We start from the raw sequence: 56,370 nt of genomic DNA, 5'->3' as shown, positions 1-56,370 counted from the left end.
TTTGCTCCAGCCTGCATATAATTCATAAACCATTCATGGCCAATTACTGTTTCTCCACAAACGAATATTTACCAAGAACCTTGAGATGTGCTGTTTCATTTTGAAATGCAAAATGTGCCCACACACAGATTTCAAGTTGAAATGAAATAAATTGAAATGGATATAACTCCAGCGTGAAACAAGCAAAAGAATTGACAACAATATAAAATTAATTTAACAACAACATGAAAGAGAAATGTAATAATCCGATGTAAGAACTGAAATATGCTGAATTCTTTCGTTGATTTGCCTTCCTTCTATAAGAACTATTAGAGCTGGTATGCAAAACAGCTATCGTTAACCTTCTAACTTGATAGTACTGAAGATTAAAATGAATTCAAAAATCAACTTTCAATACTTATAATCAAGAAAATGGAAAGAAATTAACCAGTAAACGTGTATAATCCACAGATTGAATATAAAAAAAAAACAATAAAACGTAATTCTTACATTTTCAAATTCTTCTTCATATATTGTCATGTCTGTATGTATTTCCTCTAATGGTATCTCTCCCATTGTTGTTTTGATTTCAGTTGAAGTGAATATTTTATGATTATTAGGGTTTTATGATTTTAGTTGAATTGGATATATTATGTTTATCAGGAGTTTAGTTAAACATGAATTCTAAAAGAATATAAAAATGTTCAAAATAATTTAATGAAAATAGATATGAGTGGATGAATTAAGAATGATATATTTTTATTAATTTTATATATATCTATTTAGGTAAATTTACATACGATAAAAAATATAATATAATTATCTTTTTGAAAATTGATGTATATATAAAACTGTGAATATGAATATCGCTACCATATATTTATTTCCTCTGTGTACCATTATAGTCCTCAAACTTTTACAATTCTGCATAACTAGTCCTTTCCGTTCGTGCAACACGTTCAAATTTTTATTCTTATTTTAATTAGAGTGGAATGTAAAATTTTCTTTTCGTACCATCTTAACAATGAAATTGGATGAGCGGTGAAGAAGGACGATCGCTACTAGCGATCGAAGGTTGGGGACTAAGTTCATTGGCATCGACTTGTTTTGAATTGAATGAGAGATTCTACATATTGTCTATTGTTCATTATTCGATCGTTTCAACAAATCATCCACGCCAAGATTTTTTGATACCTTGAAATAGTTTTTAATTATACTAGTGAGGCCATGTGCAATTTAAGTGCTGGTATTTAAATAGCGTGAGTGTATGAAAATGATTAATAAAAAAGTAATGCATTTATTTATTTAAGATTTGGAGAAAAAATGTACCAAAATTGTCTTTACGAAACAGTATGCAAATTAAGAGTTTATATGTTAAAACCCCAAATTTGAAGATGATTGATGCAGAAGGAAAGAAATTAGTTCATGTTTGGTTCAACTAAAAAAATGAATTAAAATCTAAGTTAAAGTCATTAATTAATTTTAACCTCATATTTCATGAGACCAACAACTTTTAAATCACAAATTCTATCAATTTTTTTCTCAAAATCCACTAAAAATTTGATTTTTATCTAAATCAAATAGGGACTTAGATATAAAAGAACCAAAAGATGTGAAATGAGGAGCCAGCTGCCCAAGTTTAAAACATGCAAGAAAAATTAGAACATAAATTTTTGTACAAATATCTCAATAGGATAAATTGATATACCATTGAAAAAATAATTGAATTTAGAGTTCAACGCAAGAAAGGGATCATAATTCGAAATCGTGGATCAAAAGTTACGCACGTTTGAAGGTTTGAAGTTGGGACCAAAAGTGTCATTCATACAACTGGGGACTAAACTGCCGCGGCAAGCTTTGCTGCAACCGTAGTTGGTACTTGATTTTATCTATATAATGCTCGTACTGTTACAGCTGCTGAATATTGAAAAGTTACAAAATTATGTAATAATAGACCACATTCATGCTTTTGCAGCTATATTTCGATCAAGTTATCTAGCACGAGACATTTACTACACGATTGAAGTGAAGTTGTCAATACGGTCAAATGGAATGCCAACAAACACGTTCGTATAAGCTACAATTAATTTTGTGCCTAAAACATGTTCGAGGAGAAACAAAAATTGAAGGAAATACAATAAGAACTCCCAAATTAACAAGCAAGAGCAGAAAAAGTGGTAAGAGGATGGAGATGCAAATCTATTGAATTGCCACCTACTTCATAAACACCAACACTCCTTAATCTACTGAGAAGAAAGTACCATCTTTTGTCCTAAAAAATCAAACAGAAAAAGTACTCATTTGTACATCAAAAATAAGAATGAAGCAAGCACCAGCATATGAAGAATGTTCTCAGCAACAGAAGTTGGCAACACAAAAACTTTCTACTCTACTACATTATTCTTATTGTGGGAAAATTGTCTGAAAATGCAATGATCAACATGTTTTCCGTAATTACCATTTAATAAATCTTCAATAATCTCGTTTTTTTTCTTGTCATGGCTGAAATTTGTTAGTTTCACAATCTGAATATGATATAATGAAAAATTCTTTAGATTTTGTTTATATATGCCTTAATATGATGTGATGAATTCGTAGATGAAATAAAATCCATCCCGTTCAAATAAATAAGCAAAGAAAACATAACTCAAATATATCATAATCATTTCAAAATGAGTTTATAAATCATCTTTGAACTTAATTTTACAGAGGAAATTACAAGGCGAAATTACATTAGAAGTTCTTTGATGTTTTCATTTTAGTATTACACACAATACCTGGATCTAGCTGAAAATGGGAATGAGTAAAAGAGCAGAGCTCTCTAATTACCTTCTGAAATATCTCATAAGGCTGCTAAAGTTAATATCTAAGAAATTATTTTAAAATCAAATTAAATAAGCGGAAAGGGAGTTCTTAGAGCAACGTAGTATACCTGCAAAAACTGATGCTCTGTTTACCATTCAGTGATTACGACTTTAAGCTCTTCATTTCCATTTTCTTTTTGTTCTTCTTGAATTTGCTTGGCAGATTCTCTGATAGCTTTTGCGCACCAATGCACCTCAATCTTCTGTAACGTTAGAATATCACCTAAACTGGGAGGAATCATCTTCAGATTGTAGCAATTTTGCAACACTAGTTTTTGAAGTCTTGGAAAATTATCACTTGAGGCATTCCATTCTGCAATTTGTACCCAACGAAGTTTCAAGAATTTAAGTTGTGGGAATTCAACTTCACTTGTGTCCCATTGTCTTCCCTCAAAGGAAACCTGAACTAGTTTGAGAATCTCAAGGCACTGCAATTTCCCAATTACCTCCAATTGTTTTGGAGACATGTGTACATCAACTAGAGTCAATTGTCTGAGATTTAAGGGCAGACTGATCAATGTGAAACATGGATCTCGTACATTATTCGGATCAGGTAATAACTTCAGTGATTCGAGCTGATTAAGGAATTCGAAAGAATGATTGAGTGAATATGTAACCCTGGCTTTCAGTCTGCGAAGATTGGATAAACATCTCAAAATTTTCTCGTCTGTTGCATCGTAAATTAACAGCACAGAAATACTTTGCAAGTTATTATTTATAAGGAAGTTTTCATCCTCAGTTGCTTGCTGACGACAAGATGCATTGAAGCATGCACCGCCACTGAAATGCATGTGTCTCAAACTCACCATATTAAGAAGGATCTCAGGTATTTCAACTCGATGTGTATTCTCCAAAATAAGAAATTCTAGTTTGTGAAATATTTCCATTGGTGGCAGATGTTCATTTCCTATTGGGACACGACGTTTCGAATCAGCGCAAACATCCAAGAACTTCAAAAACCTAAGAACTTTGAAGCTGCGAGAGTTTAAAGGAGGGCGCACAAGTCGGCCAGAAAGTAGTAAGCGATTTGCAAATGGTCTGCAGTCTATACTCAGACAACGGTGTTGCTGATACATCAATACTTGACTAAAGAACTGTGGATCATCATGATTACTGTTAACAACATAGTCACATCATTGGTACAATCATCAGATATAATCACCGTTATTAGTAGGCTAAAACAAAAATGAAGGAAAAGGAAAAAAGAAGAGAAATAGTGAACTTACAATTTGAACATCTTCAAATGTTTTTTTTCTTCAGCTATTCTGCAGCACATTTCATGTAATATATCATGAATCTTACAAGTTTTTACTTCTCCATCAAATCTTCTTTTAACAACAATTACCAAGCTCCTATCAATTAGTTCCATAAGATATTTTAGTGCCACATCTTCTGAGCACTTTTGCTCTTCCTTCCTTATATATCCTTCAGCAACCCATAACCATATCAATTTTTTTACTGAGATTTCCTTGTCTTCCTCGAATGCTCCAAAGTAAAGAAAACATGGTTTCAAATGCATTGGTAAATGCTTGTAGCTAAGTTCCAATGTCTGGAAGCAGTTTTCGGGGGTTTCGGATATATATGAACTAAGATTTCTTGCAACTTCCTGCCAAAAGTGTTCTTTCTTCTCCATATTTGCTAGAACTCCAGCTATCACGACCACCGCGAGTGGTAGGCCGCTACAATTTGTTGCAATTTGCTTCCCAATGTGTATCAATTCTTGGGGACAATTTTTATCTTGGAAGACTTTTCGTTGTAGTAATTCCCAACATTCAACTTCTGACAGAAAAGGAAGTGTATTTATGACACTACGAGAAGAAGCTTTCGAAGCAGCTTCTTTATTTCGAGTGGTGAATAAGATTCTGCTTCCAATTCCATCATCTGGGAAATACCTTCTCAAATCATTCCACACATTGACATCCCATATATCATCTATCACAATAAGGTATCGCCTTCCTTTTAAATTTTTGTAAATATTTTCGGCCAATTTTTCTTCTTCCATGTTCATAAATGCTTCTCTCTTACTGTTACTCATTGAGCTCAAAATTTCAATCAACACATTTTTCTTATTATATGTTTGAGAAATAACACACCAGGAACTCTTGTCAAAACGATAGACAACAGAGGGATCATTGTACAGTTTATTTGCTAAAGTGGTCTTACCAAGTCCAGGCATCCCATAGATGGAAATAATTTGCAGGTGGTCTGTTCCTCTAACAAGTTGTTCTGCAATTTCAGTTGCCACTTTCTTGAACCCCACAATAGTGTCTTCCAAAGCAGGAGATTTTTTCGATTGCAGCGATATTTGTTCATCTGGATACGCTGCAACTTCTGGCATTCCAGCTGCATCAACGTTATTCTTTATTTCTTTGATAGCCATCATAAAAAGCTGAATCTTCTCAATGAGTTGAGGAAGCCGGAGGGCGAGATACCAAACATGAAGAAATGAGTTGATAACATATTCAACCTCATATGTTATGTCTCCGGCTTGAATCACAAGTTCTTCATATTCTGCTGCCTGGTGCACCGCTATGTCCTTGACAGAAGATCCCAATAACATTAGCTCCTCATGAAGCATTACAATCTGATCGTTCACCCCAACAATCTTGTCAGACTTGTTATTTAATAGGTCCTTGAGATCATCAAGAACGGAATCAACAATGAAGGGTGAAACCACCGAAGTCTTTGGAGCCATATCACTCGGCATATTTGAGACTGTGATGCAATGTTTCTTGATCTTTGTTTTCAAGAGATCAAACTTCCTTAACAAATATGAAAATGCAAGATTCAATGTTCTTGTCTCGGTGAACATGAAGAAATCTAAGCATCTCCGTAACAGAGATTTGATATTTTCAGTGGTTCCCCATCGTATATCCCATCCTCTACACAGCCCTTCACCCTTGAAAGGGTCATAGAGCGGGATTCTCCTTCGTTCTCTGCCCCAGGGGGGGCAATTTTCTACTAGCCGATTAAGAATTCTCACAGGATGTAGAAGATCAAACCATGAGTGATTCGTGAAACCCCAGTAACATTTTACCTCATTGACCATATTTTCGATATCAGTTGTTGCATTACTGATTTTCGTGAATGCAATAATGGTGAAAAAGAAGGAGTAAAAGAAATTTCCTACCTCATTAACCAGAGCTTCGATATTAATCACTATATTCTTGGTGATGGTGGGCTGCAAATGCATTGCTTTATCACCAAGAAAAGTAATAAGAAATCCAAGCTCTGTGTGCAGAATTTCGAATGAACCTTTTACAGAACCAATTAAATCTTCCTCAAAACATAGGATCGCTTCTACCATTAGGAGGAAAAAGTTGATTGCGACTGCAACAGCTTCATTAGGATTGAGAGTTGGATTAATACTTGACAGGATTAGCTTGTTTGGGACTTGGAAGAAAACCTTAAGCTCTTGCCCATGTGACACAAATTTTCGGAAAAGGACTCCGTCTCTTAACTTATCAATACCAATGAAATCTCTATCTGCTTGTATATATTCTTCATCAATATCCATAAAGTCAGGACTGTATAAAATATCATATACCAATGTTCTATGTTGGGGTGACAATCTTGATATATACTCGACCACAAAATTGACGAGTCCTATAGGCCCACTGTGACTGAGCCGTTCATCTTTGGTAGGTGAATCATGGACATATGACGGAAAATTTCTCATTTCACCTGCGTAATTTGACTCAAGATAACAACCGTGTACGCCTTTCGTCTTCGTCAGAATGAAAATGGAAAGGGATTTATAGCTTTAGGTCATGGAAATGGAGGTTGTAGCACTGAAAATCAAATCAAATCAAAAACCAGGAAAGTAAACGGAGAGAGGGATGAGAGTTTGATGGCTCACAGCTCATATCAGTAATTATTTATGAATAATGTAAAGAATAGGGAAATGCATGAAAATAACCCAAATATGTTAGCCATTTTTCAAAATAGTGTTTGACTTTTATAAACATTTTGAACTACCAAAAACACCTTTTAACAAATATTAAAAAACAACCCTTTATCTAATATAAATCTTCTATTTAAGTCCTTAAATAATTAACAAATAATTTTTTCTAAAAATTTGTGAGAATTATTAATGAATAATCATAAAATAGAAAAACTCAAATATAAGAGAGGACCATATAATATAAAAAAGGTTGTTAAAAATAAAAAAGAAATTAAGTTTGAAAAAGAAATTGATAAGATAGGATATCAAGAACAATTATATGCATCACAAGAAATATTAAAATGTTTCAAAGAAAATTTATTAGAAAAGTTTGCTAAAGGAATTGTAAGAACAATAATTATAAAAGATATACAAGATATAATAGATAAATTAGAAAAAAGAAAGAAAAATATCTCAAAATATGATATACCTTTTAAAACAGACATAGATATGATAACAGATATTGATATTATAAATTCCCAAACATTACTAGATTTTGAAGAATTACTTAAAAATTTATGAAAAAGATAATAAAAAATAGATCACCACAAACATACAAAAAATTAGTTTTTATCTTAAAACTTTATATACACCTAGTAGCAAAAATAAAAGAGTTTATGAAATATTAAAATTTTTAGATTTTTAGTTTCATGATTATTAGATTTTTAGATTATTAGATTTTTGTTCGCTCATAGTAACACCCGTCCTTTGGTATCAGAGCCATAGAGGTCATGGAAATCTTAAAAATAAATAATTATTATCAATGTATTGAAGAAAAAGGATGTTATATATTTTACAACCTCATCCCTAATAAATTAAAAATAATAACATTATATATAACTAGGAATTTACCTAGAGAAATAAAGGAACAAATATTACATAAATTAACTATAGGATTTATCAAAGATAGACGTACATATGAAATAATTTGCGAAATATTTGAAAATGAATTGTATCATAGAGAAATATATGAATCATCATAAAAATATAATGGAAAAAACTAAGAATATTTTAGATAGGAAGTTAGAAAGAATAAGATTAATAAATAATAAAATTTTAGATGAATTATTAATACCTGGGGATATAACTAAAACTCAAGAAAAACAGATATTAAAATTAAAACAAGAAAGGTATAAAGAAAAAGTAAGGTATTATGAAAAATTAAAAAAGCTAACAAATCCTAAAGCTATAAAACAAAAATATGATAACATGATAAAAGAGTGTAAAAATGCTGAGTGTATAATATTTTATTATTGTCAATCAAAAAATAGATAAAATGTCAATCAGTGAACATATGGAAGAATTAAAACATTTCATAAGAACATTAATTAATGATGTACAAGAAATTAAGAATGAAATAAAAGAAACTAGAAATGATATAAATATATTAAAACTTGAAGTCAGAAAATTAAAAGAAAATGAAGAAAAGAATAATAGAGTAGATAAAAAATTTATAGAAAAAGAAATAATCAGAATAGGGAAAAAACATATTGAAAGAAAAAATATAATAATAGAAACAGGAAGCATAGATGATAAGTTTAGAAAAAACATATTACCTAAAATAATAGAAGAAAAAGAATCTAGAGAAAAAATATTAGGTAAACAAAAAATTGAAGAAAATCAAGACAAAGAAGATGAATGAAGAATTAGATCTACTTATAGATAATTTTGATCATTTAAGTTTAGAAAGTATAGATGATGAATACCAGATCTTAATGAATACTGGAGGAGGACCTAATCCCGTTGGAACCTCTAAACAAGAATCAATAGATCCAGATGAAAGCTATGCTTCGATGTATAATAAATCATATAGGCAATTTTATGATAAAATAAGGGATAAACAACCGTCCAAAGGAAATAAATATAGTAATAGATTTGAATTAAATAATAATTATGATAAACCTGTTAACCATGGAGGAACAAAATTAGACTTAGATTGCAAAATAGATACTAAGAAAGCCTTAATAACTTGGGCAGATTCAATGATATTATTCTTTTTATATAATAAAGATGATAAATGGGAAAATACTGAAAGAAGAATATATTTTTTAATAGCATCTTTTGAAGGAAATGTTAGAAATTGGTGGGAAGGAATTAGTAGTGATACAAAATCATTAATAAAAAGAAATGTACAAACAGAAATAATAAAATCAGATAAACTAGGAATAGAAAGATTAGTAGAATATATTGCAGATGAATTTTTATGAGAAAATTGGTTAAGAAATTATGAAAAAGAAGCAATACAAGAAAAAGATAATGCAAGAGTTAAGTTAATTAATTTAACAATTTGTGATATGTGTAAAATTAAAGAATATACTTGTGAATTCAAGGAATACTATTATACTCAATTTTATAGTAATGAGAATCAAGAAGTATATCAAGACATGTATTATAATAAATTACCAGGTTCGTGGGGAATATATTTTAAAATAGAATTTGAAAAATATATTAAAGAAAATATAGGAATACCTAAAACATTAGGATCAAGAATAAAATTTTTATTCGAAAGACTTGCATATATATGTCAACAAAGACAATTACTGAAAAAATCAGGAAAATTAACAAGAATATGTTGTGAAGATATGGAAAAACCTACAAGATGGAGATGTAATTCTGAAAAAAGAAATAAAAGAAAATATAAAAATAGAAAGTTTAAAAAATATAGGAACTTTAAGAAAAAATACAGCCATAAGATTGAAAAAACTATAGATGTTAGAGCTACTCAAGGAACACATAAAATAAACCTTTTAACAAAAAATACAGTATCAGAATTATTATAAAAAATAAGTAAAAAGCATAGTGAAAAGATCCAATATGTTTATTTAGCAGGAATACAAATAATGTTTAAATCCTTATTTAGGGAAGGAATAGATTCACCATTGACTGTAAGTTTACATGATGGAAGAATTATAAATTTGGAAGATGATCATTTAGGAACTATAGAAGGAAATTTAGCATATCAAAAGTTAATATTTACTTGTTACCTAAAATATTGTGTCTCATTGAAAGATAAAAACTTTAATGAAGTCTTAGGATTACATTTCAAATTACATAGAAATGATATAATGGAACCAGGAGACCAAATTATGACTATGGAATATAGGGCATTATATACATTTACTAATTCTAATTATGGAAATATTTATTCTAATAAACCATACATAGAAATTCATAAGGAATGTAAGGATATTAGTAAAATAGTGGAACCAAACAAACAAATAAATCTTATCCCAGAAGAATATGAATTTAATATAACTAAAAATAAGCCTGAAATAACAGAGTTAAGAGAAGAAGAAAATTATAAAATAACATTTCATAATGGAAGGTTGATAAAAAAATCAAAAAGTCTTAGACTACCTAATAAAAATGAATATTTGGGAGAAACTAGTGGTATAAAAGAAATAAAACCTTATGGAAATATTGGAACTATGAAAATAGAAGGAAAATATTTCAATGGTAGAAAGTATATAAAAGGACCAAATATATTGATAGATACAGGAGCTGGTGAGTGTCATATGGCTGCAAATAAAAATGAAGGATTAATGACTTACAAGATAGAACCATATGAATATAGGAATTTTGATGGACAACTATATATCACAGAATTAAAAGTTAAAGTACCAATAAAAATATGTGGGATTGATCTTTTAGTACCATGTTATTTAGATGAAAGTATGGATATTGAACCTCATTTATTATTAGGAATGAGTTTCTTAAATGGATTAGAAGATTATAGTATAAGAAGACAAGGATTATATATAACTCATAAAGGACAAACTACATTATGTAGAATAGGAAGTGGATGAATAATCAAATTAGTTTTCCATTGGCAGTATATATACAAGTTACTATAGTAGAAACGAATATAACAACTTGTGCTTTAATTGATACAGGAAGTGATATAACAATTTTTAAAAATTTCTTAATAAAATCATGAAATAAAAATAGTAAAATAAAGATAACAGGAGTGACTGGAGAAAGTACTCAAATAATTGATAGTGCTGAAAAAGTTAATATAATACTTGGTAGTAAACAAGTTATAATAAATAAAGTATATAATTATAATAAGTTAGAATGTGATATATTATTAGGAAATGATTTTATCCAACAATTTCAATATTACAAACAAAATAATTACATGATAATGTTACAAACACCTTGTGCACATCTATTAAAAATACCAAGAGAATTTAGACCCTATAGAGTTCAGCCAGCCCAGCGTGGTGATAAGTGGGAAAAACGACCAATAGTACAAGATGAAATTAAAAATAAAAAACTATCATATAAAAAGATCCTAAAAACAGAAATAGAGATAAGTATGGAAAAAATCATAGAACAATTAGGGAAAATTTATGGTGAAAACCCATTATTATTTTGGAAACCATATCATCCTAAAACTAAAATAGAATTAACAGAAAATGTTATAATAAGAGTGAGACCAATGATGTATACCTTACAGGACATGCAAGAATTTAAAATTCAGATAAAAGAACTATTAGAACAAAAGCTAATTAGACCCAGTAATGGACCTCATAGTAGTCCAGCTTTTATGGTTATGAAACATTCTTAGCAGGTTAGAGGAAAAGCTAGAATGGTAATAAATTATAAATAATTAAATAAATATACTAAATTTGATGGTTACTTTTTACCAAATAAAGAAGTTCTAATAAACCTTACAAAAGGAAAACAATATTATTTCAAATTTGATTGTAAATCAGGATTTTGGCAAATAAAAATGGAAGAAGATAGTATACAATATACAGCTTTTAGTACACCTCAAGAAAAATATGAATGGTTAGTTATGCCATTTGGTTTAAAAAATGCACCACAAATATTTCAAAGGAAAATGGATAATATATTCAAAAAGTTTAGTGACTTTCTCATTGTTTATATTGATGATATACTAATATGCTCTACTAATAAAAAAGAACATAGGAATCATTTATTACAATTCATAAATGAATGCAAAAAGGAAGGGATTGTACTTTCTAAAAAGAAATCTATAATAGAGAAACAAGAAATAGATTTTTTAGGATTATCAATAGATAGAAAAGGAATAAAATTACAGACTCATATATCTAAAAAGATAGAAAGCTTTCCAGATGAATTAAAATCCAAAGAACAAATACAAAATTTTTTAGGATGTTTAAACTATACTGAAGGATTTATTGAAAATCTCTCAAAAAAGAGACATAAGATACAAATTCAATTTAGAAAAACAAATACTAAAGGTTGGAATAAAGAACATACTGAAATTGTTAAATTATTAAAAGAAGAATGTAAAAATTTACCAAAATTAAGATTACCAGATGAAAAAGATAATCTAATTGTCAATACTGATGCCTCAGATAAATATTGGGCAGCTATATTAAAAATAGATTTAAATGAAATATGCAGATATTCAAGTGGAACTTTTAACCAAGCAGAAATAAATTATACCACTCATGAAAAAGAATTATTAGCAATTATTAGAGAAATAAAAAAGTTTTCATTATTCCTTTTATCTAAAAAATTCACTGTTGAAACTGATAATTCTCAAGTTGCAGGTCTTATTAGAAATAAGTTACCTATGGAACCTCAATATAGAAGGTTACACAGATGGCAATCATACTTATCAGTTTACAATTTTGATATTATTCATATTAAAGGAATAAATAACTTTCTTGCAGATTTTTTTGAGCAGAAACATCGAATTTGGAGATGGATAATATCAAAAATTCATTAATAGACGTCAACAGACGAATGAAATTTCTCATGGAAGAATCTGAAGATATGAAAATTGGAATTAAGCAATTAGAAGAAATGGCAGAATCTATCCAACAAAATGTCAAATTGTTGGTGGAAATCTCTAATTCTCATTCCAAATATACCAAAGAATTGAATGACAGAATTGTTGATATTACTTCACAATTCGAGTCATTAGATACCAAACAGAAAATACCAATTGATACAATCTTAAAAATACAAACAGATACACAGCCAGGAAGTAGCAGTGGACCCAGCAATATCAAACGAGATATAACAAGTCCCCGGAAGGTGACTATAAAAAATGGTGATGAACATACAAGAGTTATAAGAATCAAAACTGATGAAGATGATGATACTCCTTTATCATCAAAAGAAGAAGAATATAGATCATTTGCGAAGATTGTTTATGAATTAGAAGAAAATGAATCTTATTTTATTTCATCAGGAGATCATGTTTATCCCAGATTAATAATTACCAAAGATGCAGACCCTTTCATGGTCAAAATGGCAGCAGATTATGGATTTCTGGATTTGATCCATCCAGGAAAAGATTTAAAAGAAATTGAAAAATTTGATGATATATTCAGGGCAGAGGTTTCAAAATTTGCCCAAGGGAGATCGATTTATATCAAATTTTATTCAATAAGTCCCGAAGTTGATGGAAGGATATACTATCCTGCTGAACATATTATTACAATTGGATATGTTGGCCGAGATTTCCAGATTGAAGTTGGCCGAAATAATAAACCATTGCCTAAAATCAATAAATCATGGATTAAATCTCGGAGAGTTTTGCGGATGAAAGTTCTTTACAACATTGCAAAGAATTTATATGATAAAAAATTCAGATGCTTGTGCCAATATGAAGGATGGACACTCCTTACAAATAATGGAAAAGAAAAATCTACCATTCTGAAAGAATATATCCAGAAATTTGATACCCATCAAATTAGTAGAAGTCCAACAACAATCCAAGAATCATGCAGATTGAGGGAGTGCCCCACATGTAGACAAAATTGAAAGATTGATGGATGGAAAAGAACCTACCACTACCAAAGCATCTGACCAGCTGCATATGAAGACAAAGATGAAAAAGCAATAATAGAAGAGCATCTAGCCAGCTGCATATGAAGCCAAAGACAGAAAGACAATAATAGAAGAAAAGATGCCACCTTGATGAAAAAATAAAAAATGCATGTGAAAATGTAGACCCTAGGAGGAAAAGAATAGAGAGGCATGTGAGCCTTTTTTCAAAATTCTGATGTATGCAATGATGTAATAGATCAATAATAGTGAGTTTGAGTCATATATAAATAGAGGTCTTTGGGGGAAAGAATGGATTATCTCGAGTTAGAAACCATTCTATTTCCTTAAGTCTTTCAAAATCAGTTTTTCTGGAAACCCCTTGTATACAATAGAAATCTTGTATAAATCATTATAAAAATAAAATTTCAATCTTTTGATATCAGAAAGATACGAGTTTCTAAACTTATTATCCCATAGATTCTTGATAGATTGAAGAAGATAATTTCTTTCTTACTTTAACAAAGAAAGAATTTTCTTTACTTGAGATCTTTATGCTTAATTCTAAGAAAAGATACAGTGAGGGCAGAAGCTGAAAGAGCAGAATTCCCATTGAGGCAAAAAGCCATTTGATGGAGCAGTTTGCAGATTCAGAGCCTGAAGGTCACTCGATTCTAAGAATACAGATTTAAGATCAAAAGTAAGGTAAAATTATTGTCTTTGTTAAATTTAGAAAGAATTCTTCTAATATCTTGAAAGAATCGTAGGGATTATTATTTTTCATGTTTGCAAAAAACTTATCGAACATGTTATTATTATTCATAAAGCTTGCAAGGAATTATCTGAATAATGCCAGGTTATACAATTAAAGGATTAGATAATCTGTTAGAAAAACTATTAGAAAAAATAAGAAATATTTTTGCCCAACTAGAGACTATAGATATTTCATCTAAGGAATATGATAATTTTAGTAAATTACATGACAATTATATTACAGACTATGCTAATTTATTAGATCAAAGGATGGAACTATATGTTAAAACTCGAAATGAAAGAAATAGAGAATTTTAGAACTATCCTAATAAATTAAGGATATCTTGTGCAAAATATGATAAGTTTTTTCATTAAGGGTATTATAGACATTTTATCAAAAATGAATAGTGGCAGGCCATTTATAAAAATCTCCCTGTAAAGTTGCCATCTCTGTGTTCCGTTGGAGTTCCAAGTTTTTTATTAAACTATTCACCACATGATTGCATATTTATTTCCTTTTTACCAATTTAGTCCTCAAACATTTTCAGTTCTGCACAACCGGTCCTTTCTGTTAAATTGTGCTACATGTTTTTATTATATATTTTTATTTTTATTTAGTTAGAGTGCTATCTTAACCGTTAAATTGGAAGAAGGACGAACTCTACTAAAGACCAAAGGTTGGGGGACAAAATTCATTGATTTTGGCTAGAGTTTCTTAATATATTGTCTACTGTTTATTATCGGATCACATCAACAAATTATTCAATCTTTAAGAAAAGATCATTAATGCGTCACAAAAGAAAGAAAATTTGGACATAAAAGAACCAAAAGACAAGAAATGAGAAAGCTAAGTATAAAGCACGGGAGGAAATTAGAGCACGAAATTTTGTGCAAAGATCTACAAAGAAAAATGATAGTGTTGGAAAAATTGGCCGACTTTGGCACGAATTTTGAGTGGGACCCGATTGTTCGATTTGGAAGATGAAAATTGATTTGTGTTCTCCTCCATGAATACATCGAAATCATTTACTTACTTGCCAAAGTTGATGCTCAGATGAATGAGAAATTAAGGTTCAAAGTGTGCCACTCAAAAGGGAGTTTATGTGGGAAAAATGAATTTGTCCCATATAGGAAAAAGATGAGGAACTCCAAAGGTCATTGCAATTAATGGTAGCCTAGCCTATAAATAGTGGCTCATTTTCCTCATTTCAACACAAAAAAAAGCAAAAGTTTTCAAGTTTAGAATACACTAGAAATTCATTTGCATAGAGTTCTCTCTTGGTGGTGGTGTAGTTCAGGCACTAGTTCAGTTTGCCGGAGTGGTTTCTGCGGTATTCGGAAGCTACTGGTTTTACCGTTGTATCCTGAAAAACGGACGCTCGTTTTAAACCTCAAGCACGGACGGTGAGGAGGCGAATCTGTTTTAAGGAAACTGTGTGTAACAAAGGCCTCGGGTTAAAATTTTATGTTTCAGTTGTTTAATTCATGCAATTTTTCGTATTAAATTTACAGTCCATGCTTCATGAATTTATGATATATTGCTCATATGCTTCATGAATTTTAAATTCTATTGGAACAAAAGTTATTTGTTGGAAATAAAACTTTCAATGATCTGGTGAAAATTTGATATACGGTTGTTTGAATTTTGTTGATTTGCATAGTTGCAAAATTGAAAGGTTTTGTCAAAAAGACCTAAACTGTCTAAGAAGAGTTTGGGATTTAAGCAGTCCGGTTGTGACCCCCTCCTCATCTGGGAGTCTTTTAATTGCGCATTATTCAGATTGACGAGACGAAAGACAACATTTCCTGGTTTTATCCACATGCACTAAATTTCCTACAAGCTTAAAACAGATTTTCAGAAAGGAAAATTTGGTTTCCTATATTGATTATCTCTAAACTGATTAGTTTCTTATATTTGTTATATTGTGAAAACTAATTTGTTGTTTGGTTCTTTCGGAAGACAAAATGGCAATCGGTTCCACCAACATAGATTCCAACATGGATGTGTCCAAAGTTGAAGGTACCCAATCTCAGGTTGTGGGTTCTACTATGGGTGCAGGGCCTAGTTCGGCTATGGTTGCAGCTATGGGTGCAGGGCCTAGCTCTGTTATGACACAGACTGTGGCTCCAATGTCAAGTCGTGTTGTGAGCCAACATGTGGCTAATGTTCCGGTTAATGTACCAGTTAACCATGGGAAAAAGCTGGAGAAATTCAACGGCTTGAATTTCAAGAGGTGGCAGTAGAAAATGCTGTTCTATCTGACCACCTTGAATCTTGCGAGATTCTTGACTGAAAGTGCTCCAAAACTCCAAGAGGGTGAGGTGGATGTTCAAGCTATCAGTGCTGTTAATGCTTGGAAACACTCGGACTTCTTATGCCGGAATTACATGATGAACAGTTTGGCAGATTCGCTATGCAACGTGTATAGCACCATGAAAACTGCTAAGGAGTTGTGGGAGTCTTTGGACCGAAAATATAAGACCGAGGATGCCGGGGCTAAGAAATTTATCGTCGGCCGATTCTTGGACTATAAGATGGTGGACTCCAAAACTATAATGAGTCAAGTGCAAGAACTCCAAGTGATTCTTCACGAAATTCATGTAGAAAGGGATGATTCTGAGTGAAACTTTCCAAGTGGCTGCAATCATTGAAAAATTGCCTCCCGCGTGGAAAGATTTCAAGAATTATCTGAAACACAAGTGAAAGGAAATGAACGTCGAAGAACTGATTGTTAGACTTCGAATTGAAGAAGACAACAAGAGTTTCGAAAAGAAGTGGTTCAATCCTGGTGTGGCTAAGGCCTATATTGTTGAACATGGTCAAGGTAGTAAGAACTACAAAACCAAAGCTGGGCCATCCGGTGGAAAAGGGATCAAACTGGGATCAAAAGGGGGCATTCCTAAGAAAAAATTTCAAGGGAAGTGCTTCAACTATGACAAAGTAGGCCACAAATCTTCGGAGTGCAGATTGCCAAAAAAGAAGAAAGAAGCAAATGTGGTTGACTACATGGTACATGATGTGTCGGAGATGAGTCTCGCAACAGTCATTTCTGAAGTGAACGTGGTGGGTTCTAACCTAAAAGAATGGTGGATTGACACCGGAGCTACGAGACATGTGTGCTTTGATAAAGAGTTATATACTGCTTTTGAATCAGTTGAGAATGGAGGGAAGTTATTCAAGGGAAATTCAGCAACTTCTGAAATCAAGGGCCAAGGAAAAGTTGTTCTAAAGATGACTTCGGGAAAAGAGCTGACTCTCAACAACGTGCTGTATGTGCTGAAAATCTACAAGAATCTTGTGTCCAGGTCACTTTTGAATAAGCATGGTTTTCGCATTGTATTTGAGTCAGACAAGGTCATCTTGTCGAAACGTGGAATGTTTGTCAGAAAAGGTTATGTTTCCGATGGAATGTTTAAACTCAATGTAATGGTTGTTAAACCAAAAATGAATAATAAAGTGAATGCTTTTGTTTACTTGCTTGAGTCTTCCAATGTGTGGCATGGTAGACTAGGACACGTTAACTATGATACTTTACGTAGGCTAGTTAACTTGAAATGCATACCAGCATTCCATGTTGATTCCAAACATAAGTGTGAGACTTGTGTTGAGGCAAAATTGACTAGGTCGTCATTTAAGTCAATTGAACGAAATACGGAATCACTTGATTTAATTCACAGTGATATATGTGATTTAAAATTTGTACGAACAAGAGGTGGCAACAAGTATTTCATTACTTTTGTCAACGATAGCACGAAATACTGCTATGTGTATTTGCTAAAAAGTAAGGATGAAGCGATAGAGAAATTTGTTCTCTATAAGAATGAAGTTGAAAATCAACTTAACAAGAAAATTAAGGTGCTAAGAAGCGATCGAGGTGGTGAGTATGAAACACTGTTTGCTGAATTCTGTGCACAACACGGAATCATACATGAAACCACCGCACCGTATTCATCGCAACAAAATAGTGTTGCTGAAAGGAAAAATCGCACTTTAAAGGAGATGATGGATGCAATGCTAGTAAGTTCTGGATTACCTCAGAACATGTGGAGGGATGCTGTATTATCAGCAAATTACCTTTTGAATAAGGTGCCCCGAAAGAAAATGAAGAAGACCCCTTATGAGTTATGGAAAGGAAGAACGCCTTCCTATAAATACTTACGAGCGTGAGGGTGTCTTGCTAAAGTGGTTGTCCCAACACCAAAGAAGGTGAAGATAGGCTCGAAAACTATAGATTGCATAATCATTGGATATGCACATAACAGTAGTGCTTATCGGTTTCTCGTGTATGAATCTAAAATCCAAGATATACACAGAAACACGATAATGGAGTCGATAAACGCTTCATTCTTTGAACATGTGTTTCCATGCAGGTCCGAAGAAGAGGCAAGTTCTTCTAAACGGACGTATGAGACTATGACTGAACATAGTCAGGACCAAGAACTAGAAGAGAAGGTTGAGGTTGAACCTAGACGTAGCAAAAGGGAAATGACAGAAAAATCTTATGGTCCGAATTTTTTGACGTATATGCTAGAAAGTGAACCTCAAAGCTATCAAGAGGCTGTGAACTCCTCGGAAGGATCTCAATGGAAAGAGGCCATTAAAAGTGAAATAGATTCTATCCTGCAAAATCATACATGGGAGTTAGTGGATCTTCCACCAGGAAGTAAACCACTAGGCTACAAGTGGATTTTCAAATGAAAAATGAAAGCAGATGGAACTATTGAAAAGTATAAGGCCAGGTTGGTAATAAAAGGTTACCGACAACGGGAAGGCCTTGATTACTTTGATACATATTCTCTAGTAACGAGAATAACATCTATTAGAATGATACTTGCGATTGCTGCTTTGTGAAATCTTGAAGTACATCAAATGGATGTTAAGACTGCCTTCTTGAACGGAGACTTAGATGAAGAAATCTATATGGAACAACCCGAAGGGTTTTCGTCTCCAGGGCAGGAAAAGAAAATGTGTAAATTGGTGAAGTCATTGTATGGGTTGAAGCAAGCACCAAAACAATGGCATGAGAAATTTAACAGTGTCATGATGGAGAGTGAATTTAAGATCAACGAGTGTGACAAATGTGTTTACGTCAAAGACACTAAAGACGGATATGTCATCTTATGTCTTTACATTGACGACATGCTTATTGTTGGCAGTGATAATAAGATGATTGAATCCACTAAAAATATGTTAAACTCGAGGTTTGACATGAAAGATATGGGTTTAGCTGATATTATACTTGGAGTGAAAATCTCAAAAATATCAAATGGGCTTGTTCTAAGTCAGTCACATTATGTGGACAAAATTTTAGGAAAATTCCATAAGGATGATACTGGCTTGGCTAGAACACCAATAGATACTAGTCAATATCTGTCTAAAAACAGAGGAGAAAGTTTTTTCAAGCAGAATACTCGAGAGTTATCGGAAGTCTAATGTACTTAATGAGCTGTACTAGACCAGACATAGTCTACACAGTCAGTAAACTGAGTAGATACACGAGTAATCCAGGAACTGATCACTGAAAAGGAATAGTAAGAGTACTAAGGTACTTAAGATATACTCATAATTTTGGACTGCACTATAGCAGATATCCAGCGGTCATTGAAGGATATAGTGATGCTAATTGGATATCCGACATAAAAGACTCAAAGTCCACAAGTGAATTTGTGTTCACTTTGGCAGGTGCAGCTATATTATGGAAATCTTCTAAACAAACAGTGATAGCCAGATCCACTATGGAATCTGAATTTATAACTCTAGATAAAAGTGGTGAAGAGGCTGAGTGGCTACGCAACTTCTTAGAGGATATTCCAAGATGGTCAAAGCCTGTGCCAACAATTTGCATATATTGTGATAGTCAATCAGCAATTGGAAGGGCACAGAACAACATGTAAAATGGTAAGCCTAGACATATACGTCGTAGACATAATACCATTAGACAACTACTCTCAACTGGAGTTATCATTATTGATTATGTAAAGTCAAAGGATAACATTGCGGATTCGCTAACCAAAGGGTTAAATAGAGAGTTAGTTGAGAAATCATTGAGAGGAATGTGACTTAAGCTCTTGAATGGATAAGTTAATACAAAGGAAAACCCAACCTCGTGGACTGGAGATCCCAAGATCTAGGTTCAAAGGGACAACCTAATTGTAAAGACTTGATAGAATCACTGTGGGGGATATTACATCCTGTCCATTCCTGTGATGCGACAGTGATGCCCGTAAAGATGGAGGATAAGTAATAGGCTTTTAATGATTCTTATGCGTCGAAAATCGAGCCAAGTAATGCGGGTTACTTATATTAAGAAATCACCTATATGAGAGAGAAGTGGGGCCGCTTCTAAGGGAATTGTGTGGGGCGCAATTCTTGTGAACTCTCACAGAATCAGGCATATGTTCATGGCCAAAACGAACATAATAATGAGAACTGAGACGTGTTAGGAAGAATCCTGCGTGAAGTGTATCATCGTTTACATAAACGGTAGAACAATTCAAGGATATCGCGTCTACTGGTCAGCCAGTGAAGTAAATATGCTTTCACAAGCGAAGGTTCAAAGGGTAACACCTACCTATCGCATGCAGGTTTCAACTGTTGAACTATATCACCAAGTCGTCATGTGTCACATTCACAAGTCGTCATGTGTCACATGCATGAGTCGCTCTCAATTTTCATTCATGTGGGGGATTGTTGGAAAAATTGGCCGACTTTGGCACGAGTTTTGAGTGGGACCCGTTGTTCAATTTGGAAGATGAAAGTTGATTTGTGTTCTCCTCCGTGAGTACATCGAAATCATATATTTACTTGTCAAAGTTGATGCTCGGGTGAATGAGAAATTGAGGCTCAAAGTGTGCCACTCAAAAGGGAGTTTATGTGGGAAAAATGAATTTGTCCCATATAGGAAAAAGATGAGAAACTCCAAAGGTCATTGCCATTAATGGTAACCTAGCCTATAAATAGTGGCTCATTTTCCACATTTCAACACAAAAAAAAAGCAAAAGCTTTCAAGTTTAGAATACATTAGAAATTCATTTGCATAGAGTTCTCTCTTGATGGTGGTGTAGTTCAGGCACTAGTTCAGTTCGCCAGAGTGGTTTCTGCGGTATTCGGAAGCTACTGATTTTACCGTTGTATCTTGGGAAACGGATGCTCGTTTTAAACCTCAAGCACGGACGGTGAGGGGGCGAATCTGTTTTAAGGAAACTGTGTGTAACACAGGCCTCGGGTTAAAATTCTATGTTTCAGTTGTTTAATTCATGCAATTTTTCGTATTAAATTTACAGTCCATATTTCATGAATTTATGATATATTGTTCGTATGCTTCATGAATTTTAAATTCTATTGGAACAAAAGTTATTTGTTGGAAATAAAACTTTCAATGATCTGGTGAAAATTCGATATACGGTTGTTTGAATTTTGTTGATTTGCATAGTTGCAAAATTGAGAGGCTTTGTCAAAAAGATCTAAACCGTCTAAAAAGAGTTTGGGATTTAAGCGGTCCGGTTGTGACCCCCCTCCTCATCTGGGAGTCTTTTAATTGCGCATTATTCAAATTGACGAGACGAAAGACAACATTTCTCGATTTTATCCACATACACTGAATTTCCTACAGATAGATCATTGGAAAAATAATTAAATTTGAAGTTTAACACAAAATATAGATCGCAATTCGAAATTGTGAATTAAAAATTACTCAATTGGCATTTTTTTTATTTTTTTAAGATCGGGACTCCAATTTTTAATTCTAAATTCGAGGACACTTTAGGTAATATATTTTTTGCACAGCTCTGAAGGCAATTTAGGGAATATGTAAGGAACAAATCTAGGTCAAATAGAGGGAAAATTCCATACCAGACAATAGAAAATCATTGGGAGAAACCCTTACCGTAATACATAAAATTTTTGGGGGCAAAATTACGTTTGGATGATTTTTGAAGGAATCAATCTATAAGTACAGGGAAATATTTTGCAAAAGTGTTACAAATTACATACAATAATGGGGTGAGTGATTTATTTTATGCAATAAAATATTCACATGAAGCTCACACCAATGTGTGGCCCTGTAGAATTTCTAATTTATTTCCTGTATACAGGGAATATTACCCTTTTTTCATTTAAACTATTCAGGGTCTTGTATTCATTTTCTATCTTGTATTTTTATGATCAAAATATGATAGGCTAAACAATTTGTAGTTAGGGTTGCAATGAAACCTTGTTAACTCTTTGATTAATCAATTGCTCGTTTTTAGTTTAAATTCCTTGTGATTGTTGTGTGCTTGATCGCCATTAAAATTTGTTTATAACTTATATAGTTTTTGAGGATTCGGTATATATTAGTACATGATAATAACTAATAAACAATACTAGGTCTCGAGATAGAGATACTTCTACATTTAGTGCGTTTTTCTGCGATATTCTAGATTTACATTGTATTTTCATCTGTTCCTATCTTGAATATAGATATTGTAGGATGTAGATAAAAATTGAATTAAAAAAGTTATGTTATTTTTCTGTTCCACATTGTGTATTTATAAGTTACTCAAATAGTTCAACTTAAACTTCGAAAATAACTCTTGTTATTGGCTTCAAACTTGTTAGAGCACATTCAAGTTGCAATAGACTCTTCAAAAGTATAATACGCTTTATTTTTAAAGAGTTGATGCTTAAAATAAAGTCCAACATACTTCCTATTTTAATTTTTTAAAAATGAATAATGCTATATATCTAGACTCGTGACCATCATAAATATGGATGACATTTAAGTGGTATTCATTGATATGCAATCTTAAATAGATCTCACCTCCTTACATTAGAGATGACAAATTAATGAATACCACCTAAATCCATGATCGTCATGAGTCTAGATTGGTAGAATTATTCTTTAAAATAGAGAACGAGTTTAGCTCTCGACACATTTTATATTGAATGAATTGCAATGCACCCTATTTGGTTGTAAACGAGTATATTATAAAAAAAAAGACGAGCGAAAAACAATAAACATTTACTGAAAAAGGTTGAACGAAGAACCAAAATAAAGAGTATTTTTGAAATTATTTTTAAAAAAAAAATTAAATATACTTTTTATTATGTACAAGATGATTTTTAAAAATAAAGAGGTACTATAATTCCCTTTAGCATTCCTAAAATACTGATCGAATCCGATATAGGATCATAGTATAAAACGTGAAATTAAAATTAAACATGAAATTTTGAACCATTATAAGAGCTATCGAAATAAAATTAGCAGCCAATAGACAATGTGAGAGCGAGAGTTAGGTATTGTATGTCAAAGGAGAAAGTTAGCCCATTGAAAAATTCTGTGTACAGAATTTTTTTTTTTACAGAATGGTGCCAGAAGTCTCACTGTAGCATGGGCCCCATGTTTGATATAATATTCCCAAAAATCAACCACCTACTCCCACCATGTGTCTTTTTTGTATCTCCTCTGTACATCCATGTTCTGTACACATAGTGGAGCTATAGCCCATTGCATGCCGGTCCTGGACAGGTCAAGTACACAAATCATTACCTGCAGCTAAATTACTTCGCCCACCCAAAAAATAAATAAAAATTGAACGTGCTTAATTCTCAATTCCAAATTCTATGATATGTTGACGCTTAACGGTGTTATGTGGGATTTAATGTTAATGTTCTTAATCGAGTGACCATTAGTGTAATATATAAAAATAACGGAACACAATGTAAATTATAAAAATGTATCTAAAACATGAAAAATCCAAAATTACAGAAACGTATAGTTTCAGTGATTCATTTATGAATATTATATAGACATGAAAAATCCATTGGTAACTTTTATATTCTTTAGACTTTAAATACTATAGAATAGGGTTTTATGGGTTTCCTATATATAGGACTCATTTATTCTACATTGTAAACAACATTCATTTAGATCAATTGAGAAATTAACTTTGTGAGCATATTTTGCTATCAATTCCTTGTTCTTCATTGAACAATTTCCGTACTTATCAAAATTATATTCTTATGGCATTCAAACAATCAAAATGAGATTTTTGAGTCTTGTAATCAAGAAGTCAACATATTATCGACGATTGTGCTGGTTACTTGGTTCAATATTTTTTAATCAAACTTAAAATTCTGATTTATTGGCTTTCTTGACTCATGATTCAATCTCGTGTAGGTTACATAACTATTATTGCTACGCGAGTCCGCATCAGTTGGTATCAGAGCTTAGGCTTCAAAATCATAATTATATCATTTTTTGCTTGTTTGTTTGAATCTTCTATTTTCCTTTTCTTCGTATTTTGCACGTTCTTCGTCTTTTGAGTCCTTCAATCCATAAAAATATCAAAAGAAATTCAAAATTTATTTTTTTGTGATAATTTAGCACCCAAATCAATTTTTATTTTCATTAGTATTGTAGTTGAATTTTTGAGCAAAAAAATTCGAACTTATCAAAGATTTATACTCTTTGTGGCGTTTAACAATTTAAGTAAGGTTCGTAAGTTTTGTGATCATGAGGTTAAGATATTATTTGCAATTGTCTTAGTTTTTTGATTCAATAATTTATTGGGTTTCAAACAATCCGGATGAGATTCTTGAATCTTGTGATCATGGGGTCAACATATTGTCGACGATTGTATTGGTAATTTCTTGGTTCAATATTTTGATTTCTTGGATTGTAATTCAATCTCATGTGGGTTTCACAACTGCTATTGCTACGTGGGTTCGCATCAATATTGCTAGGCACTGGCGATCTAATAAACAAAATTGGGGAAATTTTGTTGAAGAAAATGTTGAACATGGAAATTCATTTAATGCTAGTAAATAATCTTGTCATGAAAAATAACATTCCATATGTCAAAGTGAACCAAGTTAACAGAAAAACTTTGCACATCAAAACAGAATGTTCAAACTTCAGCTTCTTATCTACTCAAGATAAGTCGGAGCTAAATTACAGAATTAGAACCAAAAGAAGAGCCTTTACAAAGATAAAACTGCAGGATTAAAAAATGAGTCTTAACATAGACTGAAAATTAGCAACATCAGAACTTTCTACTAAGGTAATGGCCAACATGTTTTTCTTAATTACCATATAATAAATCTGTTCAATAATCACCCTTTTTTTTCTTGTCATGGTTGACTTTGTTAGTTACGAAATCTGAATATGATAGAGGAAAAAATCCTTTAGATTTTGTTTACATATGCCTTAATATTGTTGTAATGAATTCATAGACGAAATAAAATTCACCCCTTTCAAATAAAAAAGATAAGAAAACATTACTAGAATAGATTATAATCATTTCAAAATGAATTTATAAGGGCAATTATATTACCACTACAAATATTGCTAATTACCCTATAATTGTAGCGACCGAAAATTTTTATATTTAAATGATAGTTTTCTCCAAATTTTATAAGAAAGAAATTCGCGTCACATATTGTTCCCATTTTATGTGCTTTAAGTGGCCATGCATTTAGTACGCTAAGTTTGTCTAGTCCCTGTTAGTTACTTGTTGCCTTGAAAATATTGTGGGATAAATTATGTAAGTTTAAGTTAGATTTTTGTCGCTTAATTTTGGTAGAATTCTATTCCTTTATTTTGGAATTTCGGTTAGTGCATGTTGATATATATGTGGATTATCCATAATCATTTGAGTTAATTTTAAATTATCCTAATCCTAACAAAATTGTTATTGGAGAAATTGAATTAATAGTTAATCATTAATATTTTAATCTCTATTAAGGATAAAACATTAAGTGTGTGTTTGATTGACATTATTTTTCATGAAAAATGTCATTTTCCCACTCAAATTCTTACTTTTTGGGTGTTTGATTGACAATTTTTTCTATGAAAAATGTTTTCCAACTTTTGGTCACGTAATCATATTTTCTTCAAAAACAAGGAAACAATTTTCTTTAGGGAGAGGTGTATCTTATTTTCTAGGTAATTCACTCTCTCTTTATCTCTCATCTATCCTATTTTTCTTGCATCTATCTACCAATAAAAAATGAACAAGTATAATAATTTGTAATTTGAAAATTGAATCAATCAAACACATTTAATTAATAATTTACATAGAAATAAGTTCTAGGCAATTCAATTGCCTAGAATTTATTTTCTTTCTATACAAATTTCATGCTCGCAATCAAACGCATCCTAATTCTTAGAAATCTAATGCTATTAGGATTCATGCAAAAGATTTCTACCATCACAACGACTGGTCTGCCGAGTTCTACCTTTATATTACTTAATTATCCCACCTCTTTTCCTTTGATCACACAGCAACAAAAGATTTTTACACATAGATCAAGTGGTCCACAAATTAAATCCAAGTAAAAGGAAACTGTGCTCAAACCTTCATGTTTTTTCAAAAGTAGACTCGAACCCCATTTTATTCTAGTTCATGTTATATTCTAGCATGTATAAATATGGTTATATGTTATATGTTATATGTGGCTCCTTATTGTAAGTGTTATACTCTAGATCCAATCGATTTAGGTTGTAAACACTTTTAATATGTTTAATGCATTTAATTTTGGCAAGATCTATTACTTATTTAAATTAATTTTGTGATAAATAATATTAAATAATAGAGTCCGAAGATCCAAGTTCAAGTGATTTGTTAATCACAAGGAGTTGTGATTGTGAGATACAAATTACGTATGATTGGATCCTTTATAAACCGTGGTCATAAGTAATAATGAGATACGGATATCGTTAATACAGGTAGACCATCACGTGTGGCATTTCTTACTTGTGAAGTAAGTAGCTGATATCACGAGCTAAAGTGTGGTGACACTTAAATGAACACATGGATGTTTTGTTATAGAGCAAAACATTGGAGACCCACTAAGAGATTCCACATGGATAAATATTTGAGTGTCAGTAGTTAATCTCTAACGTTCGGTAGTGGAATTGGTCCTATGACTTGAGGTCATCATAGTGCCTTGTATAAGGACAGTTATGCTTTGACGGTGTTGGATGTTGCTCTGTCAAAGGCCACTAATAAGACATCGTTTGGGTATGTCAAGAACCATATGAAGGTTGTGAATGACCAATAGATGATTCGTTACTCTTAAATAGTAAGAGATTGTGATCTGCATTTCGGTCAATTAAGTCAATAACGAAATCATTGGCCAATATATACATATAAATCGAAAAGGAGTTTTCGACTCATATTGACTTAATAGTAGAATGAAAGATATGCTCGATAATCGAGATTGACACACTTTCATATCTCGTAGTTGATCGGATTATATTGACGAATGGATTATAGTTTCATGGTAAACGAACAGTTTTGGTTTTATCATACCATGTGGCATTTCCCGTTACATATGTTGCCCTGATACATTGCTAGATGTCAATCTGGAACGGCGAGTGTGAATTTGTGATAAATTAAAAAGGTGTTTAATTTATTAGTTTTGATTAGATCAAAATAATATTTCACTTCGTTAGGCATCGTGGTCGGGAACTTGATGGGTCGCACATAAAAGAGAATTGGAAGATTGCAAATTGCCAATTAATTAATTTAACAATCGTTGGATAAATTAATTAATTGGATTAATTAATTCACGGACCGATTTAATTATATGGATTAATTAAATATTGGATCGAACCGGACCGCGCCCGTTTGGGTTTATATAAATACATGGCTAGGGTTAAGATCCATATTGTTTTCATAATTCTTGCTGGCAAAAGAGGAAAAACGCTAGCAGTTACAATCTATTCTCTGTATGGATTTCATTGGAGGTTGGACAATTGGACAGCTGTGGGAGGCAAATTCAAGTTGCTAAAAAAGGGATAACGCAAAGGAGTTTGCAAAATCAAGAAAAATGTATATTTCTCATCACAGTTCTTATCTAAAAACAAAGCTGAATCCTGGTGGGAATTGAAACTGTTTATTTCCGCTGTGCATGGTTAAGTAAATTCCCAACATTTATGAGGTTAGTAGTGTACCAGATATATGAACTTGGTGGCGTAGTAGTGCACCAAATGTTGGTATGTCGTCTGATCATCGATATGCTACTTATTAAAGTTTGAGTGACATGAATATATGCTTAAAGTATGATATGTTTCAGGTTAAGGCGATCAATGCCAGAGTGGAGGAGAGCGGTAGTGTCTTGATGTGAACTCCAAAAGACATAATTTGATTCATCTTTTGCTCGAATAATTATTTAAACTTGAAATATTTTAAATTAGTACTTTCGGAAAGCTTGAAGACTGAATTGATGATGAAATTGTTTCATGGTTGATATAATATTTTTATGGTGGTTTATTTAGTTTATTTAAATTACTACACTAGGATTTAAATATTTTTATTTCTAGCCTAAGTTTTAAAATTCATCCAAACCTAAATACTTGGAATTTTAAGGTGATTCTAGTTAGAAAAGATAGCCATATGAGCTATCTATCTCTCGGATTTAGAATAACGAATTTTGGATTTGTAAAACTCAAGTTATGAATGTTTTCCCAAGAGCTGCTAGAAGGTATCCGAGAACAAATAGATTCGACTTTGAAAACAATTTCGACCAATCTGTCGATTGAATTTGTATACAAAATTTTAATCCGTATTTCTTCCACGTGTAAGATGTCTGCAGCTTAAGTTTTGTAAATTTTGGATTTCATTTAATTATCGAACGAGATTTATTTCAAAAAGTCGTACAAGCTGAAAATCTAAACTTTCTGAAAGAAAATTTCTTTAATTTTGTAACGGGAGAAAACCCGTAATGCTTTTTGTACAAGTTATCTTTCTGCATTTTATGAACTATTTAGTAGAATTTTAAAAATTTAATGTCTTTGTAATGTCACGAGTCCCCAAGGCTCGGGGTGTTACAATAATTTTAAGCTACTTTTTTATTTGAGTAATGCTATTTGCAGCTGTTTACTGTCATAGTCGTCCTACGTGGTATACATGTGGCGGTTAGCGATTTGATGTATAAGTTAATAAAATTATCACATAAATGCATTAAATCATTAACCACAACATGCATGCCATATAGGATGATTGTAATAGTGAGCGACTGCAAATAGCATAATTCATTTTATTTACTTAAATAGTTTTAAGTAAAATTACATAAATAGGGTTTTAATATATTTATCACATAAAACAATTTATTGTTCCATCACAAATATAAACTTATTATTTTTTCTTTCTTTTTCCTCAACAATCGTGCCATAGCTTTTCTGTCAACGGCTTTTGTGTTCCTCCACAACGAAAAATAATTATAGTTGCAATCTCAAACTTTTTTTTTGAATTTTTTTAATATAGATTATAACCAAATTTTTTATGTGTGCCACACACAATTCAAAACCTTTAGAACTTTATCTTCTTCCATAATCTCACCCACTCTCAAAACTTCATCTTTCAATTAAATTTGGCTATTATTATTATTATTATTATAAATAATAATGATAATAAATCTCACTCCCTGAAATTAAATTTGATTCCATTAAAGAGAAATGATTTAAAAAATATCTTTCAATGATGAAATTGATCGAATTAATTCTCATTTACAGCATTGGCAATATAAATTTCTGAACAAAACACAAAAAAATCTATTTAAAATATTAGGTCAGAATTTTTTTCTCATAAAGACCCATAAAACGAAATGGAGCTTCTAGTATTGCATAAATTAGCTTAAATCTGTCAATTTACCTCCTTGAGAGATAGAAAGACGTTATAAACAAAATAAAAATAAAACTAAAATAATAATGAAATAAAAAATGGATCAAGAATTGGGAAAAACTTCCATTAGTTTCCACAAGTTGAGCTGTGAATGTCATCCTACTTTATCGAGAACACAAGATTAAATTCGAAGTTCTCATTCAAGAAAGCCTATAATTTAGAAACAAGAAGTAAGAAAATGGGAAAAATATAATAGCATATTCATATCACTCCCCTGCTTCAAAGAAAGTGCTTGTGAATAAACATGTATGTATAGATATTTAGGGTGTTGATTTTGATGAGTATACCACAGCACTGCATTTTTTTTTCCATTTAAAATTTTTATTGAATTAAGAGTATAATTGTAAATTTGTCGTGGTTGTTATAAACTAGAGAAAAAAAAATAGAAGAATGCTAGACAGTCAATAGGCTTGTATATATTATATTGAGAATCAAAGCCCCATATATATGAAAGAATTAGGGATACATTAATAATAAAGGCTAGGGCAGCAGGGGTATGGTAGCCATTCACTAATAAACATATAATTTACAACACTTTCCATTGAATAGTACATTACAAATTATTTGTCTCGTTAAAACATTATTTGATAAAAGTATCAAAAGAAAGAAAAAGAGTACAATTATTTTGAAACATTAAAAATAAATGCTATCTCACTAAAACATTGCTAGGAAAATTTAGTGGGCTAAAATCGAAGCGAAGGAAAAAATGTACAACTACTCTTCTAACGTTGATTACTGAGAATGTTTGAGTCAATGCATTCCAATATGGTGAACCAATTTCTTGAATGTGGATGTTGACGGTGTTCTTGTGAATAAATTAGCCACATTGTCAATTGAATGGATCTGTCGAACATCAATGTCGCCATTCTTTTGAAACTCATGTGTATGAAAGAATTTTGAAAAAATATGTTTCGTTCTGTCACTTTTAATATAGTTTCCTTTAAGTTGTGCAATACAAAATGCATTGTTTTTATACAAAATTGTTAAACTTTCTTTTGTTAAAATATATTTCATACTATTTTGTTATAGTTTTCAAGCATATCATCTTCACATAACATTTTATCAACCTTTATGACTTCTTGTTTAGAAACTTCAAGTTTCTCTAATGAATTCAAATTTACTAGCATTGTGTCCTCTTAATGGTCAAACATTGTTTTGCTTCAAAGGATTCGTTTTTGTTTCTTCACTATTCATAATTGAAGCGATAAATCACGTGCAAAAGTATTATCGATAATTTTTCTTTTTCGATTCCATTTCTTTTCTAATAATAACGTAACTTATTGAGATATCTCTACTTTCAATATTTCAAATACTTGAATCTCTTTTGGGATTTTATAATTAATTATGTCTATATGTTCTCCAAGAATACACGCCTCTTAAATGGAATTTTCTTATTTGCTCCATTTCTCTTTCTAAAGAATTTGGCTTGGAATTAAATGTTGTCACGCTTCGGGCATATTATTGATATGTCAAATATAATGTTAACGAATTGTCCATTCAGGAGTTGCTTTAAGTTGAAGCATTTAAAGATAGTGTGTGAGATATTGTTAATCTCTTTGATTAACAAATGCATCTAAGGGAATTATTGTTCGAACTTCAGGTTCGAATTGTCTTTAGTAGGATCTAGAAAATATAATGATGTATATGTACATTGTTTACAACTTTGTAATTTCTACCTATAATGCTTAGAGAATTGTCCAATTAAATTGACAATCAATAAACCATATAATAAAATATCACCCATTAGGACTTATATTGTATAAGAGTTAAAACTATGCATTTTTGCTAAGTATTGTTTACTTTCCATTGTAGTGTATTGCTGTAGATCAATTGTACATATATTTCACTATCAAAATATTTAGATAAAAAAATTAAGCTCTCACTATAAGCCGAATATGGAGGGAAAAATTTTGATGTTGACATGATACGAATAGCATTCCCTAAAGAGAATTGGGAAGTACTTTGCTCTCAATAGTAATGGTATAAATTAATTTTGAGGCACAACAAATAATAATGTTAAACCATTTAATGCGATCTCAACTAATATTCATTAAAATGTTGAGATTTAGACTCACTAACATTAACAAGTCACACTATCTTGATTGTGTAATCTGAAAATATGCTCATGATTAAACTTGTAAATAGTAATTTTGCGAATTTCAGGTTGGGAATATTATGCAATCATCTAATAGATGTATCAAATCTATAAGATACAAATAATATCTAGACGGTCAACGTGAAAGAAGACTGAATCGCATAAATCACCCTAATTAATTTTCAGAAATATAGGAATTTAGTCCAACTTTAGCTAAAGAGAACAAGCTTTAAATAGAAATTATTGAATTAAAGTTAATATTTATTCAAAACAATATTTTGCATCATTGTTGATTTAGTGATGGTCAAACTAGTCATGTCAACGTATAAAATTTTTTGATTCAACGAATTTCGGGTTCGGGATAATTTTTGATTCGTCTCAATGTAATATTTATTGTAGCATATATCTTTAAAATTAAGCAAATTTCTTCTAAATTTGCTGAAATATAGTGCATCAATACTTAATTTTATATTATTTGATAAAACAATACGAGTTGTCTGGAGCATTTAACAATTCTGGCAATGTTAAGTTAAAAAAAAATATTTGTTTTGAATAACAGTATGTGTAGTTTTATTGTCAACTAAACATGTATTTTTGCAATTCAACTTGAATTTCGTAATGTTTGCTATTTGAGTAACTATATAATAAAATAAAAAAATACAATTAATTTTCAAAGAATATGATTAAAAATTATATAATCATATAATAATCAATCAACTAGTCAAACTAATCAATATCAACATGGCATGAGTTATATGTTCTAATTCAGATATAAGCACTAATTCAAAATGATATATTCTTCAATACGTGTGCTAATTCGAGAGCACATTGTATTTTACTATTAATTCTTCAAGATCTATATTCTTTTGAAATATTGAAAATTATAATTCATGCTCTTGAGGAGAAAATAATACTTTTTTTTTCTCAGAGCAACAATAAATTATTATTTATAAACATTAGCTCTTCAGAAGCCATGAATTATTTACAGAGTTATACTTTATATTTTACCATTACTTCATCAAGAGAAACATATAAATATTTTTCTGAAATGTTGAAAATTGTAATTTATGCTCCTCAAGTGCGAGTAACATTCTTCTTATATATTAATTATAGTATTGTGCTATTTCGGAAGTAACGATGCGATGAATTATAAATTTAAAGTTTATAAAAGTACATCTAAAAGTATTTAATTAGATTAAAAATATTAATTACTATACAGACAAGAATTGAATTTATACATAAAAAATAATTACCAAACAGATGGAACATGAGTTTATATATAAAATTTAATTAAAAAACACGAATTAAATGAGACATGAATTACCAAATTGATTTGTTGTCATATTTAAGGTTTAACAAATTCTGGCAGTGAAAAGAAATCACGTATACTAATAAAAGCACATATTGGATTCATTATTGTGGTCATATATTGGATTCGTGAAAAGAAATTATGCATACTAATAAAGCACATATTGGATTCGTTATTGTGGTCAAATATTGGATTCGTGAAAAGAAATCATGCATAAATAAAGAGACATAACTGATTATAAATAAATAAATATTGTATTCGTGAATTGATTGCCACAGAATTAATAGACAAAATATTATAATGCATAAGTGCTTTTATTTCGGTAAAAGTGATAAATAATTATAATTACAAAAATTATTACATTTTAACTAATTCACTTTGATTTTGAGATAATCGAGGGCCGATGAAGATGGGGGCTGGGCTTGACTTGGCTATAGCCCAACCTCGCCCTAGCCCATAAGAAAATTGGTCTATGAAAAATGTAGATCTTAGTCCAAATTCATGTTGAAATCAAAGGGAATAAAAATTTAGTCCAACTCAAAAATTAAATTAACCCAACTAGCTTCAGTTTCAACCCAATACCAATGTTCGATTATTCAAATTTAGTTTAAGGTTCTACAACAATTACATATTTATTTTATTTACATTCATGATACACAAATAACTCATTATCAAATTAGGTACTTTATTTCACACACACACACACACATTTATTTCAATCATGAAATGTATGTTATTATGTTAGAACTTTGTCATGAGTGTCTGAAAATATATTCTGATCCACTTTGTCATGAGCATCATGAGTTTAACTTCTTAAACTAAATCTCGTGAGCATAAAGCATTTTTTATTGTATGAGTTCACTGAAAAAAAATTAAACTTCAACCCACTCTGATAAATCATTCTGGCTCTGCCCCTAGAGAAAATCATAACGTGTTATAATAAAGCCAGAAAGTCAATAAATTTGTGTATATTATATTGATAACCACACCCCATATATATATAGAGAGAGAAAAATTAGGGAAGGACTGCATGAATGTAATAGTTATTTATTGATAAACATATAATTCAAAACAGTGGTGTATTTATAGAAAATATATTTTAATTGTGACATGATTATAATGTAGTGTAAAAGTAAATTTTGTGGTGGTAATATAATTAATTTTAATAAAAAAATAACGGATTTATTTATTTAAGATTTGGAGGAAAAAAATGATAAAAATGTTATTTTTGGAAGAACAATCTAATAGTTGCATAATTGAAAGAAGATAATATAAGATTTGTAATTCTGTTTCGTAATTTTATATTCGTAATTTAATATTATTCATAATTTAATAAAGATAATGATATTAATTGTTCATGAAGATGATCCAGTCTTACTCAATAAGATTTTACGATTATATTGTAAAATCAACTCATAATCAAACTCTTAAATTTTTTACACGCTTATTTAGATTCTTAAATTTATTAAATATCTGATTATTTAAGTGGTTATCTTATATTAGTGTGTATATAATGTATATGTTAAACCACAAATTTGAAGATGACTGATGCTAAAGGAAGGACATTTAGCCCTGGTTAATCTAAAAAAGTAAATTTAAATTTAAATCAAAGTTAAACAATTAATTTTAACAACACATTTCTTGGTATCCACAATTTTTAAACTATACATTTCCTCAATTATTATTATTATTATTATTATTATTATTATTATTATTATTATTTTTTTTTTTTTTATCAAAAGTTACTAAAAATTTAATTTTTATCTAAACCAAACAGGTACATAGACATAAGAGAACCACATGATGTGAAACCAAGAACCTAAGTTTGGAACATGTGAGAAAATTACAACATAAATTTTGTATAAGCATCTCCATAGAAAAATGATACACTATTAAAAAAATAATTGAATTTGAAGTTTGACGCAAAAGCCCAATCTAATTTTTATCTAAACCAAACAGGAACATAGACATAAAAGAACCAAAAATGTGAAATCAAGAACCTAAGTTTGGAACATGCAAGAAAATAATTGAATTTGGAGTTTGACGCAAAGACCAATCATAATTCGAAGTGGTGGATCAAAAGACCAATCATAATTTGAAGTGGTGGATCAAAAGTTACGCATGTTTGAAAGTTCAGAGAGCAAAAAATGTGATTCATACAATTGGGGACTAAACTGCACACGTTCGTATAAACTACAATTAATTTTGCGCCCAAAATATGTTCGAGGAGAAACAAAAATGGAAGGAAATACAATAAGAACTCCCAAATTAACAAGCAAGAGAAGAAAAAGTGGTAAGAGGATGGAGATGCAAATCAATTGACTGAAGCAAGCACCAGCATATGAAATGAATGTTCTGCATCAACTTAAAGAAACAACGAACATTCAAACTTCCTGCTAAAAATGCCAGATTTAACAGCATCAATGAATATAGAAACTTCAGCTTCTTATCTACTCAAAACAATTTTCTTCATAAAATCACAGTACAATGTAAAGAGGTGCAAAACTTGACTCGAATGACATATCGAATAAAGGGCCCAAACAGGAATGGACAACAGGGTGAGCCTTTACTTAGATAAAACTGCAAGGTAAAATGACTCTAACGTAGACTGAGCACCTGTGGCTTTGTTCACAGTAGACCCAAATTACTCTAGAACATCAGCAACACCTAAACTTTCTACTACACTACATTATTCTTGTTGTCTCTGTAAATCTATTCTACTGAGAGGGAAAATTGTCTGAGAATGTAATGACCAACATGTTTTCCTTAATTATCATGTAATATTACTCTGATCAATAATCGTCCTTTTTTTCATGTCATGGTTGAATTTTTGTTAGTTACAACATCTGAATATGATGGAAGAAAAAATCCTTTAGATGTTTACATATGCCATAATATTACTTGAAGAATTCGAGAATAAAATCAATTCAAAATGAATTTATAAATTATCTTTTAAACTTAATTTTACAGATGGAATTAGAATTGAATTCTGCCAAGCAGTAATGTTTTTGCAAAATTCATATACTAAACAAATTGATTGATGCATGAACTATGATCAATATGCAACTCATGCACATATAAGTCAATTTCCAGGCGACATGAAGCAAGTTTATTCCTCAACTTGCTATGTTCTTGAGTCTCTTTTAAGGTTATCATATTAGTCCTACGTGTTTCAAAATAGTCAAGCACTTTAAAAAGCTTAAATAATACAGAATCAATACTCCCCAAAAAAAGCAACTTATGGGATAGAAATTCATAGAATAGCATCGACAGGATCATAAAATAGAGCCAACCTTAATTTCAAAACGAGGCGAAAAAACATTAGAAATTCTTTGATGTTTTCCTTTTAGTATTACACACAATACCTGGATCTAGATGAGAATGGGAAAGAGTAAAAGAGGAGAGCTCTCTTATTACCATCTGAAATATCTCACAAGGCTGCTGAAGTTAATCTCTCCTGCAAGAAAAAAGAAATTATTTTAAAATCAAATTAAATAAGCGAAAAGGGAGTTCTTAGAGCAACGCTGCAACATAGTATACCAGCAAAAACTGCCGCTCTGTTTACCATTCAATGATTATGACTTTAAGCTCTTCATTTCCATTTTCTTCTTGTTCCTTCAGAATTTGCTTGGCAGATTCTCTGATAGCTTTCGCGCACCAGAGTACCTCAATCTTCTGTAACGTTAGAATATCACCTAAACTGGAAGGGATCATCTTCAACTTGTAGCAATTTTGCAGAACTAGTCGTTGAAGTCTTGGAAAATTATCACTTGAGGCATTCCATTCTGCAATTTGTACCCAACAAAGTTTCAAGAATTTAAGTTGTAGGAATTCAATTTTACTCGTGTCCCATTGTTTTCCCTCAAAGGTAACCTGTACTAATTTGAGAACCTCAAGGCACCGCAATTTCCCGATTACCTCCATTTGTTCTGGAGATATGTGTACATCAACTAGAGTCAATTGTTTGAGATTTAAGGGCAGACTCATCAAAGTGGAACATGAATCTCGCACATCATACTGACCAGGTAATAACTTCAATGATTCGAGCCGATTAAGGAAGTCGAAAGAATGATTGAGTGAATATCTAACCCTGGCTTTCAGTCTACGAAGATTGGGTAAACATCTCAAAATCTTCTCATCTGTTTCATCTGAAATTGAAAGTACAGAAATACTTTGTAGGTTACTATTTCTTAGGAAACTTTCATCCTCAGTTGCTTGCTGACGACAAGAGGCATTGAAGTATGCACCGCCACTGAAATGCATGTGTCTTAAGCTCACCATCTTAAGAAGGATCTCAGGTATTTCTACTCGATGTGTATTCTCCAAAACAAGAAATTCTAGTCTGTGAAAGCTCTCCATTGGTGGCAGATGTTCAATTCCTAACGGGACATGATGTTCCGAGCCTGTGACAAAATCCAAGAACTCCAAGAACCTAAGATCTTTGAAGCTGCGTGAGATTAATTTAGGCAACCCAAAAACACGTGGACGGAGTTCAAGCAGGTCAATATCTAGTGAGCGATATGGAAATGACTTGCAGTCAATACTCAGACAATGTTGTTGCTTGCACATCAATACTTGAGAAAAGAACCGTGGATCATCATTATAACTGTTAACAACATAATCACATCATTGGTACGATCATCAGATAATCACCATTATTAGCAGGCCAAAAAAAAAAAAAAAAAAAATGAAAGAGAAAAAAGAAGAGAAATAGTAAACTTACAATTTGACCATCTTCAAATATTTTTTTTCTTCAGCTATTCTCAAGCACATTTCATGCAATAGATCATGAATCTTACATGTTTTTACTCCTCCGTTAGATCTTCGTTTAACAACAAGTACCAAGCTCCTATCAATTAGTTCCATAAGATATTTTAGTGCAACATCCTCTAAGCAGTTTTGCTCTTCCGTTCTTATATATCCTTCAGCAACCCATGACCATATCAACTTTCGTACTGAGATTTCCTTGTCTTCCTCGAATGCTCCAAAGTAAAGAAAACATGGCTTCAAATGCATTGGTAAATGCTCAAAGCTAAGTTCCAATATCTGAATGCAGTTGTCTGGGTTTTTGGATATATATGAACTAAATTCTCTAGCAACTTTCAGCCACAAGTGTTCTTTCTTCTCCATATTCGCAAGAACTCCAGCTATCACGGCCACTGCAAGTGGTAGGCCGCTACAATTTGTTGCAATTTGCTTCCCAATGTGTATCAATTCTTGGGGACAATTTTTATCTTGGAAGACTTTCCGTTGTAGTAATTCCCAACATTCAACATCTGACAGAAAAGGAAGTACATTTATGACACTATAAGAAGAAGCTTTTGAAGCAACTTCTTTATTCCGAGTGGTGAATAAGATTCTGCTTCCAATTCCGTCATCTGGGAAATACCTTCTCAAATCATTCCACACATTGACATCCCATATATCATCTATCACAATAAGGTATCGCCTTCCCTTTAAATTTTTGTACACTTTTTCGGCCAAACTTTCTTCCTCCATATTCATAAATGTCTCTCTCTTACCTTGAGTTATTGAGCTCAAAAGTTCAATCAACACATTTTTCTTATTATATGTTTGGGAAACAACACACCAGGAACGCTTGTAAAAATGATAGACAATAGAGGGATCATTGTACAGTTTATTTGCCAAAGTGGTCTTACCAAGTCCAGGCATCCCAAATATGGAAATAATTTGCAGGTGGACTGTTCCTCTAACAAGTTGTTCTGCAATTTCAATTGCCACTTTCTTAAACCCAACAATAGTGTCTTCCAAAACGGGAGATTTTTTTGATTGCGATTCTACTTGTTCATCCGGATACTCTGCAACTTCTGGCGTTCCAGCTGCACCAACATTATTTTTTATTTCTTTGATAACCATCGTAAAAAGCTGAATCTTCTCAATGAGTTGAGGAAGCCGGAGGGCGAGATACCAAACATGAGGAAATGAGTTTATAACATATTCAACTTCATATGCCATTTCTCCAGCTCGAATCACAAGTTCTTCATATTCTTCTTCCTGCTGCACCGCTACGTCCTTGATAGAAGATCCCAATAACATTAGCTCCTCATGAAGCATTACAATCTGATTGTTCACACCAACAATCTTGTCAGACTTGTTATTTATTAGGTCCATGAGATCATCAAGAACGGAATCAACAATGAAGGGTGAAACCACAGAAGTCTTTGGAGCCATATCACTCGGCATCTTCGAGACTGTGTTGCAGTGCTTCTTGATCTTTGTTTTCAAGATATCAAACTTCCTTAACAAATATGAAAGTGCAAGATTCAATGTTTTAGTCTCGGTGTAAATGAAGAAATGTATGAAACTTCGTAACAGAGATTTGATATCTTCAGTGTCTTGCAATGGTATATCCCTTCCTATACACAGCCCTTCATAGCGCCGAATAATCCTTTGTTCCATACCCCAGGGGGGGCAATTTACAACAAGCCAATAAAGAATTCTCATAGGATGTAGAAGGTCATACCATAAGTGATTCGGGACACACAAGTAACGTTTTACCTTCCTGATCACAGCTTCGATGTCATTTATTGTACTATTGGTAGGTTCCACTCTACTATTTGCGGTGAATACAATAATCGTGAAAAACAAGGAATAAAAGAAACTTCCTACCTCATTGGCCACAGCTTCGATATCGATCACTATATTCTCGGTCGGGTGCAAATGCATTGCTTTATCACCAAGAAAAGTAATAAGAAATTCAAGCTCCGTCCGGAGAATTTCGATTGAACCCTTTACACAATCAATTAAATCTTCCTCAAAACGTAGGATGGCTTCTACCATTAGGAGAAAAAAGTTGATTAGGACTGCAGCAGCTTCATTAGGGTCGAGAGTAGGAGTAACACTCGACAGGATAGTCTGGTTTGGGACATTGAAGAAAACCTTAAGCTGTTGCCCACAAAGCATTACTTTTTGGTAAAGGTCCCCGAAATTATCAATATCCATGAAGTCTCTTCTATCTCTTTGTATATATTCTTCAAGACCGTGTGAAATATCAAATACAAACATTTCATGATGGGGCGACAATCTTGATATATACTCGACCACAATATTGATGAGCCCACTGAACCGTTCATCGATAAGTTCACTTGCGTAATAGGACTCAGGAGAGAAAAGCCAACGGGTCCACGGTTCATCTTCGTCCGATGACATGGGGATAGATAGATAAGTTAACGAAAGCGGAAATGGAGGTTATAGCTCTGGAAATCAAATACCAGAAAAGTAGAGAGAGAGAGAGAGTCAGTGAATTAATATGGGACGCAGTTCATATCATTAATATATTGAAAATGGCTGAGTGCACAGCATCAGATGCCGTACATTCTTTTTGACAGCCGGGTTTCACAATTATTTTAATCGCTTATCCGTGATATGAGAACTGTCAAAGATAGCGTAAAAAATGTTGTATACCTAATATGCTTGAATTTCAAATTCAATTATATTTTCGACGGTGTATCTGTGTAGATCTTTGTTCAAAATTTATGCTCTAATTTCCTGACAAGCTCCACACTTAGATTCTTCATTTCACAATATAATGACATACTAAAAAACTCTTAGTCAATTCAAAACAAACAGAAATCTATGAATTTTGTCCGGACGTGTGATTGTTAGCAGCGTTCTTCCATCTTCAAAATTCATTCAGTTTGATAGTTAAGATAGTATAAAAAGACAAATCTACACTCCACTCTAATTAAATAAAAAGAAAAAATGGACCAAAAAAGTGTAAAAACGAGCAGCACAATTTAACTGAGAAACTTTGAGGACTAAAATGGTACAAAGGCGATAAGTATATGCAACAATGCTTCATAGATCATGTACATCATCCGAGTTGACAACGCGTGATTGATAAAAAGTAAGTTTTTTCTTTTTTTTTTTTTTTAACTGTCAAATCGGATATCGACACTTGGTGAAGTGTACACAAAATTGTACACTAAGATGTACATGATGCATTGTTGTTTGAAATTTAACACAAAACATGAATTGCAATTCAAAATTGTGAATTAAAATGGTAGACCGTTGAAAATTATACGTGCATGAATTTCAAAAATCAAAACTGCCATTCATACGTTTAGGAACCGAACTGCATATCTGGGAAAAATGCGGACTGCAGCCCGGCAAGCTTTCTTGCAACCATGGCTGGGACTTGGAAGTTTCACTGCTCTTTGGTCCGTATAGATTAGGTTGTACGCCTGCAAACAATGTTGCATAAATTTGAAAGGAACCATATTCATAAAATCCTTTCATAAAATCATAAATTCCATGTTGAGATCAAAGAGACAACAAAAAGTGCGGAAACATACCTTGATCCATGAATCTTACTGCTTTAATTGGGTTTTGATCTTCCAATTGATACGTGATTTTCCTTCCTTTTGGTTTTCTTGAAAAGTCTTTGTTGATGGGGATGCAGAGATATCATCAAAAGAAAATCACGTTCAAATTGGGGACCATAACCACTTTTAAAATAACTGCTATTGGCAGTTATTAACTTTAAATTATTTCAAATCGGCCCCTCATCAATTCAAAATAACACCTTCTGGTCTCTACACTTTAATCCCATAAAATTTAATACCCATTAGTCCAAAATTAAATCCAATGGATCACTTTATCGACTATATTTACTTTAAAATAGCACCACACATTCTAATAAATGTACATGTGTGGCCCCAAAGCTGGAATTTTTTCCAACAATCTCCCACTGGGCCAAATATGTTACATTATAAATGTACACAGACTTATGAGCTCAAAATTGTGCTATAGTTATTAAAGGTATTTCCAAACAATCTCGTCCATTAGTTACATCGATGTAGGATCAAAGTGATTTTCGTCACATTTAGCGTGACTAAATCCATCAATGGTCACGTACACCCATACAACCAAATGACATAGATCAATTATGGGAGTGTAGCATGGAAATTACATGTTATGTGATCCGAACATATCTATTTCCAACTGGTCCAACCTTATTTCTTAAGTGAGATCAGTACTGAACATAATAACAGAGTGGAATGAACTGAATACTTTATTTCTGTACAGAAAATATCCAAATACATAAATGTGTTCAAAGAACTAAACATATATAAAGCAATAAGAATACAAACTCCCACTAAAACATGATATCCTCAAAAAATACAACACCCATATGAGCGGTGTGCTCATGAAAGACCTTGGGTGGTAATCCCTTAGTAAGCGGATCCGCAATCATGGAGTTTGTTCCAATGTGCTCTATAGAAATCTGTCCACTCTGTACTCTTTCCTTCACAACCAGGAATTTAATGTCAATATGTTTTGATTTAGATGAGCTCCTGTTGTTGTTAGAATATAGAACTGCTGAGTTGTTGTCACAATACAACTTTAGTGGTCTTTCTATGCCATTCAGAATGCGCAGCCCAGTGATAAAATTTCGCAGCCATATTCCATGATTAGATGCCTCATAGCATGCTACAAACTCTGCTGCCATGGTAGAAGAAGCTATGAGTGTCTGTTTGGTACTCTTCCAGGAAATAGCTCCTCCAGCTAGCAGAAAAATATAACTTGATGTGGATCTTCTACTATCTTGGCATCCAGCAAAATCAGAATCGGAGTACCCTATGGTCTCTAACTGATCTGATCTGCTATATGTGAGCATATAATCCTTTGTTCTCTTTAGATACCTCATAACCCTTTTAGCTGCCTTCCAATGATCCATCCCAGGGTTGCTTAAATATCTGCCTAGCATTCCAACAATAAATGCTATGTCTGGGCGTGTACATACTTGAGCATACATTAGACTCCCAACTCCCAATAGCTGATGCATAGGGAATCTTCTGCATTTCCTTAGCTTCAAGGTCATTTTGTGGGCACTGTTTGAGACTAAATTTGTCTCCCTTAGCGACAGGGGTGTCACCTGGTTTACAGTCTTGCATGCCAAACCTCCTAAGTACTTTATCGATATAACTCTTTTGTGACAATCAAAGAATACCTCGAGAACGATCCCGATGTATCTGAATCCCTAATACAAAAGAGGCGTCACCAAGATTTTTCATCTCAAAATTCTTTGATAAAAATCTCTTGGTTTCGTGCAACATGCCTATATCGTTAGTGGCAAGCAGTATGTCATCAACATACAAAACCAGGAAAATATGCTTACTCCCACTAAACTTGTGATACACACAATCATCAACGACATTTACCTCAAAACCAAATGAGATAATGACCTGATGAAATTTGTGATACCATTGACGGGAAGCTTGCTTGAGCCCATAGATGGATTTCTTTAATTTGCAAACCATTTTCTTCGAGTCTCCTAACACAAAGTTTTCTGGTTGCACCATATAAATTGTCTCATCAATGTCGCCATTGAGAAACGCCGTCTTGACATCCATCTGATGTAACTCAAGGTCAAAGTGCGTAACAAGTGCCATAATTGTCCTTAAAGAGTCTTTCGTTGAAACTGGAGAGAAAGTCTCTTTGAAGTCAATACCTTCCTTTTGGGTAAAGCCTTTAGCCACAAGACGAGCCTTATATCTTTCCACATTACCATTTGAATCCCTCTTGGTTTTAAAAATCCATTTACAACCAATGGGCTTCACTCCTTCAGGTAATGGGACAAGATCCCAAACTTTATTGTCTTGCATAGACTTATACTCCTCATTCATGGCATCAATCCATTTTTGAGAGTTAGAACCCTGCATGGCCTGATGGAAATTGATTGGATCATCTCCCACCATTCCATTATTTTCCTCATGTTCTTGGAGAAATACTATGAAATCATCTGAAATAGTACTTTTCCTCTCTCTCGTGGATCTCCTTAATGGTATTGGCTCTTGAGGTTGTTGAGTTTGTATTTCTGGAATAATTACCTCATTTTGGATGGGAGGTACTTCAACATTGTCTGGTTGAGGTTCTCGATATGTTTCTTGATCAACAACAGGTATAGAAACCTGTACATTGTCAAAAGCAATAGTAGGAATCGAAACCGATCCTTCCTCAACTTCTTCCTCAAAGACAATGTCTCTAACCTTATTTCTCTCCCCAAACTCAACATCCTCAAAAAATGTTGCGGTTCCCGTTTCAAAAATTGACTTAAGTGTGGGATCATAAAATTTATAGCCCCTGGATCGCTCAGAATAACTAATAAAATAGCTGCTAATTGTTTTGGAGTCCAATTTCTTTTCATGTGGCCTATAAGGCCTAGCCTCAGCTGGACATCCCCAAATGTGAAAATGCTTTAGACTAGGCTTTCTGCCTGTCCAAAGTTCATAAGGTGTTTTAGCAGCAACCTTAGTTGGTACTCTGTTCAAAATATAAGCTGCAGTCTTTAATGCTTCTCCCCAGAGTGATTTTGGTAAGGTGGAATGACTAATCATACTTCTTACCATGTCCTTAAGAGTTCTGTTTCGTATTTCAGTTACACCATTCATGCTAGGCGATCCTGGCATGGTGTATTGTGGGATGATTCCACATTCCTCTAGGTATTTAGCAAATGGTCCTGGACATTGTTTACCTGACATTGTTCACCTAAACCGTCATATCTGTCGTAGTACTCACCACCACGATCAGACCTAACGCTTTTTATCCTTTTGTTGAGTTGATTCTCAACCTCAGCTTTAAAAGTTTTGAACATGTCCAGTGACTCAGATTTTTCATGTATGAGATATAGGTACCCATAACGTGAGTAATCGTCTATGAATGATATAAAATATTGTTGGCCATTCCAAGAAGCTGTAGGGAATGGTCCACAAATATCTGTGTGTATCAATTCTAAGACATCTGAAGTTCTTTTAGCACCTAATCTCCTTGTTTTGGTCTGTTTTCCCTTGATACACTCAATACAGACATCAAAATCGGTGAAATCAAGGGAATCCAAAATACCATCTGACACAAGTCGTTCAACTCTAGCTTTTGAGATATGACCTAAGCGCTTGTGCCATAATGTTGCAGAATTTTCTTTATTTAATTTACGTTTAGTACCACGTGAATCCACATGCAATGTCTCATTATATGATGCAATAATATCAAGCAAATACAGGTTATCATATGCAGATAATGAACCAATACCAATAATATTGGAATTTAAAGAAAGACTAAACTGATTGCTTCCAAATGAACAACAATAACCTAATTTGTCCAACGAAGAAACAGAAATTAAATTCCGTCTAAAAGACGGTACAACGAAAGTGTCTTTCAAATCCAAATAACAACCAGTTCTTAATAACAACCTAAAAGTCCCTATTACATCAACTTCCACCGATCTGCCATTACCCTCATAGATGTATCTTTCATCATCACTTGGCTTTCGATAGTTCAGGCAGCCCTGCATAGAAACACTTATATGAGTAGTAGCACCAGAATCTATCCACCAAGTGTTTCTAGGTACTGAAGCTAAATTATCCTCGGAACAGACCAAAGTAAGAAGTGTACCTTTCTTTGTACGCCATGCGTGATATTTGGCACAGCCTTCTTCATATGTCCAGACTGATGGCAAAAGAAACAAGTATCTTTGTGCTGGACCCTTAGGAGCAGCTTCATATTCCTTCTTCTTTTTCTTGCCCTTATCCTTAGAAGTGCTTGCCAAGTGAGCACTTTCAGTTCTTTCTTGCTTTAACCTTTCTGCCTCTTGCACACAATATGAAATGAGCTCATTTAAAGACCATTTCTCCTTCTGACAGTTATAACTGACCTTAAATTGACTGAACTATGCAGGAAGCGAGATCAATACCAAATGAACGAGCAAGTCATCAGATAGCTCGAGCTTTAGACCTTTAAGTTTTGAAGCAATATGAGACATCTCCATGATGTACTCCCTTAAGTTTCCCTTACCCTTGTACTTCATTGAAATCAAGCTTTGCAAAAGCGTGCTTGTTTCAGCCTTATCGTTTTTCACAAAACGCTTCTCAATTTCGACAAGGAACTCCTTGGCATTAGTTATCCCTTCGGATACTGCACCTCTAAAGGCTTCCGGAATGCCGCGCTTAATGATCATTAGACTCATGCGATTTGAGCGAGCCCACCTCTCAAAGTTCCTCTTTTCATCAGGAGAACTTTCTTCCGTAAGAGGAGTGGGTTCCTCAACCCGAAGTGCAAGGTCAAGATCCATGCAGCCAAGAACAATCAATATGTTCTCTTTCCAATCCTTGAAGTTTGTTCCATTAAGTATGGGAATTGAATTGACATTAGCAGATATTGTAGTAGCAGATGAACTAGCTGTAGAGAGAACAGAAAGAAACAATTAATTATGCTCATATCCATATTTAATAAACAATAAATTCAAATAATGGTAAGCCCCATCTCAAGATACCTAGTGCAACATTAATATAAAGTCTTTGGACAGTAATACTAATTGCAAGTGGTATTCTCGGTGTAGTGATCGAACATTGACAATAACTCCTGTCAAATAATAAACCTATCTTTGGATTGATTTATTATTTACATGGAAACCTTATAATTGTCACACATTCACCACCACAAGTATGTATGTAATTCGGCCAAGTATTAACCTTCCTTTGGGCCGACTAATACCCGCATGAAGAAACATACACACATCTAAACATCCAAATAAGCCAATCTACACAAAAGAGGTCACTTTGGCGACATATTGTTTCAATTAGTTTATTTAAAATGCTAGATAACCTTAATTTATTATGAATAAATTACCAAAATATTTGAATTTTATTGTTCCACATAATTAAATCTTAATTATTCCTCTTAAGGGAGTCTTTAGTACCAAAATTATAGAGAGAGAATCACTAATTTTGCATTATTAGATGCCTTTAGAAAGTTTAGGGACCTAGGGTTAATAATTCAAAACTTTAGGGATCAAAATTTGAAAAATTTTAAAACTTTAAGGGCTGATTTTAATTAATTATGAACTTTGGGGACTTTAATTGCAAAATTCAAAAGTTTAATGGCCCAGATTAAATAATTTTCCAAAATTTAGGGGCTGAATTATTAAACCCATAACCTTAAGGTCCAACTTGGATGGATAACAAAGCTGAGGGACTGAATTTAAAAATTTTAATTTTAAAACCCTAATTGAAAATTCAAACAAAGGCCCGAGATTTCAAAAAATTGCCCCCCAGGCCCCCGCCCCCAAAAAACCACCCGGCTGTAAGGCATCTCTCTCTCTCTCTCTCTCTTATACGGCGCCGGTCAGAAGCCATTGCGCCGGCAGCAGTGCCCCGGCTGTTGCCTGCACGCTGCTGCAAAATGCAGCAGCCAGCGCCAGCGACGACACCGCCGCCGGCCAGATCCAGTAAAAAAAAAATTTTTTTTTTTTTTAAACCAAAACCAAAAAAATAGAATTTCAAAACTTTAGATTCTAAAATCTTTTACTGGATCTAGATCTATAACCATAAATAATATCCTAAACAATTCTCAAATTCAACAATAATGAATCCAAATAGTTAAATTTGAAAATCTTAAAAAAAAATTGCAGAAATTTAAATTTCACATAACATCATGGAAGATCCATAACAATAACCAAAAAAAAAATACTAAATTATTTCAATTTCTCAAAGATTTCAACAATGGATGGTTCTGATACCACTTGTTGCATAAATTTGAAAGGAACCATATTCATAAAATCCTTTCATAAAATCATAAATTCCATGTTGAAATCAAAGAGACAACAAAAAGTGCGGAAACATACCTTGATCCATGAATCTTACTGCTTTAATTGGGTTTTGATCTTCCAATTGATACGTGATTTTCCTTCCTTTTGGTTTTCTTGAAAAGTCTCTGTTAATGGGGATGCAGAGATATCATCAAAAGAAAATCACGTTCAAATTGGGGACCATAACCACTTTTAAAATAACTGCTATTGGCAGTTATTAACTTTAAGTTATTTCAAATCGGCCCCTCATCAATTCAAAATAACACCTTCTGGTCTCTACACTTTAATCCCATAAAATTTAATACTCATTAGTCCAAAATTAAATCCAATGGATCACTTTATCGACTATATTTACTTTAAAATAGCACCACACATTCTAATAAATGTACATGTGTGGCCACAAAGTTGGAATTTTTTCCAACAAACAAGACTTTCATAGGCGGTTACCCTCTTTTTTTTTTCTTTGTGGAGGAAGCTAGGTAAGAAAAAGAACGAAATAGTTCAAATCCCACAAAGTCACTAGGCCAAGAAAGAGAAATTTGTGGTGAAATTTCAATCTAAGAACTCCATTTTAACTTGATTTTTAATGTTCGAAGATTGATGAACTGACAGCACAACTTTAGACGATAAGACTGTCAGGAAAATGATTTTTTTTTTTTTTTAAAACCCTAATCCATTTTGTCTGCCTATATAAAATAGTTTCAAAAAAAAAAAATGAAAGAACTTGCTCTTCAATGTTGGTTCCGCAGTTGGCTTTTATGTTGATCGGGACTCCAGTTTTTTATTCGAGATTCGAGGACACTTTGGGTAATATTTTTTCGTGACTTTGAAGACAATTTACCATGCTAGATATCCAGGTTCAATGATAGATTTTCATTTAAGAAAACATTTGACAATTTATCATTGGAAGTTAGAAAAAGAAAAAAAAGGGAAAAAAAAAAGACAAAAACACTCAATCACAATCTGCCAAATTGGCCTATTTTTACGGCCTATTTCCAATTCCTGTCCAACCAGTTTTATTCTAATGACAATTTAGGGACTATATAAGGAACAAACCCAAGTGAGTCATATAGAGGAGGATTCCATACTATTACTACGCAATATTAGAGAGAGAGAGAGAGAGTTCCTTACCATATTGTGCCCCTATTTGCAAATTTAAAACTCAAAAAACATATTGTTTGAGCCTATTTTTACATCAAAATATATTTTTTAATAGTGATTTGACACTATTTCAACTACATATTTTCAATAAAATAATATTATACGTCAATTCAAAACTTTTCTTTATTTTTTAACTGCACATATTCCATCATAACACTATTTCAAAATACATTTTTTTGAGAAAAATGGGTCTCAAACAACCCCATAGTTTTGAATAATATTTTTTTTTTTTGGAGAATATATGATTAAAATGTAATGAAAAGTTTTGAATTTACGTGTAAAAAATTTTATTAAGTGAATATATGGTTGAAAATAAGTATAAGAAATTAATTAAAGTAAAGATAATCCAACATGGGCTACATAATATTCTTGAGAGTAAAATTATAGGGAATTCAACGTAGTTTGGATATTTTTGACAACCCTCCTTTTTTATTTATTTATTTATTTTTTATTCCTCTTAATTATTCGAGGTTATGCATTCATTTTTTATCTTATATTTTTATAACCAAAACACGATAGGCTAAACACTTTGTAGTTAAGGTTGACATGAAACTCTGTTAACACTTTAATTAATTAATTGATCATTTATTTTAAATTCCTTGCGATTGTTTTATTACTTTATTTAATGTTAATGCTTGATGACATTTTAAATTTGTTTGTAATTTATATAGCTTTCTAGAGGTTTTTTATAAATTGGCATATGATGGTAGAAAAAAATTAGATCTTATAGGAGATAGAAATTCTTCTGTATTTAGCGCAATCTTTTGTGATATCTATTATGCCTCTTTTGACAAGACTCTTGCTCACCAACTAGCAAGCCAAATAGGTCCGCACTCCACATTATCCTCTTACGTGGTCAAAGTGAGCCATAGATAAAGAAATCGAGGTGATACAACACCTCAGACGAGGTGACATATAGAGGCCGACCTCTATAGCCTAGACGAGACGTTATGCATGTTGCATGGAAGAAGTTTGAGGCAATCAGAATCCTCATTTAATTAAAATCACCTCTCGCTTCACGTCTTCCTTTAAGAGATGTTTCGTACAAAATTTGCCTACTATTGATTGACGTGACATGTTTGCAGTAGATGCCAATGTCAAATTGACGGTCTATAAATCAGAGTTCAGACTTAGGCACTAGAATGGGTACTTTCTAGAAAGATGAAATGTTAACCAGCCTATGATTGATGTATTGACACCTAGGAAATGAACCTCAACCATCGGGATGAGGTCACGTGTCCTTCCATCAAACGGTCAGATCACACCTAGCTCTTCAAGTATAAAAGCTCACACGTCATTTATAAGTAATACAATTTTATACACTCAACTTAAACTTGCTCATGTTATTCTCTCTATAACTCTCTCGGATTCGACCCCTCACCATTTAGTGGCTCACGTGTTTAGCACATCTCACACTCAAACCTATACATTGAATGACTTGATCGTCCAAGTGCACGCAGTTACCTCTTTCCCATAATCGGAAAAGACCACGTGCAACTTAAGATTTGCCCATGACACCCCTGGAAAAAAGAGGTCAACAATATTCTAAATTTGTATTTTGTTTTTATTTATTTGTATATTTCATGGAGACATGGTTTGATCATAAATAAAAAATTAGATTATTTTATCTTGAGAGAGAAAGTTAACGCACAAAATATATCGAGAAGAACAAGCTTTTGTTGGTTTTAAATTTTAATGTATTTCGAGAAGAATAAGCTGATTCTAAAGTCATTGAATACACACGTTAAAAAGAAGAATTTATTGAATAAAAATTATCTTATTTTTCAGTATTAGTGTACATAAATAAATAATTAACAATTAGATAGAAGATTTAAGTGCGAGCACATATGATTTCAGCAACTGTAGGCCTGCAGTGTATTTTTCCCCTAATTTATTACATTTGTCACGTTATAAGAAATACTCATTTGAAACCATCTAGAATTAATCAATAATGCTACTCCTACACACTTCGGTTACAAAGTAAGGTAACAAAGTGACGTGGACGGCCAAGATTAAAACGCTACGGACGAATGTGATTGAATCATCAAAATAATTGTGGAACATTAGGCGCCAAACTGAAATAATGTTTTGTTCCGGGTCGTCAATCTCAATTAAAACAGGGGAGAGAGAACTGAGAGAGAAGACCGGGAACGGGGTAGTATCTGTGACCACCATTTCCTTCGGCAATTCGAGATTGCAGTAGTATCTCTGGCAGTAGTACGAGCTTTATGTCCGGCAGTACGAGCTTTATCTCTGACAGTGTGAGATTGTATCTATGAAAGAAGGTTCTCATTCTTTTCTCTTACCCTCCCCGAGCTTTATTACTGGAACTTTTCTATTCACTCATTCTTTTCTCTTACCCTCCCCGAGTTTTATCACTGGACATTTTCTATTCACACTTTCTGCTTCATTTTCGACATAAAACAATTCTAATCCATTGTGTTGGAATCGCAGGCAGAGAGAACTCAGAGAAAAGAGAATGAAAAGAATCATGGTGTCCTGGTAAAAAATTTGAATGGGTATGTATCAATTTTTTGCTTCTTATATTTCTCACTTTACGTTTCTGTCAAAGTTTGGCTCCTTGAGTAATTTGTTGGCCTTTTTTGTTCAATTTTTGGCTTATAGTTTGTCATTACAGTTTGTTGATCTATAGTTTGGGGAAAGCTCGTTTTTCTTGTGGTTTAAGCCTTCTTAGTTGGCTAGCTTTCTTGGTATGTAGAGGTCATTCTAGATTTCTAACAATGTGATTGCATTTTTCAGAAAGAGAACCGAAACAGAAATAGATCGTGCAGCTCCGAACCGAATCACTTATGTTGAGCTAGAATATGTTCAATCTAGTTTAATTACTTTCAGCTCTGTATTGATTGAAAATTGGTTGTTTATGTTGAGCTAGAATATGTTTAATCTAGTTTAATTGACATGTAATTCTCTTACCATTATTCTAGCTACAAAAGTAATTTTGCAATTGTTGTTTCTGTTGAGCTAAAATTGTCATGTGTAAATAACTGAGTTAAGAATCTTCATGTATGATGAAGTCCGTGGAAGATTGGTGGAACATATATGCACTTAACAGAGCTATGTCTTGATTCATATATAGCATTTTGAATGCATAAATAATGGATGTGTTCCTGTTTCGCAGGCGAAGAGAATATGGAAGAAATTTTGTGCACAGAATCTGAAAATGATTATGTCGAGGACAATGTGAATGTTGTGGAATGTGACATGGAAGGAAGACATAGTTTGACTACGCCTGAGGTTGGCATGAAGTTCAATGATGAAAAAGAAGTATATGATTTTTATGCGAGATATGCTTATGTCGTGGGTTTTCCAATTAGAAAGAGGACTTCATCGAGGGATGATGCTAGGGTTTTGAAATTTGTCACGTTCACATGCAGTCGTGAAGGACGAAAAAGCAATAATTCAAGCACTTCTCTGAAATCGTAGCCAACAATTTAAATGGGCTATAAAGCTAGAATATCTGCATCTTTAGATATCCATGGTTATTGGAAACTTAACACTGTCCATCTAGAACACAACCATGAGGCAAGTCCTACTAAGTCGAGGTTATATCGGTGCAACCGAGTGTTGAGTGCCCACGTAAAACGGAAGCTTGAAGTGAATGACATAGCAGGAATACCATTACATAAAAGTTTTAACTCTGCAGTCATTGAAGCAAGTGGTTACGAGAATATGACGTATGTCGAAAAGGATTGCCGTAACTACATTGAACAAGTGGAACGACTCAGACTTGGTGAGGGTGATGCAGCTGCAATACATTATTACTTTTCTGAAATGCAAGCAAAATGCTTGGGATTTTTCTTCAGTATTGACTTGAATGATGATTCACGGTTGAAGAATGTCTTCTAGGCAGACAATCGGTGTAGGCAATCATATAAAGAGTTCAGGGCTGTTGTCACGTTCGATACAACTTATCTTATAAATAAGTATGACATGCCCTTCGCCCCGTTTGTTGGCGTTAATCATCATAGGCAATTGACATTGTTGGGTTGCGATTTGGTATCGAATGAGGACACTAATACCTTTGTTTGGTTGTTCAAAACATGGCTTAAGTGCATGGGTGATAAAGCTCCACATGGAATAATTACAGATCAAGATAGAGCCATGCAGAATGCAATTGAAATAGTTTTCCCAAATACAAAACATAGGTGTGCTTGTGGCATATTTTGAAGAAGTTGCCAGAAAAATTTGGATACCACGTGGATAAAGCTTCGATATTTTCGAGTGTACATGTATTGGTTTATGATTCACAGTCTATCAAAGAATTTGAGGAAGGTTGGAGAGATATGATCAAAATGTATGAGTTGCATGATAATGTTTGGTTGTCCAGATTGTACGAGAACAGAATTCGATGGGTGCCTTGTTTCCTGAGAACAACCTTTTGGGCTGGCATGTCAACGACACAAAGAAGTGAAAGTATGAATACCTTCTTCAATGGTTATGTACATGCAAAAACATCATTGAAACAGTTCGTCGAGCAGTACGAACGAGCATTACAGAATAAGGTTGAAAAGGAGTTTATTGCTAATTTTAAGTCATTCTCTCAAGTCTTACCGGGTGCAACAACATACGAAATTGAGAAGCAATATCAGTTATGCTATACCATTTCGAAGTTTAGAGAGGTTCAATCCGAGTTTACGGGAAAAATGTATTGCGATCTAATATTTGCAGTAGAGGGACATATGGGGACGAAGTATGAAGTACGTGAAGACATAGTCTGTGGCGAGCGGCAAAAGAAAACAATATTTTTGGTGTGGTTTAATAGAGAGAAATGTGAAGTAAATTGCAGTTATCACCTGTTCGAGTTTCGGGAAATATTGTGTAGGCATGCAATTGTAGTTTTGATACGTAATGACTTTACTGTCATGCTGGATCGGTACATTTTGCGGAGGTGGAGGAAAGATGTTAGCAGGGCACACACGAGGGTTGTCGTTCACTATGATGGTTTGGTTACCACTCCAGCACAAATGAGGTATGACGATATGCGTTATTCGTTTGCAGCGGTGGCAAACCTTGCAGCAGACAATGAAGGGAAGTATAGAGTGATCATGGATTGGATACAACTTCAAAAGAAAGAACTTAGTTCAACAAAGTTCGATAGTAATTCAAGCACTTCATAGTGTATTCTATCTAAAAAAATAGGAAGCGGTATTGTAAGGGATCCGAAAACATCGAAGAGGAAGGGAGCACCTAGGACTAAACGTAGAAAAGGCCCGTTGGAGGCGAGATCGAATAAATCAAAGGTACATTCTAATGTCACTCTTGTATTCAGTTCCTGTTGTGTAGTAATTATCGGTGGTTATGGTGCACATGTAGGCATGGTCAAACTAAACAAAAGGAAAGAGTCTGATATCGAAGCATATTAATATCCCCAATTTGACGGTATATTGTTCGTTTTTAATTTATGTGGTTTTTTATTGTTTATGCTATGGGCTTCTTGATTGATTGCTTGATACTTTGTTACAGACTGAAACATCTGTCAGAGGCAGGCTGGAATACCAATTTAGGAAGCATCTGGTTCGACCCAGTTCATAGTCCAACCTTCAACCCGTTGCCTTTTCCTATGCATGTCCCAAGCCAGTTTTCAGAAAACTGATAACTCGAAAGTAATGACAGTGACTTTCATAAAGTATCCACTTTTGTAATTACACTGACTTTTGTAAAGATCGACCACAATGTTATTATAGTGACTTTTGCAAATTTTCCACTTTTGTAATTGTTCCTTGTCATGTTTAAACTGTTGAATGTGACTCAATTGGAAGGGATCTTTCAATTTTGCGTAATGAAAGTTTTGATTTTAATTTGTGCATTAACTTATGTTTCAAGTGTCAAATGGTTTTGCTTTTATGATGAGTTAGCCTTCCAATTTACAGCGATTAATAAAGGCCGTTATGGCACGTTCAAAACTCATGTGAAATAGTATACATGTGGATGCACGTTAAATGGCTTCAAATATGCAGATTAATAACTACTGGAATAACAACAGAAATCTGAAATGTTCCATTACACCACAGACAGATTTCTATCAGAATAATGCTTCCAAGACTACATCACCAAAAAAAATACATATTACACAAAAGACTACATCACCAAAAAAAAGACATTACATGACTTAACCAACTACACTATGTCTTGTCCTTTCCCTTATTGTCTCGTTCGGTAGGTGGTTTTCCATGGCGAATGGTAAAGTTCACGTTCACAAAAATCAAAAGTTCCTCATCGTCATTAAGTCGCACTTGAGATTCTAATGTTTGAGACAAATCATCAATTTCTTTTTGTGCCGCTAGTTTAGCCAACGTAACACTAGCGTTACTAGATTCGCCGATTGCTTCTCCTGGTTCGCACCAATCCCAAAAACCACACTTCTGACTGTAACATTTGAAGAATTTGCCTTTGTTACGAGTTTCTTTTTCCACCACAAAAAACTTCTGAAATCCTCTTGCACAATCTGGGCATCGGCGTTTTATCGGACAATCGCCAAAGAAGTGCCAACACCCCTACAGCCATGGCAAATTCCTGAGTTCTTTCCCTGCATTCTATCGTGACAGTGAATATGAAATTATCAATAATTTAATCATAAACTATAATAAATTCTACTGAGATGTCTATAAAGCATTAACATGATACATAAACACACACAATGATTATTAAAGTCTAGAAGAACTGTATTCGAAATTACACAGGCAATCCACATGATATATATTAGCTTCAAGAATTGCATTCCAAATACTAATAGCTGTCTTTGTTCATGGCATTTGAGAAAATGAAGCAAAATCCCAGAAACTTGACATACATGTATTTAGATTAGCAGCAAATAAAGAAAAATTATCATTCTTCAGCATAATCCAGTACCCCTTTTTTTCACAAAATTGTCAACATTTTCAGCATAATCCAGTACCCGTTTTTCACAAAATGTTCACGACATTCTGTCTTGCTGAATTGAACCCAGTAAAATAAACCAGCAAACATGAAAATCGAACAATAATTATAGCATAAATTCCAGACTTCAAACTTCAGAAAAACTCAAATCCCAGGTCTAAAATCCAGCTTATACACAGAACACCACCATAACAACTCATGGTTTGACAGTACCAAAACAACAGCCCAGCAGCCCTTTAATACAATAAATGATCTGATAGCAATCCAAAGACCGAATTTATAGCAACCACATAACCCAATTTGCATTTCACAGCATTTCTCTAA

The 56,370-nt window shown here is 32.8% G+C and overlaps 4 protein-coding genes across 5 annotated transcripts; 1 reads left to right on the top strand and 3 right to left on the bottom strand.

Annotated features, from left to right (window-relative positions):
* Positions 1–2,001: 2,001 nt before the first annotated feature.
* Positions 2,002–6,710, bottom strand: LOC111390406 (putative late blight resistance protein homolog R1A-3). Of its 2 annotated transcripts, none has more exons than XM_023015442.1 (3): positions 4,070–6,710; positions 2,912–3,956; positions 2,002–2,251 (listed from the first exon to the last, which is right to left on the bottom strand). In XM_023015442.1, exons 1-2 carry the CDS (start codon positions 6,520–6,522, stop codon positions 2,933–2,935), a joined length of 3,477 nt encoding a protein of 1,158 aa, XP_022871210.1. In that variant the 5' UTR covers positions 6,523–6,710; the 3' UTR covers positions 2,002–2,251; positions 2,912–2,932. The 2 variants fall into 2 exon arrangements, with proteins under 2 accessions (XP_022871210.1, XP_022871209.1); XM_023015441.1 differs by lacking the exon at positions 2,002–2,251 and adding an exon at positions 2,604–2,847 and having other exon boundaries at positions 2,911–3,956.
* Positions 6,711–36,601: 29,891 nt separating this feature from the next.
* LOC111390422 (putative late blight resistance protein homolog R1B-14) lies at positions 36,602–40,607 on the bottom strand. The gene is made up of 3 exons (XM_023015460.1): positions 38,107–40,607; positions 36,924–37,989; positions 36,602–36,840 (listed from the first exon to the last, which is right to left on the bottom strand). Exons 1-2 carry the CDS (start codon positions 40,551–40,553, stop codon positions 36,945–36,947), a joined length of 3,492 nt encoding a protein of 1,163 aa, XP_022871228.1. The 5' UTR covers positions 40,554–40,607; the 3' UTR covers positions 36,602–36,840; positions 36,924–36,944.
* A 4,237-nt stretch (positions 40,608–44,844) lies between these two features.
* LOC111390390 lies at positions 44,845–51,324 on the bottom strand. The gene is made up of 6 exons (XM_023015427.1): positions 51,114–51,324; positions 50,614–50,669; positions 50,158–50,259; positions 47,449–47,575; positions 46,096–46,580; positions 44,845–46,038 (listed from the first exon to the last, which is right to left on the bottom strand). The coding sequence occupies exons 1-6, from the start codon at positions 51,322–51,324 to the stop codon at positions 44,845–44,847; spliced, it is 2,175 nt and encodes a 724-aa protein (XP_022871195.1).
* A 1,776-nt stretch (positions 51,325–53,100) lies between these two features.
* LOC111390389 (protein FAR1-RELATED SEQUENCE 9-like) lies at positions 53,101–54,702 on the top strand. Its single transcript, XM_023015426.1, has 4 exons — positions 53,101–53,315; positions 53,498–54,267; positions 54,310–54,410; positions 54,634–54,702. The coding sequence occupies exons 1-4, from the start codon at positions 53,101–53,103 to the stop codon at positions 54,700–54,702; spliced, it is 1,155 nt and encodes a 384-aa protein (XP_022871194.1).
* The last annotated feature ends 1,668 nt before the right edge of the window (positions 54,703–56,370 follow it).

This window comes from Olea europaea, unplaced genomic scaffold (genome assembly GCF_002742605.1).
Source record: "Olea europaea var. sylvestris unplaced genomic scaffold, O_europaea_v1 scaffold680, whole genome shotgun sequence".
In the NCBI taxonomy this organism is placed as follows: Eukaryota; Viridiplantae; Streptophyta; class Magnoliopsida; order Lamiales; family Oleaceae; genus Olea; species Olea europaea.
This window is presented reverse-complemented; position numbering and strand designations above follow the sequence as displayed.

Bases quoted from the DNA above. Each gene is read 5' to 3' on its own strand.
- LOC111390406 (XM_023015442.1), bottom strand. From the start codon at position 6,522: ATGAGAAATTTTCCGTCATATGTCCATGATTCACCTACCAAAGATGAA. The intron at 3,957-4,069 runs GTAAGTTCACTA...TGTTGTTAACAG, and splicing joins CATTTGAAGATGTTCAAATT to TAATCATGATGATCCACAGT.
- LOC111390422 (XM_023015460.1), bottom strand. From the start codon at position 40,553: ATGTCATCGGACGAAGATGAACCGTGGACCCGTTGGCTTTTCTCTCCT. The intron at 37,990-38,106 runs GTAAGTTTACTA...TGTTGTTAACAG, and splicing joins TATTTGAAGATGGTCAAATT to TTATAATGATGATCCACGGT.
- LOC111390390 (XM_023015427.1), bottom strand. From the start codon at position 51,324: ATGGTGGTCACAGATACTACCCCGTTCCCGGTCTTCTCTCTCAGTTCT. The intron at 50,260-50,613 runs GTAACTGCGTGC...TCTGATTTATAG, and splicing joins TTTCCGATTATGGGAAAGAG to ACCGTCAATTTGACATTGGC. The intron at 47,576-50,157 runs GTGATTTTAATT...TGCATTTTGCAG, and splicing joins AGGAAGACGTGAAGCGAGAG to CAGCGTGCAGGCAACAGCCG.
- LOC111390389 (XM_023015426.1), top strand. From the start codon at position 53,101: ATGCCCTTCGCCCCGTTTGTTGGCGTTAATCATCATAGGCAATTGACA. The intron at 54,268-54,309 runs GTAATTCAAGCA...CTAAAAAAATAG, and splicing joins TAGTTCAACAAAGTTCGATA to GAAGCGGTATTGTAAGGGAT. The intron at 54,411-54,633 runs GTACATTCTAAT...ACTTTGTTACAG, and splicing joins CGAGATCGAATAAATCAAAG to ACTGAAACATCTGTCAGAGG.